This window comes from Prionailurus viverrinus, chromosome E2 (genome assembly GCF_022837055.1).
Source record: "Prionailurus viverrinus isolate Anna chromosome E2, UM_Priviv_1.0, whole genome shotgun sequence".
NCBI lineage: Eukaryota > Metazoa > Chordata > Mammalia > Carnivora > Felidae > Prionailurus > Prionailurus viverrinus.
In genome coordinates, this window is record NC_062575.1 from 1,054,911 (window position 1) to 1,126,561 (window position 71,651).

Below are 71,651 nucleotides of genomic sequence, written 5' to 3' on the forward strand. Positions count from 1 at the left end.
TTCTCTCTCAAAATAAATAAACAAAATAGTGCATTAATTCAGTTTTGGGGGTCAGAAAACTGAACAAGTTTCAGTTGGGTAATTCTCTTCACTGTATCAACAGAAATTATACTTAGAGACATTCAGGTAGTGGGTGGGTTGGTTTAGGGAGCCTGGGATGATTCACCCACGTTCCTGTGCTGCCTTAATAGATGGCTGGAAAGGTGGGCTCAGCAGGAACTTTGAACTAGAGCATTCACATACACATGGTCAAACTTCTTACATGGAAGTCCAGGTGTATCTAGAAGCTCACAGAGAAGCTGCAAACTCTGTGTCTTGTTCTCAGAGATGAAAAAAAAAATGCATCCACCAGTTCTTTCAGTCAAACAAGTCATCCAGTTTTGAGGTAAGTTGAAATAGAGTCACTTTTCAGTGGGAGGAATAGCAAGGAATTTGCTGTCTTCCTTAATATACCATGAACACTTGGGGCACCTGGGTGGTTCAATCGGTTAAGCATCCAACTTTGGCTCAGGTCATGATCTCATGGTTCATGGGTTCGAGCCCTGCATTGGGCTCTATGCTGACAGCCTGGAGCCTGCTTCAGATTCTGTGTCTCTCTCTCTCTCTCTCTCTCTCTCTCTGCCCCTCCCCTGCTCATGCTGGGAGTTCTGTGGCAATGGGGACACTGATGTATTAGCCAAAGCCCTGCAGGTAGGAAAGCCAAAGTAATCCTTCTATGATGCCACACTAAATGATGAAGATTGGAATGTTATGAGAACATCGAGGACAAACGAGGGTTAGTGAAGCTGTTGGGTATTAGGAAAGGGTCCTTAGTGGTAGCCTTGAAGGATAGGTGAGATGCCTCAGTGAAGAATCGAGGGCAGGCATCAGTTTTGTGATACTTGCCTCTTCCTCTAGCAGCCAAGGTCCATTTGAGCAAAGGCTCTGTGTCTGTTCCACCCATGCTGCATCCATAGAGCTTCACACCTGTCATTTGTTCACTAAGTGTTCATGAGAAAAGAAAAGCAGTTAGGAAGATGCACAGAAGTACAAGTGTATAGGATATTCCAGGAAGGCAAGGAGATTAATGAGGCTGAAAGTTTCTGTGCAGGGAGAGGATTAATGAGGGCTGAAGCTACAGACAGAAGCTTAACACAATGCCTTACCATTTACAAAATAATAGAATCACATATTGAAAATACTTTGAATTATAAGATAAGATGTTCATAATACAATATTACATTTAAATGGGACACTATACAATTCCTATGGTTTAAATCAGGAGTAAAACATGTATCCAAATTGGGTAGTATTTTTCACTATGTTGTGTGATTTTTCACAGAAATGTGACCTGCTCTGGCCAGCCTTTCTGACCTCAGATGATGCCAGCTTCATCTTCCCAGTTGCAGAGCCCACAAATCTAGGGACCATCTTTGATTCATTTTATTTTCACTCCCCATATCCATTCCTACTGGATATCCCACTTGCTCTGTCTCAGAATTTGTCAACAATGTGAACACATTCCATTGTTTTCTCTGCAACTAGCCTGGACAGAGCCAGCATCTTTTACCTGGGTTTCCTCATTGGGTGTGTAACTGTTCTTCCTCTTCCTAACTTTATTTTCAGTGTAGTCTCCACCCACCAGTCAACATGAACCTTTCAGTGTACAAAGCAGATAGTGTCTGTGTTTTGGTCAAACCCTGTAATGGCTCCCATTTTATTTAGAGAAAATTCAAAATTCTTACAGAAACCTAGACAGCCTTACAGTTCTTCCATGTTTTTCTCTGACTGCCTCCTTGAACTCTGCCCCACATCTAGTTCCATGTGCACTGGCACTTGGCTTTGCCTGGGACAGGACACTGGTGGCTTCCTGTGTTTAGATAATATATACAACGTATCTGCATAGCTTAGTCGTTCATCTTTTTTCAAATACTGCCTGTAATGATCTTGTCAATGAAGTTCTCCATTACTATCCAGTTTATATTGCATCTTCCTTCGTTCCCTGATCATCCCTCAAACTGTCTTTTTTTTCATGCAAGGAACTGTCATCTTAGATTCAATATTTTGTTATTGTCCATCTTTCTTAACTGTAATGCTGGCTCGATAGAGACAGATTCTTCACAAGTTTTTTTTTTCCTGGTACCTCTTATACATCAAAAAAAATTAATAATAATGACATGTGATGCTTCACCTGTGCCTATTGAAGCAGTGAGTAAAAGTCTATCCACTTTTTCCAGTTCATTTCTGACATTCAGGCAATTTGTTCCTAATCAATTCTTTTCTTCTCCCTTTCAGGCTTCCATGGTGTAAAGTTATAAGAATTGAAAAATAATCACATTTGGAAAGCAAAATGCCTCAGGTTGGCAAGAAACAAAGCCCAGCCTTGTTCTCAGCTTCCCTCTCTCACTTTCTAGACCCCAGTGTCCTTCTCTCACCTGTCCCTTGTACCTGGTCTTTTCCAGGCTTCTGAGATATGTTTTCTCTGGCCTTTCTCTCTCTCTCTCTCTCTGACCATATAATTGGCTAATCATTGCAAATTGCTCCTACTAGCTTTTAGTAATTTTCACATTTCACAGTTGTCTTTCTGAGAAAACTGCCACTACCCAGACAGACACTGTCACTAAGCTTACAAGTGAAATGATAATCACTTGCCAGCAAGAGAGGAGATCATATTGTCCCCAGCCTTTATTGTGGGGATAAGATGCTCCCTTTGCACTTGCGCTCAGACTGTGGTCATGGTAGCTGCTGTCTAAGCAAGAAAAGGTATTTGGTAAGTGGACCTTCTTTCTAGATAGATACTTAGAAAAGTAGAATATTTCTTTAGAAAGCTCATAAGAAATATGGACATATCATCTTTTCTTTTTCCCCTCCCCCCATGGTTGAAACTGAACCAAGAAAAATATATGAAATGGTGATATTTTCTGAGGGTTCCTGAGGCACAGAGCCACCCCAGCCTTCCTAGCTCAAAGTTGCCTGACATCTCTTGTCCATCTTCTTTGTCACAGCCCCATCTGCATTCCTCTCCCTGAGTGAACACGTACACCCTCACAGCCCTCACTCCCCTGCTTACATGGTTGGTATGAGTGTGTTTAGCTCTTGGCTTCTGCTTAGACACCTGGTGTCTGATGGCACCTGCAACATCCTTTTACACATCTGTATATATTGTGCTCTGATTGGCTGTGACAGTATGTCTGTGAAAACTGTCTGTGACCAGTGCGATCCTCCATATCCTTTATTATGGGTTCTGGAGAGCAGGATGCACTTTACTGAACCAGTATTTCATTGCTACAGAAAATTTCTGGGATCAGTGTCAAGAAGGTAGACTATATCTCCCATTTAGTGAAATACAAATCAATCGCTCTCTTTCTCTCTCTCAGAGAGATTGCCAGGTTTAATCAGCAGGATTAATCAGAGATTAAAATGTATTAATGTCTTTTTAAAACAATTTTTAATTTTTTTCTTTTGAGAGAGAGGGAGAGTGAGTGAGGGAGGGGCAGAGAGAGAGGGAGACACAGAATCCGAAGCAGGCTCCAGGCTCTGAGCTGTCAGCACAAAGATGTGGGGCTTGAACCCATGAACTGTAAGACCATGACCTGAGCCACCCAGGCACCATGAAAATGTGTTAATGTCTTAATGCCACTCTGACATTTAAAGATTTAAAAATGCTTTGATAGTCCTCAGACCTCTGCATCTGCACCAGATCCATTGAGATTTCGGAAGTTGTCACCCCACTCAGTCATCAAGTAGTGAAAACTTTACCTGTTCCAAGCCAGAACACCTGTGGAGCGGGTATTTTCCTGTCACTGTGCCAGGAAGTAAATGTGCCCAATTTAATCCCTAACTGTTCCTCCATAGAAAATACTTTGATAAAATAAGGGAGAAAGGTTTTTGCTTTTCCATGAATGACTACCATTCTTGAACGCACCCAGATCCATAGCCACAGCTGGCCCAGGATTCAAATATTTTCTTGTTTGAAAATATTTACCAAAATTTTATTGTTCTCCCTCTTACTCACTTGCATGGTTTCTGAGAAGATGAATGTAATTCTTAATCTGTGTTCCTCCATAGGTAAGGTTTTTTTTTTTCTTTCAGGATTGTTTTCTTATTTATCTTTCAAGTTTCTATAAATTGAAATATACCTACATGTAACTTTTTTTTTACATTTATCTTGCTTAGTGTTCTCTGAGTTTTCTTCTATTCCTCCTGTTCTTCCTCCTCCCCTTTCCAGTGCAGGATATGTGATTGTGTTCCACTTAGTTACCACTTATGTTGTTTATACACACTTATATTTAGTTGATCAAATTATTTAAAATATTGAGGCATCTCATGCAAGGTAGTTATTTGTGATTCCTTTAGATCTTATTTTAAGTTATTTTCTTGAAATATTTATTCTGTATTTAATTCTTTGGTTTTGTACCTTTACACACATTTTATCAAAGCACTTTTTTCCCATCATATTTTCAAATACAATCTATATCTACACAGAACCACCTACAAATTATTCATTTTACCGTAGCACTTGTACATTTTCTAAACTCGTAAATATTCATAATAATTCATTTTTTCCATTTACTAATTACCTATTTATTTAGCAAGTATTCAACTGTATCATCTCCACCAGTTAAAAGGTAAACTTGTGATGCCAAGAAATTCAGTATCATTATACTTTTGCCTTATATTTGCTAGAGATATGGATTTCAGCCTTATCATATTTCTGAAATTTTTTCATATGTTGCTGGTTACTACCGCTCTAATAATAATAAAGGATGCTCTTTAATATGGAAAAAATTAAAATCATACAAGAGGCAATGCTCTATTAATAAACCACTGGTCCACACATTCCTGAGGTCTAGAAGTAGGGGTCAGGAAGTCTCACCCAAAAAATGTACGTATTTGTTTGAGTGCTTTGATTTTTAAAAAGACTTTATTATTTTTTTTTAAGTTTATTTATTTTGAGAGAAAGAGAGAGAGTGCAAGTGGGGGAGGGGGAAAGAGAGAGAGGGTGAGAGAGAGAGAATCCCAAGCAGGCTTCATGCTGCCAGTGCAGAGCCTGCCGTGGGGCTTGAGCTCACGAAACCGTGAGATCATGACCTGAGCCAAAACCAAGAGTCGGGACACTTAACTGTTGGGGCCACCCAGGCGACCCTAAGATTTTATTTTTAAGTCATTTGTACAAAAAACATGGGGCTTGAACTCAGAAGCCCGAGATCAAGAGTAACATGCACCACTGACTGAGCCAAGTGTTTTGGCTTTTAATTGAAATTTTGTTTTCTGATAAAAATCAAGGATGCATTTTTTTTAATTTTTTTTTCAACGTTTTATTTATTTTTGGGACAGAGAGAGACAGAGCATGAATGGGGGAGGGGCAGAGAGAGAGGGAGACACAGAATCGGAAACAGGCTCCAGGCTCTGAGCCATCAACCCAGAGCCTGACGTGGGGCTCGAACTCCCGGACCGCGAGATCATGACCTGGCTGAAGTCGGACACTTAACCGACTGCGCCACCCAGGCGCCCCAAGGATGCATTTTTAAAAACAGGTGATATTTGATGACACCAGAACACAACATCAAAAGAAAGTTAGAACTGGGACGTGGCAACCTATTCCCTTGGGCATCATATTCTCCATTTTCCACTTCTGTCCACATAGCTGGCCTCTTTCCTTTGATGTGACTCTGAACAGTAAAGGCATTAGAGTTTTTAAATGAGACTTCAGAAAAATAATAGAAATAGAGTAAGATAAAGAGACTTCAACATAATACTCTCTGAAAATTGCAGGCCAGTTGATACCAAGTGAAAAAAATTACAGTGCCCAGGAGAAAAAATAAATGTCCCAAATAGAAAACAAATTCTAATATTTGTTATTCAAATAAGAATTTTAAAACATTGATATATGAATTTACAGACATCTACAAAAGATGAGGAGGCAGTATAATAAACCACGTGAATCTATTACACATCTATTCCAGGATCAATCCATGGCTAAACTCATTTCATGTATAATTGCACCCATATTCTCCAGGAACTACTTAAAAGCAAATCCTAGAAGCCATATAATTGCATCTATAAATACATCACTTTGAAAGACAAAGACACTTGGAGTACTTGGCTGGCTCAGTCAGCAGAGCATCTGGCTCTTGATCTTGGGGTCATGACATGAATTCAAGCCCCACATTGGGCATGGAGGCTCCTTATTAAAAAAATTTTTAGGGGCACCTGGGTGGCTCAGTCAGTTAAGTGTCCGACTTCAGCTCAGGTCACGATCTTGCGGTCCATGAGTTCGAGCCCCGTGTCGGGCTCTGGGCTGATGGCTCAGAGCCTGGAGCCTGCTTGCGATTCTGTGTCTCCCTCTCTCTCTGCCCCTCCCTCGTTCATGCTCTGTCTCTCTCTGTCTCAAAAATAAATAAACGTTAAAAAAATTTTTTTTAATTTTTTTTAAAAGACAAAAACCCCTTTCCTCTTATTTACAATATCTTTCCATCCATAAACATATTAATTCTTCAATACCGTGAAGTATCAAATCATTATTCAGAAAGAGGTCGTTTATCATGTGGAATTCACCTTATTCTAAGTTAGCTTCTGATGTGACTCTCTGCCCTGTAATTCCTTTTACAGATAATTATTCTATCTAATTTGACATTCAGTAGACTCCTTCACAGGTGTTCATGTCTACTTCTGTCTACTTTTTGCATAACATGAAAATATTCTATATTTCTGGGGCACCTGGGTGGCTCAGTTGGTTGAGCATCCAACTTTGGCTCAGGTCATGATCTCACAGTTTGTGAGTTCAAGCCCCACATCGGGCTCTCTGCTGTCAGTGCAGAACCGGCTTTGAATCCTGTCTCTCTCTTTCTCTCTCTCTCTCTCTGTCCCTCTCCCTGTTGTGCACATGAATGCGCACACACACTCTCTCAAAAATAAACATTAAAAAAATTCACTAGAAGAAGAAAATATTCTGGGACACCTGGGTGGCTCAATTGGTTAAGTGTCCAACTTCAGCTCAGGTCATGATCTCACAGTTTGTCAGTTCAAGCCCCACGTCGGGCTCTGTGTTGACAGCTCAGAGCCTAGAGTCTGCTTCAGATTCTGTGTCTCCCTCTCTCTCTGCCCCTCCCCTGCTCGTGCCCTGTCTCTCTCTCTCTCTCTCTCTCTCTCTCTCTCTTTCTCTCTCATAAATAAACATTAAAAAAAGGAAGAAAGAAAATATTCTATATTCTTGTCTACTTTTGTGACATTGTTGTTATTTTGTTAGATCGATTGAATAAGAAAAATAAGAGTTTTGGGGCGCCTGGGTGGCTCAGTCAGTTGAGCGACTAACTTCAGCTCAGGTCATGATCTCACGGTCCATGAGTTTGAGTCCTGCGTGGGGCTCTGTGCTCACAGCTCAGAGCCTGGAGCCTGCTTCGGATTCTGTGTCTCCCTCTCTCTGTCCCTCCCCCACTCATGCTCTGTCTCTCTCTGTCTCAGAAATAAATACACATTAAAAAAAAATTTTTTTTAAGAAAATAAGAGTTTTACTTTCACTCATTCCTTTGATGCTCTTCATTTCTTTGTCAGTCTGAGTTTCTGAACTTGCTTTCCTTTTCTTTAAAGAATTATCTTGTGACATTTCTTGGCAGGGTAGGTCTAATAGCAAGAAATTCCCTCAATTTTTGTTTGTCTGAGAAAGTCTTTATTTCTCTTTCACTTTTGAAGGATAATTTCACAGGGTACAAACTTATAGTTTGGTGAGGGTTTTCTCTCAACATTTTCAATGTTTCACTCCTCTCTTGATTACATGGTTTCTGAAGAAAAGTTGTAATTCTTATTTGTTGCTCTGCTATTGGTGAGGTGTTTTTCACTCCAGCATTATTCATGGTTTGTTTTTACTTATCTTTGGTTTTACATAATTTGAAAATTATGTGCCTACTAGTATTTCTTTTATTGTGGGTGGTGGTAGTGGTGGTTTGTTTTGTTTTGTTTTTGTCCTGTTTGGTGTTCTCTGAGCTCCCTGGATTTGTGGTTTGCTGTCTGACATTAATTCGGGGGAAATTCTTAGTCATTATTGTTTCAAAAATTTCTTCTATTCCTCTCTCCCTTGTCCGTCTGGTCTTTCCATTGTGTATATGTTACACTTTTTGTGGCTGCCCCTCAGTCCTTGGATATTCTTTCCCTTTTTTTCAATCGTTGCTCTCCTTGCATTTTAGTTTCTGAAGTTTCTGTTGATATCTTTCTGTAATGTATTTATTTATTTATTTGTTTATTTATTTATTTATTTATATTTGAGAGAGAGCACAAACAGGGGAGGGGGGGAGAGAGGGACAGAGGATCTGAAGCGGGCTCTGCACTGACAGCAGTGAACCTGATGTGGGACTTAAACTCAGGAACCTTGAGATCATGACCTGAGCCAAAGTCAGACCCTCAACCAACTGATCCACCCAGGTGCCCCACTATCAATATATTTTTAAGCCCAAAGAATCTTTCCTCAGCTGTGTCCAGTCTACTAATAAGTCCATCAAAGGCATTCTTCATTTATGTTACAATATTTTTGATCTCCTGCATTTATTTTTGGTTCTTCCCTAGGGCTTCCATCTCTCTGCTTACATTGCTCATGTGTCCTTGCATGCTGTCTACTTTATGCATGAGAGCCTTTAGCATATTAATCATAGTTGCTTTATATTCTGGGTCTGATAATTCCAGCGTCCTTTCTATGTCTGGAGCTGATGCCTGCTCTGTCTCTTCAAATTGTGGGTTTTTTGCCTTTTGTACCTTGTAATTTTTTTCTTGATAGCCAGGCATGATGTATGGGTAAAAGGAACTACTATATTTAGTCCTTTCATTGTGTGGTAGTGAGGTGTGGAGGAGGGGAATTCTAAGATTAGGTCTCAGTGTTCTAGTGAACCTGTGCTTCTGGACTATTTACTTCACAAGTGTTTCTATATTTTTCTCCTCCCTTAGATGGGACGGATGAATGGCTAGAATGGGCTGGAGTTGGGTATTTGCCTTCCCTGGGGTTAGTTAGGCTCTGATAAAACCCAGCAAGTCAGGTTCAGGTTAAGTAGTTTCTCCTGAGTGCAGACCTTGTTGAGAAGAATGAACTGTTCTGGCTTATTTCAGAAGGGTTCTTTTTCCCCTCCTCCTGCAGGAATCTTGAGATTGATGGTTTTTTGTTTGTTGGGTGTTGTTGTTGTTGTTTCAGTATTTACTGTGTGAATCTGGCCAAGTTCCTGGAGATAATTTCACAATTTCATGGGGTCCTGCTGTGACTGGGTCCCCTGGAGTTTTCAGCTCGGAATTGTCCACACTGTGCATCCAGCAATTCATCAATTACGGTGTGGGTTTTTCTACCCAGACACTGGTTCTCGTGGTGGTTTCTGCTCATGAGTGTCTCTGCTGCAGCAAGGGGTGACTTTCTATATTCACCTGTCTGTCTCTCTGATCTAGGGCACCAGTTTACCCTGCGCCCCTCCCCTTATGGATCCAAAAAGAGTTATTAGTTTTTCAGCCTGTTCAGCTTTTCATTTGTGGTGAGGTTGTAGTGGTGACTTCCAATTTCCTTATGAGTTTAACCAGAAACTAGAAGTCATCCATCATGTTCATATTCTCTTGGAATAATGGTGGGGTTTTTTTGTTTTGTTTTTGTTTGTTTGTTTGTTTGTTTTTGAGGAAAGACACTTTCTTGATGTAATGAGAGTAACCAAATTTTCTTTCAGTCTCCATATTCCTCTGATTCAAATTAAATTAAACTGAAACATCTCTTCTGAATGGATGGATTGATTTCTATTAACTTAAACTGGGGTCTTACCTTCCTAACTCAGATTGTTGCTGGGATCCTTGGAAATTCTTCACTTCTTTGTCTTTATAATGTTATGTTGCTCAGTGCACAGGTCTTGAGACCCATAGACTTGATTCTTAACCAACTGGTCTTAGCTAACATCTTGGTTCTTTTCTCTAAAGGGGTCCCTCAGACACTGACAGCTTTTGTATTAAAATCTTTCCTGGATGATGCTGGATGTAAATTGGACTTCTATTTATACAGAGTGGCCAGAGGGGCTTCCCTCAGCACCACCTGCCTCCTCGGTTGTTTCCAGTGCATTAAGCTTTGCCCCAGTTTCTCTGGGTAGATGCATTCAGAATTAGATCCACAATGTGAATTGGCTTCTGCTCTTTCATCTACTGGATTCTGCACCTTTTGTTAAATATGCTGATTATTATGAATGTAACTGGCCCAAAGAATAGCAAAAACATGGGTGTGGAAAACATTTAAAGATACTGTTCTTCCACCCATTCCTGAGAGATTGGTATTCTCTGTAACTGCAGTTGTTCACACCTTCACTGATATTGTGTGTTTCAGCCTCATGATGTGGACTAACTGCTCCATGGTCCTTGTTCTGTTCAGGCACAATCAGAGTCCAACACATTCACAGCAACAGCCTTTCCCCCCAGTCCTTTCCCCGAAACCAGAGCAACATGCACCATCTTGATCCTGGTGAGCATGTTTGTCTCTATCTTCTATTTTATCATTCTGGATAACCCAGACTGTGAACCCAAGCCACTGGCTGAGGAACGCCTCTGCACTAAAGATTGGTGTCTTTAGGCTTCCCAACATTCAGCCCCTTTGTGTTCATTTTCAGTGATATCCGAATCTCAAAGTTTTGCTTTGTTGGCTGGACAAGGAAAACAAATGCTCTAAGGATGGTCTCTGGGCCATAAGTTTCTTCCAGAACATCCCACCATTAATTTGATTACTTTATGCAACATTTGTGGGCTTCTATGCAAAAACTCTGAGATTGTGTTGAATAAAAATTTTGATTTTACATTGTTTAATGGACTTCCAAGAAATGAACATGGTATAAATAATAACTCAAATGTATGGCAATTCCTTAAAAAAAATAGCATTACCTCCTTAAAAATGTAGCATTACCATATTAACAATTCCACTATACCCAAAAGAATTGAAAGCAAGGACTCCAACAGATATTTGTACATCAGTGTTCATAGGAACATTATTCATGATGGTGAAAAGGTGGAAACAACTCAAATGTCCATGGATGGATGATGAATAGATACAATATGGTATATACATACAATATGATATCATTCAGCCTCAAAAATGAATTAGATTCTGAAACATGCTACAACATGGATAAATCTTGAGGTCTTGAAAGTATGCTTAGTGAAATAAACACGACAACAAAAGACAAATACTGAATGATTCCATTTATATGAGGTATTTAGAATAGCCAAACTCAGACAGAAAGGAGTATTCATTACCAGGGGCTGGGGGAAGTAGGGAATGGAGATTTTTGTTTCTTCAGTATGGAGTTTCCATTTGGGATGATGTAACGAACGTGGACAATGTGATGATGTGGACTTAATGCTGCTGGTGGTTTCACAACAATGTGAATGTACTTAATTCGACTGAATTGTACACTTAAAGTGGCTAAGATAGCTAAGGGCACCTGGCTGGCCCCGTCAGTAGAGCATGTGACTCTTGATCTCAGGTTCTTGAGTTTGAGTACCACTTTGGGTGTAGAGATTATTTTAAAAATATAACAGGGTGCCTGGGTGGCTCAGTCCAACTTTGGCTCAGGTCATGATGTCATGGTTTGTGGGTTCGAGCCCTGCCTCAGGCTCTGTGCTGACAGCCTCGAGCCTGGAGCCTTTTTCAGATTCTGTGTCTCCCTCTCTCTCTGCCCCTCCCCCATTTGTGCTCTGTCTCTCAAAAATAAATAAATGTTAAAAAAATTTAATATATAAAATGGTTAAGTGGCACATGGGTGGCTCAGTCAGTTGGGCATCTGAGTCTTGATTTTGGTTCAGGGCATGATCCCAGAGTTGTGGGATTGAGCCCCACGCTCAGCTGGGAGGCTGCTAAGATTCTCTCTCTCTCTCTCTCCCTTGCTCATGCACTCTCCCTCTTTTTCTTAAAAAAAAGTAAAAAAATAAAATGGTTAAGATGGTCAATTTTATGTCTATTTTACTATGATAAAAATGTAAAAATACTCAAAGGTGACTTTCTCAAATGGTAGTATCACTCACTACTGAAATTTGAGGGTTTCATGATAATGCTGTGGATGGAATTTTCAGTGTTTTGGAGTTCTGAGATGGAAACTGTTGGGGAAATATAATTATCAACAAAATCTGCTGCTGACCCAGAAAACTTCTCCACACTAGCAGACAACAGTCTTATTCTTGAACAGGATGTAATGTGCATCAGGGACTACCCACTAAAAAGACAATAAAATCAATAAGAACTCTCTGCCTTTTATAGGTCAAAGAAATACAACCTAAGACATCCATGTTCTTAAACAATAACTAGACGTCAAGTAAGATGACTTCATAGCACCATTTGTTGCACAAAATCCATCTTAAACTCACTTCACAATTAGAATGGCTGTTGGTGTTTGCTGATTGCCTTATCCTAAGGAAAAATAAATTTCTTGTATCTTTATGGCAGGAAGGAATTTTGTAACTTGGACCCTGGCTCCTGCAAAGTTAGGCTCCTATCTTCCCTTGGAATCTAGGAGATGGTATCTTAGTTTTCTCCATATCATTTCAAAGAGATGCCCTTCAGATCTTCAAGAAAAAAAAATCCTGGGTTTTAAAACTGGCATGGGGCTTATCTAACTTTTATAAATATTTACATACATTTCAAAGAGCAAAGGAAGAATTCACAATTATAAGTTTTCTAAAGCAAATACTCTAAGAAAAGTGATGGATAGATGGAGTCTCTTTCTCTTCTTACCTCAGGTTTTTTTTTTTCTTTTTTAGATTTATATTTACCCTTACAAAACTCACTGCTAATCTGAACTTTAAACTAATGACTAAAAGATTTATTTGCATTTTCTAGGCATATAGGGTGAAGGTCCTTTCAAATGGAGAGAAAAGTCATGGGAGTATCCAGATTATGGAGGCTGATAATAAAGACTTCAGAAAAACTGAAGGGAATTTAAGAAGTATGTGAGTGCATATAAGACAAAGCAGAGGAAGTATTGATCATTTCTTCTGTTAGGTCTTGATGGATATGCCAAAGATGAGAATCTTTACAGAGGGGACATGATGGGTCAATAAGCATTTATTCACGTAGGTGAAATGATCATATTTCTTTAAAAATTTAATTAAATAAATTTACTTTATTGACTGTTACATTTAACCACCAATGAACCAGGAAAAATACTAAAGGAATAGTTTGGAATTTTTTATGAAATGAAAACAACTTTTAGAAGTATTTGGTGGTCACTGGCGCATAATGGCAACTTTCAAAGACCTGGATTTTCATTTCCTCATTATCTATATTTCATAACCATTTGTCTTTTATTTATTTTTAAAAATTTAGTATTTATGTATTTATTTACTTTTTTGAGTGTGTGTGTGTGTGTGAGAGAGAGAGAGAGAGAGAGAGAGAGAGAGAGACAAAGCACAAGCAGGGGAGGGGCAGAGAGAGAGGGAGAATCCAAAGCAGGTTCCAGGCTTCAAGATGTCAACACAGAGCCAATTCAGGGATTGAACTCACGGACCAATGAGATCATGACCTGAGCAAAGTCAGATGATTAGCTGACTGAACTACCCAGGCGCCCCCCCTCCCATTTGTCTTTTATGATGACTAACATAAAAATAATTCTTGGTCATTGAAAAATAGTCTTATCTGTGGCTAAATGTAGTTCTGTGATATCTGCTTTAAAAAAATCCATTTGAAAATTGTTTGAATTTTAGTATTTAATTACTGTTTAAGTAAATATGAAGCACATGTTTGCCTAAATAGCCCTTTAATCCAATATATTTAAGTAACATGGGTGTTATAAATGATAAATCATGGTGATTTAAGTTATATTTAGTATTTTTAATAAACTCAATAACAACATAAATTTCCATAGGAAGAGTTGTTTCTTTTCAACATTAGTCTATATTCTAATAGAAAATAAGAAACTGCATGATTTCCTTGAAGCTTTTTTCTTTTGAAGTTTTTACTTTGATGTTTTAATAGTTTTCACAGTCTAAGAGTTTTTAGTAAATGCTCAGTGGCTTACCTAGATGTCATCTGAATGAGATGCAATTATTTTGAAATGTTGAATCTTTCCATTGTTTTCACAAATACTGACTTTGAAATCTGGCCTAATGCAAGACACTCAAATTACATGTTCATGTATTGCATTTTTCAAAAATACATATATTATATGAGGGTTTTTGTGCCTGTGCACCTTGTCTGTTATATTCCAAAACTTGGGGCATCTGGTTGGCTCAGTCAGTAGAACATGCGACTCTTGATCTCATGAGTTCAAGCTCCACGTTGGATATAGAGATTACTTAAATAAATCTTAGGGAAAAAAAGAATCCAAAACTTAACTCCAATTTGTCTCAGTGTAAACAAAGCTCCACTTGAAAAATTGGTTTATGAAACTCTCAGAATCACTTTTCTTTTCTATAAATGTGTTGTAGGTTCTAGTAATGATGGAGTTACATGATCTGAATCATACCCTGCACAGTGGAGAGCAGATTATGTATGAGGTTAAGAGAGGAGGGAGGGAGGCCAGAAGGAGGCTACTGCAATAGTCCTGGTGAGTGTTGGTGAACCAGAGTAGTGGCTGTAGAGGTGGGAGAAGTGGTTGGTTTCTGGGTCCATTTTATGATTTATTGTTTATTTATTTATTTCACACAATTGGAAAGGAAGAAGGAGAGAGAATGGGTCTATTTTTAAAGAAAGGCCAAGTAGACATTTTGATGATGTAGGTGAGGGAGAAAAGGGAAGAGTCAGAAAAGACCTTAGGGTTTTTGGTCCTAGCGGCTGAAACAATGGAAGCTCCATCAACTAGGATGAAGTTGGTGGAATATTAATTTTTATTGGGACTATCAGGGGTTTTGTTTGGCTCTGTTAAGAGTCTATGATATTTCATAGAATGCTAAGTGAGGTCACCAAGTGGGCAGTTGGACACACAGGACTAAAAATATGGGGAGCGGTTCAAGAGGGAGACATCCAAAAGTGGTGAACCTGAGTGGAGCTTTGGGTCACATGTAGGAGGGGGAAATTTATGTTATGGTGGTGATGCTCTTAATAGGTTAGGAAGATGGTACCCAGGATTGGGCACCATGGTTGAGTGTGGAGGGCACAAAGGTGAGGAGAGGATGGTCTGGCAGGTGACCAAGGCTTCCCTGGGATGAGTAGATATGAGATGGATATGAGGACAGAATAGTAATTGAGTCAAGATGACACTGAAGGCAAGGCTCCTGCTTATTCTTACTACTATACCGAATCAGCATAATTTTGTGATGAGCTTTGGTGAGGTCTGGGATTTTTCAGTCTTGCTGGTGTATAAGATCTGGAGCAAAGGTTTTCATCTGTGAGAGATACTATGCCTGTCATGGGGGACCAGTAGTGCTGGGATTTTAATGAAAGTTTTGTAGAGAATGGTGGGTAATGGCTGCTGAGGGGATACCAGTGCAGCACAGAAGTGCAAGAAAGCCATGTGTGTCTCAAACTCACTTGTAGTTCTGGGTGGTTAATATTGAAGAAAGATTCAGAGGCAGGCTGTGAGGCCTTCAAAGCAGCATTTGGGACTTTTCCTGACTGTGGGATCCATCAGAGGTCTGGGGTTGTGCTGGATCATGTTTGAACTGGTCAAGCACTCTTTGGATGCCATGTGCCCGGTACCTGGGTGAGTCCAGGGAGATACCTGTGAAGGGGGGCAGGGAGGTGGTGATGACTATAGTGTCTGGAGATGTGAGAGTATGGTCCACAGAATGATGTGCATATAGGGGGAAGTGTGATCTGATGGCTCCAGGGCCTTGCTATGGGGACTGAAGGTAGAGTTGTGAAGACAGGTTTGGTTGTATCTGGGAGTCATGATCTTGGGGGGCCCAGGGTTATTGCCTGGCAGGAGGGTTTGCACCCTGCAGGCCAGGCTCACTGCTTAGATGGGGTCTATTCCCCCCACCTGCCTGTTGTTAGTGAGGTCTGAACAGTATTAATGTGACCAAGAGGAGAGCATAGTCATCAGTGGGACCAATGACTGGTATCTAATCTGAGATGTGGATCTCTGGAGGAAGATGAGTTTGTATTGTGGGACCTCAGAGAGGCTACTCCTGAGTTCAGCTGTCCCTATAATGACAGGCACTATGACATTTGGGGACATGCTTTTGTATTTGTGGGAGGAGTGGGGGTTCCTGGATGAGTTCCAGAGATTCCTGTACCACAATGTGAATCTGAAGAACTTTGCATTTATATGCTCATATCCTCACTGGGCAAGGCATTCATGCCCTCCCCAGTGCTCTGGTCTAAGCTTTGTATCCTCACTCTCCAACCCTGCTTTCCCCAGATGGTGCTCTGTCCTTCTCACATCAGGACCACGGACACTGTTTCTGTCCCCAGTTCCTGAGCAGGTGCTGTCGTTGATAGGGCTGGACTGTTTGCACTGACCTCTTCCCTCCTCATGCCCCAACATCTGCCTCATAGGGAAAGATTCAGGGTCAGTACTCTCATAGTGAGCCCAAGGATCTCACTTGCTTGCCCTCTCCCTGGCCAGTGACTGTGTTTAGGTCCATGGAACCTCTGTACCTTAGGTTTTACTCCCTTACTTTAACTGACATTTCCTTGTGCAGGCTCATGCCACGAATTCCTTGCATTCTCATGGCCTCTACTTACCTGGACCATGAGCTGTTTTTCAAGCCTCCTGCTCAGTTCTCTTTGTAGTGTGGAGATCTCTTTTGTGGTCTGTTGTGTGCTGAATTGCCCTGGCCCGGTAGTGACCACTCACCTGACAGTTTTTTCCTTCAGTGCTTGTATCCTCCATGTCCCATGTAGTTGCTCAAGTAGGGCTTCAGAAGAGTCCTTTCTGCATCACAGGATGGACATGACCTTAGCCGTGACAGGGTGGGCTCAGGGGGGCCTGCCCCTGGTGGATGGCAGCTGGGGAGTGTGTGATGTCTGGGCTATGTTCAGATCACACCAGCAACCTGTCCTTTCCCACCAGGGTTTTGGTGCCATTGCCAGTGGCCACACCCCATTTCTATCTTTCTGTTGTTGGTACTGTGCTGACTTGTTGAAGTCCAGGGGAAATCTCGAATATCTCTGTATTCCACATCTTACCTATCCCTCTCAACAATCTTTCTTAAGTGCTCTGCCACACTGACCTGCCTATGTTGTACCCCAAGGTGTACAGTATCCTGACATTGGCCTTGAGCTCCCACTCATTTGTTGCAATTGGATTTTCCTGGGCTCTCACATGCCTCTGCATGGCCTTCAATGTCACCAGCAGACAAGTTCCTGCTGAAAGCCTTTGGTGGAAGAAGAAGATCTACATCTGCTTTGCTTCCCTGTGCCACACCCTGTCCAATGTCCTCCTGGTGAAGCCTCTACTATTCTGTGACCTTATGGTTTCAGTAATGCTCAGCAGCCACATCTGCAACCAGAACCCCACTCCCATTTCTCAAAAGCATCCCCTGAATTATTCCTGGTTGCAATTAAATTGAGTAATTCAACTGGATGTGATTCATTGAGTCAGTGTAGACACATTACTCCAAAAATGTCAACACATATTTCACTGTTACTTCTTTGCTTTAAGGTTATTGGTGCAGATCAGAGAACAAAGAGGTACCTTATGAACAGAGTGTTTCTGTAGGAGTAGCACAGATCAGGATTTTCAAGGCAGGTCCCTTCATCCAGAAGATCCACCCCTGTGATATGTGTATCCCTATCTGGAAACACATTTTACAGTTGTCTAAGCACCATGGAAAGCATCATGGACAGAAACTGTTTACAAGAGAACAGCATGTACCAAACAATTTTATTTTAGTGCAAACCCTTAGTGTCACCAGGAGCAGCATTTTGGTGAAAAATTTCAGAAGAAACATGGAAAGCACCTCATATGTGAAGAGATGCAAGTTCCATGTGTTAAGGAAGCCCTTTACCCGTGGGGAGGTTAGGAAGGACTTCCTGGCCACCTTGGACTATTTTTATAAGTAGGGCACTTATACTAGGGAGAGAGCAAACAAAACCATCAAGTGTGGGTTGGTAGAAAAAGTCATTAAAACTGGGAAGAACGCAAGACAGCCTTCAGCTACACCGACACACTTGCTCAGAATCAGGGTGTCTACACTAAAGAAAATCCTTACAGTATAGTGAATATAGGACATCTTCTGGCGATAGCCTCACCTTCAATTATCAATGGAGAGTTCACACTAGAGAAAGACCACAGTTTGGAGGAAATGTGAAATTTCCTTGTTCAGTATAACAAAAATGGATCAAAGCCTCTGTGAGTATCCATCTGTCTGCTTTGAATCTCATACATCTGAACCTCCATAAAGGGAAGATGCCCCATAAATTTCATTTATGTGGGAAGCATACGTGGCTATGTTGCACTTTCTAACCAGCCCAGGGCTCTTTCCAGATTCATGTCACTGCCAGTTTCTGTGGCCAAAGCCACTTCATCTCAACTACCTGGCAGGTTCCCCTCCGGGAAGCTGGCATCTGTTCTGCCATGTATTGGAGAAAAGTAGTAGTAGCCTGAGCCCTTAGAAGGTCCATATCCCCTTCTCTCTGATTAGTTGGCATGGACCTCACCTAGTGTTGTCCCAGAGGAAAGCAAATGAATTCTACTGGCAGCTTGCCAAGAGCTACCTTTTTCAGGTACGTTTGTCTCACGCAATACTTGCAATTAATTTTTCCCACTCCCAAGTCTCCAACTTGGGGACTGCCTATCACATATTGCTTTGGTTTGTACCATAAGAAAGACCTTATTTTTAAAATACTCTCTAAATTTGGGGGTTCTAGCTACTATGCAGTGGTTTATAATAGATTTGGGCTTTGCAAGCATTACAATTTTTGTCGATTCCCGAACTCTGTGTGCCTCTAAGGGAACAGTATGGGAGGAAATGGCACCTCAGTGTTGGGCAAATTTGCATCGCTGCCCATAGCCTCTTGGCAAAGATTTGTTATTCTAATTCATGGCTTGGACACCTGGGTGATTAGTCTCCAGATATCCGCACATGGCCTCCTTAAAGAAGGACCGCCGAACCTCTACCCTTGAACAAGGGCCTTCCATTTCCCAGAGGCCCTCTCAGTAAATCTTGGCCTTTTCTCCTGGAGTCAGGTGGAGAACCCTCTTTCCTAGGCCTTGGGAATCTGTGGGAACTAAATTTCCCAGAACGCCCAGCGTTAAAGACGGCATCGCTGAGCCAACGAAGGCTTAGAAAAGAGGTGTTTCCGTTTGAGCACAAAGGGTTGGGGCGGGGCTTCCTGTGTCCAGTCTGTGGCCATCGTTTTGGCTGTCGGCAGGTGTCTTCGCCTTGTGAGACGTTCCGGAGGGCCGGGCCGCGGCGAGAAAGGAGGCTTTGTCCCGCCGTAAGGAGGCGAGTCTGGGGGCGGGGACCTCGTCGCCAGCGAGACCGGCCTGGAGACTTCTGTGCCCGTGACCGTCGTGTTCACTCAGCTGTCATCACTTCACTCCGCCCACAGTCCGATGGCGGTGGCCGCGCCCAGGGACCCGGCTGAGGTAAACGCGCGGCCCCCGGGCCCCCGCCTCCGCCCCTCCAGGCCAGAGCGCGGGGCACCTGCTCGGGTCTCTGCAGCCCAGGCCCCAGTGTCCGGCCCCGGGGAGGTGCTCGTGGGCGGGGGCCCAGTGTCTGAGCGCTGGCGTGACGGGGTGTGGGAGTGGGCTGCAAGGAAGGGGCCGGCTGGTGCAGGGCTGCAGGGGGACCTGAGGGAGAGGATTCGGGAGTGTGGGGTCCTCCTTCTGCCCTCGGGGAACATAAGTGCCGCGGAGTCACGGGGGGGACTGGCGGGCTGGAGGGTTGTCCTTTCACGTGAGGACTCTAGACGCCAAGGACTCTAGACACTAGACGCCAAGTTTTGGCCAAAGGAGGGACACGATCTCCGTAAGGGGTGGGGGGTGAGGGGTGGTGAAGACCTTGTGGCCCTGGGAGGTTGAGTCTTTGTTCAAGGTCACACCTGGTAAAAGGCAAAACTGAGTACTCAGGCACAAAAAATAGAAGCCAGCCTGAGGTCAGCTGGCTGAGGTCCTAAGTTCATGTCAGGGGTTATATGTGGATGTTCCCTTTAATGGTGACCGTTTTAAGCAGGTGTGGAAGGTTAACCCAGGACTGGGTACCAAGATGTGCAAGTGCCTAGAGGTAAAACTAAAGTCAGGAATGTTCAAAACCACAGGTCTCCGTTTCTTTCAAGTAGGAATAAATAGCAAGTGGATAGGTGTCATGACAAGAGTGACTGCCTGCGCTTCTGGGTGTGTGTTCTAGAAGTAACGAGAGGTTTTGATCACAGGAAGGAGGTGATGTTACCAAGGTCTTAGAAGACTTCATCTGGCTTCAGAGTGGAAAACAGACTATGAGCTTGAGGGAGCAAGAAGGACAATCATTGTGGTGGCTACTGCTATAGTCCAGGTGAGGGGTAATGGACCAGGGTTGTTGCTTAGGAAATGGTTGTATTCTGGCTGTGTGTTAAAAAAATTTTTTTATTAATGTTTTATTTTTGAAAGAGAGAGGCAGAGCACGAGCAGGAGAGGGGCAGAGAGAGAGGGAGACACAGAATCTGAAGCAGGTTCCAGACTCTGAGCTGTCAGCACAGAGCCCGACACAGGGCTTGAATTCATGAACCATGAGATCATGACCTGAGCCAAAGTTGGTCGCTTAACAGACTGAGCCACCCAAGTGCCCTGTGTGTCTTTATTTATTTTTTATTTTGTATTTATTTATTAAAATAAATTTTTTTTGTATTTATTTTTGAGAGACAGAGCCTGGGTGGGGGAGGGGCAGAGAGAGAGAGACACACACAGAATCTGAAGCAGGCTCCAGGCTCTGAACTGTCAGCACAGAGCCTGACATGGGGCTCGAACCCACAAGCCGCGAGATCATGACCTGAGCTGAAGTCGGACACTTAACTGACTGGACCACCCAGGTGCCCCTGTGTGTTTTTAAAAGGGGCAACTAGACTTTCTGATGTGGACAGTGAGAAAATGAAAGAGCTAATCAGTGATGACCTCAAAGATTTTGGTCTTAGCAGCTGTAGGAATGGAAGTTGCATCAATGTGTTACCGAACTCCAGTCCTTGGACCCAGTGAGAGTAGAAATGAACCTGGACCCACGATTTAAAAATACAGACAAAGCTTTATTGGAGCAACAGCTGTAACTGAATGGAAACACAGTCACAACAAAGGTGTTAGACTGGCTCTCCGAAAAATAGGGAATTTTAAAGGACCTAGGGCAGAAAAGGAGTGACGTGTAAGCATGTAGGGGTGGGGAAATACAAGGAATTGGGCACGCAGGCCCAGTTGACAGAACATGCTTCTTCATACATTGGGTGTTTTGTTTGCAGTTAAGCCTCCACCTCTGGGCGTGATTTTCAACATTGTAGTGAGTTAAAGGTAACTCTTGGTCACTCCATGATCCATCTGTGCTGGCATGAGTTAGGGGTTAAGCTCCAACTGGTCTGGGCCGCAAGAGCTCTTCCTCCAGGAAGTCGTGATAGCTTGAGGGGTAGTTTTGGTTTCCATCATGGGATGCTCTGCCTCTTGGGTCTTTGGCCTGAGTTAGGAGATAAGCTGGAAAGAAGAGCCTAAGAAAAATGTGGGACAAAGGTCGGTGGATACAAGCAGGTGAGAAGTAAAGGTCAGGTCTTGGGATCTAGCTGCTGGCACATTCAGATGAGCAAGTTGGTATTCACCGAGGATATCAGGAGCTTAGTTTTGACCATGTGAAGAGTCTGAGGTGTTTCAAAAATCAGTGACTGGAGGCATCAAATGAACAGCTTACAGGTCGGGAAATCTGGGGAGGGATTCAGGTTAGAAACATCCAAAATGTGGAAACTACAGTGGGGACGAAGAGGACTGAGCAGTGGGTCTTATTTAGGCAAACTTGAGGTTGTGGTGGCAAAACTATTTGGGGGCCAGGTGTGGAGGGTGAGGGCCAGGACTGGGTCTCTTGCTTGGATACCTGGGTGATGGTTTCGGGCTGCACAGATGCAGGTAAGTAGACATGAGGTTTGGTGTATCAGACAGACTAGTCTGTAGATGGCCAGAGCTTCCAAGGGAAGAGTGGATTTGCAGTGGATGCAGAGATGAGAGGTAGGGAACAAAAGATGATGCCCAGGCCAGAACTGGTATTTATTAGCCACTTTTTAGACTTAGCAAGATTTTGTGAGGACTTTGGTGGGGCCTGATGTGTTTCATTCAGCCTGGTCAGGGAAAATAGGGTCACCTGTGAGAATCACCAGGCCTGGGGTGGGCAATCAATGGAGTTGGTCTCGAAGGTTAGGGGGACAGAGAAAATTTTTATTTGCTGAGGTGATAGCAAGTGCATCAAGGAAATAGGATGGGCCTATGGATATGTGAGATCTGCCCAGGGTTCTGTGTGTCTAAGTCAGGCAGGGATCAGAGCCACAGGATGATCAGAGCCATAAAATGATTTGGAATAACACTGCTGTTGGGACCCGTATGAGGTTAGTGGTCTTACAGGATCCTGTTTGAATTTGCCACTTGAATTGTGGGTGCTGTGTGCCAAATTGTGGCATAAGGCCTAAACCCTGTATGATACGCTTCCTTGACGTGTGGAGGTACCTAGTGCTCTCAGATGGCCTGAGTGCAAATTCTCCTTCCCACACTGCTTCATGGGATAATATCTCCTAGCCTAACAACCCTTTTCCTAAAGGGAACAGGGCACGGTTCCTGCTCATCTCTTTGTAGCAGGTTTCAGTCCCCTCCCAGCCCACAGACTTATTCACACAAGCCAGTCACAGCCTATGGGATACAGAGGGCTCCCAACCTTTTCATCCTACAAGGATAGCATCTCACAGCCCCTATTTTCTCACTTTTTTCCAGAATGCAGCCCCCATGTGGGCCTTTATGGTGAGTAGTATCCTGTTCTCAGAGGGATGAATTTGTGATAAACTGCTGTCAGTCACATCTGTCCAGTCTTAGGTGTTACGTGTTCAGCCATCACCATAATCTGAGGGTGGGGTGAGGAGGACGCAGTTTAAATATAGGTAACTTCTGGGCAGGTCAGGGACCTGTCTTTGGAGTGGGACAGTGAGGCGGTGGCAGCCGCAGTAATTTGACTGTGGGTTACGGGCACTAAGGGATGTGCAGCCTAAAGAAAGATGTGGATTTGGAGAGGGAACATGTCAGATGATCCCAGGGCCCTGCATTGCTAATTACATGACAATGACCATACCAGGGGAATTGCTTGTCAGGAGGTTGTGGATCCCTGTGTGCCAGGCCCAGAGCTCAGATATATATTTTTCTGCCTGTCTTTTATTGCTGGTGGTTGAACCCAGTGGCCAATGGGACCATGAGGAGACAATAACACCAGTGGTACCAGGGCCTGATTTCTCCTCTAAGTTGGGAAGCTTGGGAGATGGATGGTCATAGGGAGATGTGCGGGGGAAAGGATTGTGGCTTCTGAGAAGTAGAATGTAGTTTTATCTGTCATGCAGGGCAGTGTGACCTTTGAAGATGTAGCTTATAGTTGTCTACACTATAAGCAAGATGAAGCAGACTTACTATCACTGTTACTGAATTTTGAATAAAAATATCCTGGAAGACTAAATGACATGCAATGTGAGCTTACAAATATATAAAGTTGATTAGATAAATAATGAGATGTTCTAGAGGGAACTTAAAGCCTAGAGACTATACTTGGAACATTTGTTTTTCTTGCCCAGCAGGTAAAGCAGGACTGAGACACCCACATGGCACTGTCAGAAAGCATGAAGGGATGAATGTTGGGGAGGCTGAGGAGACCAGTGTAGAGGTGTTCATCAGACTATGTTGTAGGTTCATAATCAGGATTATTCAAAAAGATGAAGCAGAAGAAAGTAAAAGGCGACTGACATATTCATTAGGATGAGACATGGCTCTTGTCTCACTGAGATGAGAATAGAGTTTGGGGCTTTGGTTTCACAGGAAGGTCTGGGGGAAAGGCCGTGGCTGTGAACATGGTGGGCTTGTTGCTTGTACCCGATCAGGACAAGGACATGGAGCCACTTGGTAGATGAGGCCAGAGCACACAATGTCAGTGGATGGCAACATGCATACATGCAGTGAGGTGATATTTCTAGAATATCCAATGAATACTACTATATATATTTTTAGTAGTTTTTATTTATTTTGGGGCCATTTACTTTCATAGCAGTAAAGTTACTTAATGCAGATGCAGGCTGCAGGAGAAGAAACCAGTGACACTTTGGACACATCATTCTAAGCTCCATCCACTGCAAAGTATTATGGCAAAGCTTAAGGTTCTGAAAGCCACTCAGAAAGGAGGCAATGCTGAGAAAAACCTGCCCCTTTGTGAAAATAAAGACAAGGTAATATCCAACATCATTCCAGAAAACATTTCCTTCCAAAAGCTGTCATTGGCTGAGAAATCTCATTAGAGGGAAGCTTTATTGAGTTTAAAGATAAGTTGGTTGAAATTCAAGTCTGTCAATAACACCTTCTGTGCTGTGAGAAAAGTAAAATTATAAAGATAATATAAGGATCCCACATTCAGTATGGTTGAGGCAGATAATATCCAAATTTTAGTAGAAACCATTTTATCAATTTAGAGGACTTGGGCGGTTTGATTTTCCTTGAATCAGAGAAATATGTAAACTTTAAAATAAAATTGGATTGGGGCACCTGGAAGTTGGTGGAGCATGTGACTCTTCATCTCAGGGTTGTGAGTTTGATAAATAAATAAGGCTTATTATCTTTACACTCAGAAGTCATTTTTCACGTAACCGACTTTTCCAACTCAATATAACATAAACATTAACATCAGGTCTTTCACACACACAAATTTAATTTTTGGAGGGTTTTTTAATACTACCAAAGATTGAAACTAATTTGATGTCTATCAATGGAAGATTGAATAAATCATGACGGATACCAAGATGGAGCATTAGCTTTGGAGGAAGTTCTCCCAACTGCTACAGCTCTGGAACATACTGTTAGGTGAAAAAGAAGAGGAAGAAGGTGTCATAATATTTTGTGCAGGAAGCTGTATTTTTCTAAGAATGGAAGGAAAATTTTGTTTGTTTGTTTCTCTTGAGTGTCATTAGGAGCTGATTGGCTCCTAAGTAAGAACTTACTGAATATATTGATACTGACTTGATGAAAATAGAGATAAGGAGATAGTATGTTTTTTGGAATGTCATATAGAGAAAAGTAGCAATGGCAATGGCCCCATATGAATAATTCTACCCAAGTACCAAATCTAATTTTGATCCCACCCATTGATTTTAAGTGACTGTTTAAAGGAACAATGGGGCATCGAAGATTATATTAAAATACATTATGAGTAAGCAGTAAGCCAAATTAATATATGTGAAATTCTATGAGATATATGAACCCTTTCATAAAATGTAATATGTTAAGATAAAAGGGATAGGATATCTGTAGAATATAATAAAATCTAGAGAACATATAAATATGATACAATGGTCAGAAAAATATTTGAGTGCTGATTCCAATAAACAACTCTAAATATTTAATCAACACATCACAATTGAATACTAACTTGGTAATTGATGATTTTAAGCAACTATTATTTAATTTACATATAATAAAAATACTTTATGCTAAATGAAATATTCTTTTATAAAAAACATTCTTTTATAAATATTCACATAAGTGTTTAGAGGCACAATTATATGACTTCTTAAATTATCCTTAACATGAATTGGCTTTGGAGGGAAGTTGGGTGGGTTTATAAGCGAAATGAGTTTGGCAGTGGGTAGGTTCTGTGAAACTGTTATGGGTTCACATGGTTCATTTTATTAACCTTTCTCTTTTGTAGATGTCTGAAAATTTAAAGTTATTGTTAAAATGTCATTATTTCAATAATTAAATACAGATAAAAATATTTTTCCTCTATTTGCTAAAATCATTATTTTCTAGGGCACCATTCATCCTTATATTGCATTATTTAGACTTCAATTTTGAGAGTATTACATTGAAGTCTCTTTCTGTTACTGTTTCTCATCATTTTTCCTAAGCAAGAATCAATAATTTATATGCTTTCTACGTTGGGAGGAGAGGTCAGTGAAAGGAGTAAGGTCAGCCATGTGGGTAGAGCTTGCATACTGGAGAAGAGAAGACCCCACTAAGTTAGCTGTTATTTTGTATTTATGATCAGTTTTTTACTTGTTAAGCAGGTCATCAAATCCAGATTATTATTTTAAAAAGATTTTTTTTAACGTTTTATTTATTTTTGAGACAGAGAGAGACAGAGCATGAACAGGGGAGGGGCAGAGAGAGAGGGAGACACAGAATCGGAAGCAGGCTCCAGGCTCTGAGCCATCAGCCCAGAGCCCAACACGGGGCTCGAACTCCCGGACTGTGAGATCGTGACCTGAGCTGAAGTCGGACGCTTCACCGACTGAGCCACCCAGGCGCCCCAGATTATTATTTTTTAAATTAGACTTTATGATTTTAGGGCAGTTTTAAGTTCACAGCAAAATTAGTGGAAGCTACAGAGGTATCCCGTATATGCCTTCCCCCGCAAAAGCACACACTTCCTGCTATCAACATCCCACGTCAGAGTGATATGTTTGTTCACAATCTATGAATCTGTGCTGACACATCATTTTCACTCAAAGTCCATGGTTAACATTAGGGTTCACACTTAGTGTTGTGCATTCTGTGGATTTTTACTATCTCCATAGTTCGACCTTTTCCAGAATGTCATATACTTGCAATCCTACAGTATGTACCCTTTTCAGATTGGTTTCTTCCACTTAGTAATATGCCTTTTCATGACTTGATAACTTCTTTTTTTAAATAATTTTTTAAAAATATTTATTTTGAGAGAGAGTGCAAGAGAGCACATGTACATGAGCAAGGGGGGGGGGGGCAGAGAGAGATGGAGGGAGAATCCCAAGTAGACTCTGCACTGTCAGCGAAGAGCCCCATGTGGGGCCCAATCTCACGAACCATGAGATCATGACCTGAGCCGAAGTCAAAAATCTGATGTTATCCAACTGAGCCATCCAGGTGCCCCTTGATAACTTCTTTTTAGTGCTGAATAATATCCCATTGTCTGGATAGGACATAATTTATCCATTCACCTATTGAAGGACACCTTGGTTGCTTCCTAGTTTGGACAGTTATGGATAAAACAGCTAAAAATGTCTATCTTCAGGTTTTTATGTGGACATACATTTTCAACTGCTTTGGGTAAATACCAAGGGGCACAATGCCAGATTGTATGATAAGAGTGTGATTAGTTCTGTAAGAAACCACTAAACCATCTTCCAAAGTGGCTGTACCAGTTTGCATCCCTACCAGTAATGAGTGAGAGTTTCTATTGCTCTGTATTCTTGTGAGCATTTGTTGTCATCAGTGTTCTGGATTTTGGCCATTTCTATTAGATATTTAGTTATATCTCATTGCTTTATTTTGCAATTTCTAATAATAAAATGATGTTGAGCATCTTTTCATATGCTCGCTTGCCATCCATCTGTCTTCTTTGGTGAAGTATCTGTTCACGTTTATGTTAAAAAAAAAACAGTTTTATTAGCTACATTAAGTTAACGACACCTAAACCATCCAAATTTGAGATTCTCCCAGAGAATTCAAATTAGGATTCATCACAGCATCACTTACTTCAAATCCATAATAATATTTTACTTGTTTACCTTAATAGTCCATAAGTTATTAAATAACAGTAAATTATTAATTGGAATTAGACTTCAGGGACCATCAGATGTTTGGTAAATTACAGGTTAGTTACTGCGAATATATGCTAACAAATAAGTATTTCTGGAGGGATGCACAACAATTGATGACAGAACTTAACTCTTGCGTTATAGGAGATAGGGCGTCAAGTAGGAGAAAGAGGAAATACTAGGTATTGTATATGTATGCACATAAATCTCAAAATTTTCTAAACAAAAAGGTTGTATACATATTGAAAAAATAGTAAGGAAAACAGTAATAAACTAGAACAAAGTGTGTGTGTGCGCGCACGTGCGTGTGAAATTAATCAATAAATACAAATAATAGAAAATTATAGAGGAATTGTAATAAAGAAAAAGTATGAAATGAATTTAAATAATAATCAGATGTAACATGTAAGTGGGAGTCAGAACCACAAGATTTGGGTACATAAAGAGATCACAAAAGATCTTTGAGTCCTGGACCAGTTGTGGTTACCTGTCTCACTCCTACTAAGAACTATAGTCATTTGTGAAAAAAATCAAGCCTGTGTCCTGTCTTTTATCACATAGTTTCTGTAGAAGGACACTTAGGGACTAAATTGGCACATCTTATTTTCAGGAGAAGTAACAGGAGACTCCCCACCTCACAGCTCTGTGGCTTAAATTCTAGAGGTCAGATCAGACCAAGTTGTCACTGCTCAGAGGATGAGTGGGGCAGCTGCTTTAGAAATCCTTGCAGATCTGGAGCAGGTGCTGATATCCAGGGGCCATATAAGTGCCAGAGAAACACTTGGGCCTTGACACCGTCATACACCTTTGTGATTCCTGGCCTCTGCACTCAGTGATCTTTCACTTGTTCTTTCTCTTATCCAATGAGGTGTTTATTCTGAGTGAGAACACACTTGTGACAGCACTCCGGCTGGTTTTAAAGGTTAACTTGCTTCTAGTTGACACGCTCCTTACTTGCTGACCTGAGGTCCTTGATCTATAACAGCTCATTTATACTCTCTTTGAGATTTGTAGACCACCTGTCTTGAGGTGTGAGGAACTAGAACTTTCCCAGGCCACAGAGGCCAGCAGATCGGTTTGAAGCCACCTCGGCTTTCTGATTAGCCTAGCAATTTTCTTTTCTTTTCTTTTCTCTTTTTTTTTGTAGAAAAACTTTTTTTTTTTTTTAGGTCACAGAAATGTTTTTCCTCACCTCCCTTTTTGCATCTATAGACCTTGCCCTCCTTTGCAGAAAGAACAGAGTCCTCCTGCACAGCACATAACCAGGACCCCGCCACACAACTACCAAGCACCGAGACAACATCTATAACTGGCACCATCAAGTTTGCCCGTGACCAAGAAATGTTGCAGGTCACGGCACTCCCTTTGCTGAGTAGCTGTCCTAAACCCCTTTACCAACCCCTGGGCCAGGTAGAAACCTCAGAGTTGGCGTTTGGACAAGAGTCCTCTTCTCCCCAGGCTGCTGGCCTTGTATATAAAGCTCAAATTCCTTTCCAATTAAAACTGGTCTCTTGAGTAATGATCTTTCAGGCGACTGCCAGCCAAACTTGGGTTCAGTAACACTTTCTTTGTGCTGATCCCAGAAATTTGCTATAGACCTAAAATACAGATGAAATAATGTGCACCCAGCTCCCCAGGACCAGTAATAAAGTACACGGGGTGTGCAGTTTTGTAATTGATCACAGAAAGTTTTCAAAGACTATTCATTCATTGGGCTCTCCAGAGCAACAGAACCGAGAGAGAGAGAGAGAGAGAGAGAGAGAGAGACGTCATATTCGTTTTTTCCTCGGTAATATTGGCTTAATGGAGACATGAGAGAGAAAGGAGAGAGATTTTAAAGGAACTGGTTCACAAAAATGTGGAGGCTGGAAAAGTCTAAGATCTTAGATCTTAGATCTAAACTGGAGATCCAGGGAATAGTGGATGTTCAGTGCTAGTCTGAAGCCAGTCTAGAGACAGAATTTCCTCTGTCTGTGGAATCTCTGACTGTGCCCTTCTCATCTGAAAATATATTGCATATTTTAGCTATTTGTTTTGTTTGAAGTTTATCTTTCCTGATGGTAACATTGGCTTAATAGAGGCAGGTTCTTTGCCAGACATTTTCTTCCTACTTCTCATATACAAAAATAAGGTGTGACACACATTGCTTGCTTAACATGTACCAATTGAAGCAGTGAATAAAAGTATACCTACCTTGTCCCTGTTCATTTTTAAGAATGTGAAATCTTTCCTACTTCTTTATTTTCATCTTCTAGCAGGCTGCAATGATGCACAAATAACAGAAATTTAAAGTAATATATTTTTAGGTGAAACACTTGGGTTGACCAAAAACACATCCCAGTAAACACATCTTCCATCTTAGCTGTCTTCTCTCAATGATTAGACCTTGTCTTGCCTGTCGTTTTTACCTGGTGTTTTCCAGGCATTTTAGATATGTTATAGGCTGGCTGTTTCTCTCAAATAGTTTTTTTAAATTTTTTTAACTTTTTAATTCTTTTAGTTTATTTATTTTTGAGAGACAGAGAGAGACAGAGCATGAGCAGGAGAGAGGCAGAGAGAGAGGGGGAGACACAGAATCTGAAGCAGGCTTCAGGCTCTGAGCTGTCAGCACACAGCCCGACCTCGGGCTCCAACTCATGAGCTGTGAGATCATGACCTGAGCCAAAGTCTGATGCTTAACCGACTGAGCCACCCAGGTGCCCCAAAAAACACTCTTAAAAAGTTGAGTTGTTGTGGGGCGCCTGGGTGGCGCAGTCGGTTAAGCGTCCGACATCAGCCAGGTCACGATCTCGCGGTCCGGGAGTTCGAGCCCCGCGTCAGGCTCTGGGCTGATGGCTCAGAGCCTGGAGCCCGTTTCCGATTCTGTGTCTCCCTCTCTCTCTGCCCCTCCCCCGTTCATGCTCTGTCTCTCTCTGTCCCAAAAATAAATAAACATTGAAAAAAAAAATTAAAAAAAAAAAAGTTGAGTTGTAAAGGGTGTGAGTGAGAAATGGTAGAAGCAGGAAATGTACTGGATGGAAGAGTGAAGTATAATTGTTTTAAGATATCCAACGAAGTTATTTTAAGTTTTTTTTTTAAACTTTTTTTTTAATTTTTTTTAACGTTTATTCATTTTTGAGACAGAGAGAGACAGAGCATGAACGGAGGAGGGTCAGAGAGAGGGAGACACAGAATCCGAAATAGGCTCCAGGCTCCGAGCCATCCGCACAGAGCCCGACGCGGGGCTTGAACTCACGGTCCGCGAGATCATGACCTGAGCCGAAGTCGGCTGCTCAACCGACTGAGCCACCCAGGCGCCCCTATTTTAAGTTTTTATTTAAGTAATCTCTACACCCAACATGGAACTCAAATTCACAACCCAAAGATCAAGAGTTACATGATCTTCTGAGTCAGCCAGGCACCCCCAACATAGTTATTTTAAGAGATTTAAACAACTTGTCTTTGCCAACTCCTTACAGCTTCTCTCTAAAGAGTACCTTCAGACAATGGTGGCTTTGGAAGGAAATATTTTCTAGGTGACGTTGGACATAAACTTGTCCTTTATTTTCACAGAGGGGCAGAAGGATCTGTCTCAGCACTACATTCTCTCAAGTGACTTCTAGGCCAATACACTTTGCCCCAGGATTCTGAGGTGGGTGGAGCTAAGAATGATGTCTCCAAAGTGCCTTGGACTCTGCTCTTTCCTCTAGTGGGCCCTGTAACTCCTGCTAAATTCCTTTCTTGCCATGAATAGACGGGAGCAATAAAAAGGAAAAACAACTCCAGAAAAAAAAATAATTCATGGAAACTGTTATGCAGGCATTCCAGAAAGATATATAGTCCCAGTACATGAATTCATGTTGTTCGTCATTCACATTGTATGTTCTCACTTCATGGTCTACCAAGTGGCTCCAAGGGACTTTGGCGCAGACACAAGTGGAGAATCCAATACAGTCACAGGAACCGCCTTTCCCCTAGACTTTCTCGTAAGCAGCATTCTTATCCTGGTGAGACAAAAGCCATTCTCATCCTGGTGAATACATTTGTCACCTTTTGTTCTCTTTTATCTTTCGGAATATGAACCTACACCATGGTCTGATGAATAGCTCTACACTGATTTCTTCAGGCTCCCTGACATTCATCCCTTTGTACTCGTTGGTAGTGACACCCAGGTCTCTCAGTTATACTTTGCCGGCTCGGCAAGAAAAACATATGTTCCAAGTGTAGTTTCTGGGCTCTAAGTTCTCTCTAGGACATCTCACCATTTCTTTAAATAAACTTTACATGTTTGTAGGCTCAGATTTTATGTCATTTAATCTGAGAAACTTTGACTCAAAGGTGAATAACAAAGATCATAACTCTGTTCTATATTGCTTATATTGTGGAAAACATGAAGGCCACTCATTCAAAAGTAATTTTCTAAAATTGTATGATGTAGTTCACTAGAGGCTCAGGTAATTTTATGATCTAACAGTGGGAATGTTCAGAATATAGGAGTTGAGAGTATAAAACCACTTTTGATTACAAATTTACGCTGACATTTAAAAGATTCTAATTAACAAAGCATAGTGGCAGGGGAGGGGGTGTTTCAATTGGAGAAAAAAAGACCTGGGAATACTCTGAGATGGAAAGGCACATGGAATTCAAAAGACTGAAGGAAGATCAATGGGTGTTTAGTACAATGTATGATGGGGACTGTGGTGAGAAAAGCAGCATAGAAAGTGGGTGAGGCTTTTTCTACGAGGTATCAGAGGACACCTGAACTGTAAGAATGATTAGAACTTTGGGTAAGGGAAATAATGGGTTTGTGAGGGATTAATCAGATGGGATCAATAGTATTGTTAATGATAACATTTTAAGTATCCAAATAAATGTATTAAACTTTACATTTTAGCACCTTTTAATATGTTTTAATTGAAAGGTTTTTGTTTTAAATAGTTCTTATAAGTGCATTTACAGTACTTAGTATGAAGCTTTTGGAAATTGTTTTTATAAAAGTCAATTTTAGTAATTATTGTGAGCCATTGGCACCTGGATTATACTTTCAAAAAGTTGCTCTTTTTCTCTTTATTACATATCGTTAGTAAGCCATTTACCTTTCATTACCACTAAAACGTTTATTAATGTAATATTAATATTTGAAATCCTAAGCCAGAATGTGTATTTGGAGAAAGAGCATTCATAGAGGCAATTAAGGTAAAATGACATCATAAGGATGGGGCACTACTTCATTAGGACTGATTTCTTTATAAGAATAGACACCAGGAGTATGGTCACAGAGAGGAAAAGGCCCTGTGAGGGCACAGCAAGATGGCCATCCACAAGCCAAGGAGAGAGGCCTTAGGAGAAACTTTCATCTTCAACTTCCAGCATCCAGAGCGGTGAGAAAATAAATTTCTGTTCAAGCTGCTTCAGTCCATACTGTTTTGTTATGACAGTCCTAGTAGGCTACCACAATTGTCATTTAATGTGTTCTTCTCACCCAAAAAATAAATAAGCTGGACATCCAAAAAGATACAGTTAGGGGACACAATGGTCACAATTCTAAAAAGGCTACACCTGCCCTGGCTGGCTCAGTCAGTGGAGCATGTGACTCTTGATCTCACGAGGCTGTGGTTCCAGCCCCACCTTGGGTGTACAGATTACTTAAAATTTTTTTTTAAAAAGTAAGGCTACACAATTATAAATTAGCTTTTACAAAATATAGAGGGTTTAGTATAGAGCTTTTACAATTTTACTTCCGCTTCTGTTGATTTTTGCTTCCACTTCTCAAAATCACTTATGATACAGGTAAGGGAGAAGTTTTCTGTGGGAGCCAGAAACAATTCCTCTTTGTCCACCTGTGTCAGGGTGGTGTAATATGCCTTTTCTTGCTTTTCTGTGATGGCCCTGTGTGGAGTCTTTTTTCTTCTTCCTGACAAACACACACATAAAACTGAGTAATGCTTCAGGCCATATACATTTGAGGAACAATACCGTAATGTTTCCAGCTATGTGTGAACTCTTTTATGTTTTAATGATGTATGGAATCAGATGCCATTTTAAAATTTTGTTTGTTTATTGAGATCAAGTGAGCACATGTGAGTGAGCCAGGGAGGGGCAGAGGGAGAGAGAATCTCAAGTAGGCTCCATACATACTGCGGACCCAGGAGTGGGGCTCGATTTCACCACCCTGAGACCATGACCTGAGCTGAAATTAAGAGCGGGCCGCTTAACCCACTGAGCCAGCCAGAAGCTCAGCCGGGCGCTCCTAAAATTAATATTATTTGAGATGCGCCCAAATCCTCTATCCAAATGGCATCTCTGGCACCTGGATGGCTCATTTGGTAGAGCATCCCACTCTCGATCCCAGGGTCGTGAGTTCAAGCCTCACGTTGGGCATGGAGCCCATTTAAAATAATATTTTTATCCTCAGGGAGCAGGCTGAGCTTTATAGAGTCGAAATAATGTCTCTAAGCCACGTTTAACAATGAGCAAAACCCCCTTCTCCCCACTGACTCTGAAGGGTCACTAGCCTTGCCTGCGTGCCGTGTGGCCCACCTACTGGTAGACACTGCGGACCGTGTGCTACTACTACATTTCCCAGAAGATCCTGCGCTGGGCGGCCGCAGTCAGGAGCCAATGAGGGGCCATTTCCGTGCGTGCGCGTCGTCTCGGGGCGGGACTTCCGGGGCCGTCATCCTGGTCCTTTTGGCACATTCTTTCACACAAATTCCGGAGCTCCGGGTTCGGACTGTGGATGACTGACCGAGAAAGGGCGGGCGGAGGCGCCGTACGCGGCGCGCCGACCGGGGTTCACGGCTCGGCGACGCCGCCCGTGCTGCCCCGCGCCGGGGCCGGGACAGGCACCGCCCGCCCGGGTGTCCGCCTCGCCCACAGAGTCCGATGGCGGCGGCCGAGCGCAGGGACCCGGCTGAGGTAAAAGCGCGGCCCCCGGACCCTCCTCTCCCCGCCCCCACCCCCGACCCTCAGGCCCGAGCGCGGGGCGCTTGCTCGCGTCCCTGCGGCCCCGGTCCCGGTGTCCGGGCCCGGGAGGCGCTCGTGGGCGGGGTCCCAGTGTCTGAGCGCCGGCCTGAGGGGGTGCGGGAGCGGGCTGCAGGGGAGGGGTCGGCTGGTGCAGGGCTGCAGGGGGCGTCGAGGGGGAATCGGGGAGATGTGGGGTCCGCCCTCTGCTCTCGGGGAACAGAGGGTGTGCGGCGAGGGCACTGGCGGGCTGGAGGGGTTGCCCCTTCATGTGAGGACTCTAGACGCCAGGGAGAGTTCTGGCCTAGAAGCGGGAGGAGGGTTTGGTCCTAGCAGCTGAAGCTACGGAAGCTCCATCAACTGGGATGGGGACGTTGGCGGTGGGCTCATTTTCACTGTGAATGTCTTAAGTTTTTCGGCCCTGTTAAGAGTGTGAGAAGTTTCAGAGAACTGCGTGAAAGCGTCAAATGGGCCACTGAACACTCAGGTCTGGAATCTGGGAGAGGTCCAGGATGGAGACATCCAAGAGTTCTGGCTATTGTGTGGACCAGGTGGAGCTTTGGGTCACATATAGGAGGGGTGAGATGCAGGTGGTGGTAGCGTGGTGGCAGTGCTGTTGGTGGGCTGGAAAGAAGAGGGTGCCTGCTGAAGGAGAAGTGTGATAGCGGGAACAGTGCGGGAGAGAGGACCATCTGGCAGGTGGCCAAGACTTCCCTGGGAGGAGTGGACAGGAGACGGCTGCGGAGGCAGAACTAGTCGTTGAGTCAGGATGACAGTGAGGCCTGTTTATTCGCTACCGTGCAGATTCACCAGAATTGTGGCGAGATTTTATGGCATCTGCGGTGTTTTAGTCTTACTGGTGGATAAGGTCTGGGGCAAATCTGTTCATTTGTGAGGGTCACTGTGCCTGGCATGGAGACCAGTGGGGTTTTGATGCACTTTTTTTTTTCCTCCGTTTATTTATTTTGGGAGAGAGCACAAGCAGGGCAGGGGCAGAGAGAGAGAATGGCAAGCTGGCTCTGAAATGCCAGCGCAGAGCCCGATATGGGGGTCAATCTCATGACTGTGAGATATGAGCTGAAATCAAGAGTCGGACGCTTAAGAGACTGAGCCACTCAGGTGCCCCTTGATGCACTTCTTTTTTTTTTTTTCAACGTTTATTTATTTTTGGGACAGAGAGAGACAGAGCATGAACGGGGGAGGAGCAGAGAGAGAGGGAGACACAGAACCAAAAACAGGCTCCAGGCTCTGAGCCATCAGCCCAGAGCCCGACGCGGGGCTCGAACTCACGGACCGCGAGATCGTGACCTGAGCTGAAGTCGGACGCTTAACCGACTGCGCCACCCAGGCGCCCCCCTTGATGCACTTCTAATGAAAGTTAAGTGGAGAAAGGAGGGTTGCTGCTGCTATGGGGACAGCAAGGGCAGCACAGAAGTAGAAGAGGGTCATGAGATTCACTTGTGGTTCTGGGTGACTAATACTGAAGCAGAGATCCCAGGCAGAGAGATGGGCAGGCCTTCAAAGCAGCACTTGGGGTTTCTTTGTCATTGGGATCCCATCAAAGGACGGGGGTTATACCAGATCATGTTTGAAACTTTCAAGCACGCTGGATGCGGTGTGCCCAGTACGTGGGTGAGTCCAGGGAGATGCCTGTGGTGCGGGGCAGGGAGATGGTAGAGCTTGGGAGTGCATTTGAGGGATCCATAGATGTGAGAGAGGTCTACTGAATGATGTACATACACATCAAGAGTAAGTATGAGCTGAGAGCCCTCCGGCCCTGGGATTGGGGACCTTGGGGTGAAGCATGAGCCCATGTGGCTGTATCTTGTATGTATGATCTGTGGATGTAGGAGAAATGCTTGGTAAGAGGGATGGGGCCCTGAGGGCCAGTCCCAGAGCTTCCTTGACATCATGTGCACTGCTGCTTGTTGTTGCTGAGAACCGCTGTCAGTGGCACTGGGGCCCGGTACCTCCTCTAGGGTGGGGAGTTCTGGAGGAGGATGGATGTGGAGTAGATGTGTAGGAGGTGGATTGTGGGTTCTCAGAGAAAGAATGTTCATGGTTTCATCTGTCCTGTTCTTTTTTTTTAAATTTTTTTTTCAAAGTTTATTTATTTTTGGGACAGAGAGAGACAGAGCATGAACGGGGGAGGGGCAGAGAGAGAGGGAGACACAGAATGGGAAACAGGCTCCAGGCTCCGAGCCATCAGCCCAGAGCCTGACGCGGGGCTCGAACTCACAGACCGTGAGATCGTGACCTGGCTGAAGTCGGACGCTTAACCGACTGCGCCACCCAGGCGCCCCTCATCTGTCCTGTTCTTGACAGGGTGGTGTGACCTTTGAGGATGTCGCCGTGTACTTCTCCCAGGAGGAGTGGAAGCTCCTTGATGAGGCTCAGAAACGCTTGTACCACGATGTGATGCTGGAGACCTTTGCACTTATATCCTCACTGGGTAAGACCCTCCCCAGTGATGTGGACTAGGTTTTGCGCTTCACCATCCATAACCCTCTTTTCCTTTTTTTTTTTTCCTTTTTTTTTTTTCCTTGTCCCTCTTGCCCCCGGGATCTTCTCTGTCCTTTTCAACATATAGACCATAGGTACAGGTGGCTTTCCCCGTTTCCTGGATAGTTGCTGTCCTAGGTAGGGCTGTGTTTTTGCACTGCCCTCTTCTCTCCCCACAGTCCCAGCACTGTCCCTACTGAACTTTTACAAGAAGGATTTGATTTCAGTAGTTGTGCAGTAAGGCTAATGGATGGCATCTTGTTTGTCCTCTCCCTGGCCAGTTCATCTCTCTAGGTCCATGGCTCTTCTGTGTCCTTGGTTTTGTTTGCTTATTTAATCTGAGATTTCATCGTGCTTGCCTGTGCTGGGAATTGCAGGCATTATCATGACCATTATTTACATGGACCATGGACTGTCTTTCAAAACCATCCGGTTCTATTTATAGTGTTCAGACTTCTTTTTTCTTTTTCTTGTTTGCCAGCTTTATTGAAGTATCATTGACCAATAATTTTGTATATATTTATATTTATAGTATATAGTGTTATGACCTTGATATTCATGTATATTATGAAATGGTTACTACAATTGATTTCATATCATCACTTTACATATTTTTTGTGAGTATAAGAACCCTTAAGATCTATTCTCTTAGCGAATTCAAGTGTACAGCACAGCATTATTAATGATAATCACCGCGGTGCATATTAGATTCACAGAACTTGATCAGTTTGTAACAGACCAGCATCTCCCTGTTTCCCATAGCCTCCAGCCCCTGGCATTCTACTCTTTGTTTCTTTTCTTCCTTCCTTCCTTCCTTCCTTCCTTCCTTCCTTCCTTTTTTTGATCCCACATAGAAGTGATACCATATAGTATTTGTCTTTCTCTGTTTGACTTATTTCACTTCATTATGCTCTCCAAGTTTATTCATGTTGTCATAAATGCATGATTTCCTTTTTTATGGCTGAACAATACTCCATTGTATATATATACACCAGGGTTTATTTATCCATTCATCCATAGATACTTACCTTGTTCTCATACCTTGGCTGTTGTGAACAGTGCTGCAATAAATACAGGAGTACAAATACCTCTTTGAGATACTCAGTTTTTTTAAGGTTTTATTTTTTAAAGTAATCTCTATACCCAAAGTGGGGCTTGAACTCACAACCCTGAGATCCAGAGTCTCATGCTCTTCTAACTGAAACAGGCACTGCTATTTTTTTTGTAATTTTTTTTTAATGTTTTTATTTATTTATTATTATTATTTTTTTAATTTTTTTTTTCAACATTTGTTTATTTTTGGGACAGAGAGAGACAGAGCATGAACGGGGGAGGGGCAGAGAGAGAGGGAGACACAGAATCGGAAACAGGCTCCAGGCTCCGAGCCATCAGCCCAGAGCCTGACGCGGGGCTCGAACTCACGGACCGCAAGATCGTGACCTGGCTGAAGTCGGACGCTTAACCGACTGCGCCACCCAGGCGCCCCTGTTTTTATTTATTTTTGAGAGAGAGTGTGCTAGCAAGGGAGGGGCAAAGAGAGAGAGAGACACAGAATCTGAAGCAGGCTCCAGGCTCTGTGCCTGGATGCAGAGCTTGTACCCATGAACCTTGAGATCATGACCTAGCCAAAGTTGGACACTTAACAGACTGAGCCACCCAGGCGCCCCTGGTGCTGCTATTTTTAATTTTTTTTTTTTTAATTTTTTTTTTCAACGTTTATTTATTTTTGGGACAGAGAGAGACAGAGCATGAACAGGGGAGGGGCAGAGAGAGATGGAGACACAGAATCGGAAACAGGCTCCAGGCTCTGAGCCATCAGCCCAGAGCCCGACGCGGGGCTCGAACTCACGGACCGCGAGATCGTGACCTGGCTGAAGTCGGACGCTTAACCGACTGCGCCACCCAGGCGCCCCACTATTTTTAATTTTTGAAAGCTTTTCCATTCTGTACCGATATGTGTACCAATTTATCTTACCAACTGTGATGATTTCCTTTTTTTCACATTCCTTACCAACACTTATTCTCTCTTGCATTTTGATAAGAGCTATCCTAATAGGTGTGAGGTGATTTTTCATTGTAACTAAGATTTGCATTTTTCTGATGTTAGTGATGTTGAGCACCTTTTCATGTACCTGTGGGCCATTTATATGTCTTTGGATAGATGTTTATTCAGGTCCTTTGCTCCTTTTGGGTTATTTGGGTTTTGTTGTTGACTTTTATGAGTTCTTTATATATTCTGGATATTAATCTCTTGGCAGATATTTTCTCTTATTTCTTAGGTTGTCTTTTCATTTTGTTGATTATTTCCATTGCTATGAAGAAGTTTTTGGTTTGATACAGTTCCACTTATTTATTTTTGCTTTTGTTGCAAAACAAAATGGTGTCCTATCCAAAAAATCATTGGCAACACAAATGTCAAGGAGCTTTTTCTGTATGTTTTCTTCTAAAACTTCTATAATTTTAGGTTTAAGTTTTTTTTTTTTTTTTTTTTTTTAAATTTTTTTTTTTTTTCAACGTTTATTGAACGGGGGAGGGGCAGAGAGAGAGGGAGACACAGAATCAGAAACAGGCCCCAGGCTCTGAGCCATCAGCCCAGAGCCCGACGCGGGGCTCGAACTCCCGGACCGCGAGATCGTGACCTGGCTGAAGTCGGACGCCCAACCGACTGCGCCACCCAGGCGCCCCATTAGGTTTAAGTTTTTTAAAAAATCCAATTCAAATTAATTTTTGTGAGTGGTGTAAAATACAAGTCCAGTGTTTTTGTTGTTGTTGTTGTATTTGGTAGCTTTAGGGTTTATTAAGCTGTGCCTTAGTATAGATAGGCACTGGGGCTTGCCCATGGTGCTCTTAACATGGAAAACCCAGGTGTTCTGCCAATTCTTCTTGAGCACTGACAACAGGAAATTGACAGCTAAGTAGATGTTGTCCACAAGGTCCTCATCTGTCATCTTCACATGGCCAATGGCCACTGCCCAACACAGCATTTTCTTCATCTGGAATTTGATTGTGAATTTCACATAGGCCATGTATTCTCATTATGGGTCAGCAAGGAAGGGAACTTATCAGCCTTATTCAGGCCTGGGCCCAGGATTTGTGTAATCTGCTTGATCAGAGATTCTGAAAGCAAAAAGGCATCATAGTTCTTGGCCAGCTTCTTGACTGATTTTTTTATTCTTGTTGAGTTTCTTCAGTGCCTCAATATCCATGTAGGGAATATCCACAGCCTTGGCCTCATCACAGTGCTGCTGGCACACAAATTACATATGGAGAACTTGGGGTGGGGAGTGGGCAAAAGCCCGTAATGTCCACATTCACCGACAGCTAGTCTGGCTTCTCAAACCAGCTGGCAGGCTTGGCCAAAGTCTCCCCATGCCTCCCATCTTATTTTAAGACCCAAGGTGGAGGTCTTTTTTCTTTTTCCATGTGGATATCCATTTATTGAAGAGACTGTCCTTTCCTCGTTATACATACTTGGTGTCTTTATCAAAGATTAGTTGACCCATGTGTGCAAAGGTTTATCTCTGGGCTCTCTATTCTGTTTCATTGGTCTGTTTTTATGCTAGTACCATACTGTTTTAATTACTATAGCTTTGGAATATTTTGAAATCAAGAAGTGTGATGTCTCCAGCTTTGCTCTTTTTTCTCAAGATTGCTTTGGGTATTTGGAGTTTTCTGTGGTTCCATATGAATTTTACAATTGTTTTTTCTATTTCTGTGAAAAATGTCATTGGATTTTGTTATGGATTGCATTAAATCTGTAGATTGCTTTGGGTAGATTGCTGTGGTAAAATGGACATTTTAACTATTAATTCTTCCAGTCTGAGAACACAGGATGTTTTTCCATTTGTGTCTTCAATTTTTTTCATCAATTTCTTATAATTTTCTTTTTTTTTTTTTTAATTTTTTTTTTTTTCAACATTTATTTATTTTTGGGACAGAGAGAGACACAGCATGAACGGGGGAGGGGCAGAGAGAGAGGGAGACACAGGTACGGAAACAGGCTCCAGGCTCTGAGCCATCAGCCCAGAGCCTGACGCGGGGCTCTAACTCCCCGACCGCGAGATCGTGACCTGGCTGAAGTCGGACGCTTAACCGACTGCGCCACCCAGGCGCCCCTTTTTCTTATAATTTTCAAGATACAGATTTTTCACCTTCTATGTTAAATTTATTTTGAATATTGTTTTCTTTTTGATGCTATTTTAAGTGGGATTGTTTTCTCAGTTTTTTTTCCCCAGGTAGTTTATTATTGGTGTATATAAATACAATTTAGTTTTGTATGTTGATTTTTTTTTTTTTTTTAGTTCTACAACCTTACTGAATTCATTAATTACTTCTAACAGTGTTTTGGTGTATTCTTTGATTTTCTGTATGTTAGGTTGTATCACCTGCAAACAGACCATTTTACTTTCATTCCGATTTGGATGCCTTTTATTTTTTTTTTTTCCTTAATTACTTGGGGCTAGAACTTCTAGTTCTAGGTTGAATAAAAGTGAAGGTGGGGTACCTGGGTGGCTCAGTCAGTTGAATGTCCATCTCTTGATTTCTGCTCAGGTCGTGATCTCATGGTTTGTGGGATTGGGCCTTGCATCAGGCTCTGCACAGACAGTGCAGAGCCTGCTTGGGATTCATTCTCCTTCTCCCTCTGTCCCTCCCTCCCTCCCTCCCTCCCTCCCTCCCTCCATCCCTCCTTCCTCTCCCTCCTCCTCCCCCACTCACACTCTCTCAAAATAAATAAACTTACTACATCTATTGATGTGATTATATGATTTTTACCTTTTAAACTCTTATTCCATTAAGGTGGTGTATTACATTTATTGATATGCACATATTGAACTATCCTTGGATCCCAGGGATAAATCCTGATTGATTGTAGTGTATGATCCTTGTAATGTGCTTTTGGATTTGGATTTGGTTTGCAAGTATTTTTTTTTTCTTTCTTTGAAGAGTTTTGCATTCATGTTCATTGGGGATATTGGCCTGTACTTTTCTTCTCTTGTACTACCTTTGAGGTAATACTGGCCTCATAAAATGATTTTAGAAGTGTTCCTTCAGTTTTTTGGAAGACTTTAAGAAGGATGGCGTTGATTCTTTAAATATGTAGTGGAATTTCCAGTGATTCTGTCCGGTTCTGGGCTTTTCTTTGTTAGGAGATTTTTTTTTTTTAAGTTTATTTATTTATTTTAAGACACACAGAAAGAGAGCATGGGGGGGGGGGGGTGGGCAGAGAAAGGGGGAGGGAGAGAATCCCAAGCAGGCTGTGTGCTGCCAGTGCAGAACCCAGTGTGGGGCTCGAACTCATGAAGTGTGAGATCATGACCTGATCCAGAATCAAGAGTCGGAAGCTTAACTGACTGATCACCCAGGCACCCCTGGGAGATTTTTTTTTTTAATGTTTATTTATTTTTGAGAGAGAGCAAGTGGGAGAGTGGCAGAGAGGGAGACCGAGAATCCCAAACAGGCTCTGTGCTGTCAACACAGAGTCCGATGCAGGGCTTGAGCCCACGAACCGTGAGACCATGACCTGAGCCAAAATTAAGAGTCAGAAGATTAACTGACTGAGCCACCTATGTCCCTTGTTGGAAGATTTTTTATTACTGATTGACTCTCCTTACCAGTTATGAGTCTGTTGAGATTTTCTATTTCTTCAGTACTCAGTATTGTCAGGTTGTATGTTTCTGTGAATTTATCTGTTCTAGGTTAGCCAATTTGTTGTCATGTAATTGTTCATAGTAGTCTCTTTTGTTTGATTATATTCCTGCAGTATCACTTGTGATGTTTCCACTTTCATTTCTGGTTTTGTGTCTTCTCACATTTTTCTTAGTCTAACTAATGGTTTGTCAAATTGTTTATCATCTCAAAAACCCAACTGTTAGTTTCATTGGTCTTTCTATTTTTCTAGTTTCTGTTTCAATTATTTCTACTATAATTTTTATTCCTTCTTATAACTGATTTTCTTACATTCCATAAGTTTTAATGTATTGTGTTTCTATTTTCATTTGTTTGAATATAGTTCTTGATTTCTTCTTTGACCCATTGTTCAGGATAATGTTAAGTTCCACATATTTGTGATATTTTCCAGCTTTCCTTCTATTAATGATTTCTAGTTTCATACCACATAGTTGAAAAAGATCCCTGGTATGTTTTCAGTCTTCTTAAGTGTTAAGAATTTTTTTGTGATCTACATGTGAGAGAGTCCTAGACATGTTCCATGTGTACTTAACAAGAATGTACAGTTGGGGCGCCCGGGTGGCTCAGTCAGTTGAGTGTCCAACTTCGGCTCAGGTCATGATCTCACGGTTCGTGAGTTCAAGCCCCACATCAGGCTCTGTGCTGACAGCTCAGAGCCTGGAGCCTGCTTCTGATTCTGTGTCTCCCTCTCTCTCTGCCCCATCCCCACTCATGCTGTGTCTGTCTCTGTCTTAAAAATAAATAAAAAAAAACATTTAAAATTAAAAAAAAGAATGTACAGTTTATTGCTGCAGTTGGATGGCATCTTCTGTGTATGTCTGTTAGGTCTCTTTGGTATCAAGTGCAGTTCAAATCCAACATTTCCTTACTGATTTTCTGTCTGCATAGTCTGTTGATTGTTGATAATAGGTTATTGAAGTCCCCTACTATTATAGCATTGCTGTCTATTTCTGCCTTCTGATCTGTATTTGCTTAATATATTTAAGTGCTTGGATATTGGGAACCTATATACTTGTAATTAATTATTCTATCCTCTTGATAAATTAACTATTTTATCATTATACCAGACCTTGCTCTTTTTTGGTCTTTATTTGCATATTTGTAATTGGGTTGCCCTCTTCCAATAAAGTCAGTGTGTATTTCACTAGTGTTTCTTTGCGTTCAGGTTGCTGCTGTGGGGCAGAAGATGCGGAGGCACCCCTTGAACAGAGCATTTCTGTAGGTGTGTCACAGGCCAGTGTGCCCAAGGCAGCTCTGTCTTCCCGGAAGACCCATCCCTGTGAGATGTGTGGTCCGGTCTTGAGAGACGTTTTCCACTTGGCTGAGCACCAGGAGAAGCCAAGTAGCCAGAAACTATTCAAGTATGGGGCATGTGTGAAGCAAATCTATTGCAGTGCAAACCTTCAAGAGCATGAGAAGCAGCACATGAGAGAAAAATCCTTCAGAAGCAGGGTGGACAGGGCCTCATTTGCGAAGAGCAGCAATTTCCATGATTCAGAAAAGCCCTTTACCTATAAGGAAGTTGAGAAGGACTTCCTGACCACCTCAGAACATCTCCAACAACAGGCAGCTCATACTGGAGAGAACAGAATCACCAAGTGTGGGATGACTTTTCAAAGCAAAGAAAGTCATTACACCTGGGAAGAATGCGGTAAAGCCTTTGGTCCCAAACACACACTTGTTCCAGACCACGGTATCCACACTGGAAGACAGTGTTTTGTGTGTCCTGAATGTGGGAAAACATTCAGGTACAGATCTTCACTTGCTATTCACCAGAGAATCCACACTGGTGACAAGCTTCATGTGTGTAGTGACTGTGGTAAATCATTTACAGGAAGCTCAACCCTCAGTCAACATCGAAGAATTCATACTGGACCAAGGCAGTACAAGTGCAGCAAATGTGGGAAATCTTTTAGCCAAAAATTTGTCCTCCCTTATCCTCAGAGAAGTCACACTGGAGAAAACTGTTACGTGTGTCGTGGCTGTGCTCAATCTGTTAGTCAGAGCTCCATCATTATTCGACAACGTACAATTCACACTGGAGAAATGAGTTATGAGTGCACTGAATGTGAGAAATCGTTTCGACGAAAATCCGATCTCATTGAACACTGGAGAGTACACACAGGAGAAAGGCCTTATGAATGTAGTGAATGTGGGAAATCTTTTACTTCTAGCTCTGCCCTCCGTTATCATCAGAGAATTCATACTGGAGAAAAACCTTATAAATGTAGTGAATGCGGAAAGTCTTTTACCTCTAGCTCTGGCCTCCGTTACCATCAGAGAATTCACACAGGAGAAAGGCCATATGAGTGTAATGATTGTGGGAAATCTTTTACCCAAATAAATCACCTCATTATACACCGAAGAGTTCACACAGGAGAAAGGCCTTACGAATGCAGTGAATGTGGGAAATCATTTAGCCACAAATCTTACCTCTCTCAACACCAGAGAGTTCACACGGGAGAAAGGCCTTATGAATGTAGTGAATGTGGAAAATCCTTTACCTCTGGCTCTGCCCTCTGTTATCATCAGAGAGTTCACACTGGAGAAAAACCTTATGAGTGTAGTGAATGTGGGAAATCTTTTACCAATGGACCGATACTTATTCGACACCGTAGAGTTCACACGGGAGAAAGGCCTTACGAGTGCAATGAATGTGGGAAATCCTTTACCCAAAGAAATCACCTCAATATACACCAGAGAGTTCACACAGGAGAAAGGCCTTACGAGTGCAAGGAATGTGGAAAATCCTTTACCTCTGGCTCTGCCCTCCGTTATCATCAAAAAGTTCACATTGGAGAAAGGCCTTACGAGTGCAAAGAATGTGAGAAGTCTTTTACCTCTGCCTCTGCTCTCCGTTGTCATCAGAGAGTTCACACAGGAGAAAGGCCTTTTGACTGCAGCGAATGTGGGAAATCTTTTAGGGATAGTTCCCAATTGAATCAACACCAGAGAGTTCACACTGGAGAAAAGCCTTACGAATGTAGTGACTGTGGGAGATCCTTTAGTCAGAACTCATATCTCTCTAAACATCGTAGAGTCCACACTGGAGAAAGGCCTTACGAGTGCAGTGAATGTGGGAAATCTTTTACTTCCGTCTCTGCCCTTGGTTATCATCAGAGAGTTCACACTGGAGAAAGGCCTTATGAGTGTAGTGAATGTGGGAAATCTTTTACCAATAGCTCCATACTGATTCGACATCGCAGGGTTCACACAGGAGAAAGGCCTCATGAGTGCAGTGAATGTGGAAAATCCTTTACCCAAAGAATTCACCTCATTATTCACCGGAGAGTTCACACAGGAGAAAGGCCTTTTGAGTGCAGTGAATGTGGGAAATCTTTTACCTCTCGTTCTACCCTCCATTATCATCAGAGAGTTCACACAGGAGAGAGGCCTTATGACTGCAATGAATGTGGGAAATCTTTTAGCCGAAAATCAAACCTTTCTCAGCACCAGAGGGTTCACACCGGAGAAAGGCCTTAGATGGGTAAGAAGCATACAGTTTCCTTGCTTGGTGTAATGATACCAGAGGCAACTCTTTGTAAGGCACCATTTGCCTGAATTCAATCTACTGCATCTAAATGCCAATAGTAGAGAGGTTTCTCATAAGTTTCAGCTGTGTGGCTGAAGCATGTGTGGCTATGTTGCAGTTTCTAAACTGCTGAGGGCTTTCTCCAGATACATTTCACTGCCAGTCTGTGGCCAAAGCTATTTACTCCTCCCCTGGCAAGTCTCTACATCATGCATCAGTCATCACCCCACTGTGCTCAGGGAAGCTGACCTCTGTTCTCATTGCTGGAGGAAATTAGGAGTAACCTGAGTCTCTGGGGGACCCACATTTCCTTCTTTCTGACTAATTGGCATAGACCTGGCCAATGTTGTCCTAGAGAACATCAAATCAGTTCAGCTGGCAGCTTGCAGAGAAGGATGAGCATTTCCAGGGACATGGTCTCCAGAGACATTTGTGATTAATTTTTCCAGCTTCCAAGCCACTCACTCAAGAACTGCTAGCCCCTGTTGCTTTGGTTTGTGCAGTAACAAAGTCCATGTTTAAGTCCTTTTCAATCTTGTGTGTTTTATCTACCATGTGTGGTGGTTTATAAACATTTTGCGATCTATAAACATGAAGGGGTGAACAGCTTTCATTGGGGAGGGTCTCAAATTTCTGTGCCTCAAGGGGACAATATGGTGGCAGAAATGAGCTTACCAGTTTTTGCCAAATTTGCACTGCCCATGACCTCCTAGGAAAGACTGCATAGAGATCACCCTGAGGAGGGGCAGGTGTGAGAACCTCAGGTGCTTCTGCAAGCAGCCTGATTTTTTTTTTTTCCACAGGGGATAGCACAGGGGATGTCAGCACTGTTGAGGGACACCTCTTTCCCAGGTCCTGCAAAGAGCCATGTGTCCTGATATCCTGTGTTTTGTCATTGATTGTAAGGCCATAAGGTTCAGGGGAGACCAGAACTGCTATAGAAACACTGACTTAACAGGGAGTGGAGGAGACTGCAGCCAACTAGACAGAATGTGCCTCTTCTAAAAGTGTGCCCACATATACTGCAGCAGAGGCTGTGCAGAGCTGGGGTGTGCACAAGTCCATGGACCTCCGGGTGGATGGATCTGGTGTAGCTTACATCGTTGCCAATGGAAATAATTGAAAGGTTTTGTGGATTCCTGCAGCCTCTTAGTGATGTTCATCTCAAGACCACTGCTGCACAGGCAGGAAAACAGATCGAGAAAAGGGGGATCTGTAGTCCGGGGATGCGGCTTTTGTGACCCAGCCAGCAGTCCTCTTGACTCTCATGGAGAGTCCTTCGTTGATCGCTATATTTGCTTTCACAGCAAAACTAGCCTCCGCGGGGTGAGACTGTGTGTTGAATGTAGGGTTGCAAAACCTATTTTCCAAAAAGAGTTGGACAAACAGATTTTTTATCTTGAATTATTTAAGAATGGTTTATTAAGGTATAATTACATGTAATAAACTGTACATATTGGAAATGTAGTCTTTAGTAAGTTTGACATACTTACAAACCTCAGAAAACATCGTGGTCTTATAGTGATCATATCCGGTCATTGTATATTTACCTCATGTCCTTTATCTGCCTTCACAGCACTCCAAGTAACCATTGATTTACTTTCCATTAAAAAAAAAAAAAAAACCTCTATTTTCTATGATTTATATAGTGGGAATCAAAGTATTTTTTTTTTAAGTTTTTAAAATTTTATTTATTTTGAAAGAGAGCAAGGGAGGGAGAGAAACTCACGCAGGCACTGCCCTGGCAGCGCAGAGCATGATGTAGGGCTTGAACTCATGAACCATGAGGTCGTGACCTGAGCCAAAATCAAGTTGTATGCTTAACCAGCTGAGCCACCCAGGTGCCTCCCCCCCCCTTTTTTCCTACTTTTGTGTTGCATAAATAATTGTAGATGCATCAATGATATATAAGTAGGTGATCTTTTTTTTTTTTCCTTTGGCTGAGAAATATTCTTTTGAGTTATACCACTCTTAGTTTACCCATTAATTTGTTTACAGGCATTTGGGTATTTCTAATTTTTGCATATGGAAAATAAAGTTGGTATAAACATTCATGTGTAATTATTTATATGGATATGTGTTTCACTTATTTTTTGTCTGTAACTCAGAGTGGGAAGTCTGAGTCATAGGGTAAATGTTTAACTTAAAGAATTTAGCATATTGTGATGTAAATGGTATACCTTTTTGTACTCTTACCAGCAGTGTATGAGAGTTCCATTTCCTCCACATCCTGTGAATTGTTTGGTTTGGTCATTCTTAATTTTAATCCTTTTTATAAGTTTATAGTGCAGTCTCAGTGTTTTAACTGCATTTTCCTGAGGAGTCATGACGAGCATTTTTTTCTGATGTGTATTTGCTATCTATATTTTTGCTAAACGGTTCATATCTTCTGCCTATTCTATGAACTTTGGTTATTTTCCTTTTACAAAAGGATGTGAAACAACAGATGTATGTTAGAATTTCATTTTGTGACTTTTACTTTGTGAAAGTATATGTTCTCATTGTTTTCAGTTTTTTAATGCTATGCATAATGGACACACATAAACACTTTTAATCTACATTAATATATTCTCCTTCACTTTCTAAAGTCCAGACATTTAATAATACAATAAAGCCTTGCTTTGTAGTGTCCACCCATTTTCCTGGTCTGTCATTATGGAGGTTGGTAGGCTGGAGCAGGACTCTTGGAGCACCAGGTGGACTCAGGATGGAGAAGGTATTTTTTGAGTCCTAAAGCCCAACAGAGAGGATATAAGGCACTGATCAGGATCCCTAAGCCCTGGGTTTGAACCCCAGATCCTCAGGACACATTCCCATCTTCTGTGGGCCTCAGGTTCCTCTTGTGTAAAAGGCGTGTAAGGTGTAGGCTGCTCCTGAGCATTTGGAGGTCATTTGCTGTGCAGTGGCACCTGTGGCCTATCTAGCCCTGAGCAACTCCAACTTCTGCCTGCAGTGGCACCCCTGGGCCAGGCAATGTTTCTCCAGTGCCCCAACAGCCCTCTATCCCTTGGTGTGTTTGAGAAAGAAATGGGGCCTTCCAGTACCTGCTAACCTGCCTGCAGGGGAAGCGGGGCTTCACCTGGGAATCTGGGCAACTTGTTATTGCTCCCGGAGTCTCAGCTCCCTGACTGACAGGGAGGCAGTGATGGTGCTTACCTTGGCCCCTGTGAGAATTACTAAGACTCGCACCCTGAGCATTTATCAGTGTCAGGACTCGCGGGCTTGCATTGTGAGCATCTCTAATTATGGCAACCTGAGGAGGTGAGAATGATTTTTGTATTTCCAGAGAAGTCCAGGGTTGGAAAGATGGAGTTGGTTCCTCAAGGTCATATAACAGACAAGTGTCGGATTTGAGAGACTGGATTCAAACCTGAACAACTAGATCCAGCCCTGAGTGTGTGTAACCCCTGTACCACAGTTCACGAAGCCCTCAGCCCAGGGCAGGTGCATAGCAAGGACCAAGGAGGTGCTGTTGCTGCTGCTGTTCTCCTTGGAATGGTCATGACTGTTTTCCCACTTGTCCTCTGCCCCCACTGTCCTCATGGGGAGGCCATTGTCATCTCCAGTGGCCTTCCCCAGGGAGGGCTTTTCTCTCAGTCACAGTAGCATTATGTACACGACTGCATTAGCCTCCTCCTTGAGCCCAGCACAGAGCTCAAACCTTAAGACACCTTGGTGATTCACGGTTGGGTCTCTCTATCTTTATCAGCAATGGAGTGATAAGCTCTGATCCCACTCACCAACCCGAAGGTCAATATGATGCCTTAGTTTGACTTCCAGGTGTTTATGACCTTCACTCTGGTGGGCTGGGCACAGCCCAGAGAATCTAGTACCTGGAGGTGATGCTGGAGACCTTTGGACTCCTGGTCTTGCTAGGTAAGGGCTCACCTCTCCAAGCATCATCTCTCTCCCTTGCTGCATCTCTGCTTTTCCCATAGGAGGAAACACTGAGCTCTGGAAAGAGCCAGGTCCCAATGCAGCCTCTGTGTCCCTAGCTGTGTGACCTTGACACACACACCTGGCCCAATGAAGGCCTGCCGGCAGCTGCTTCTGAGGGTCCACCATCGGTTATCCTCTTGCTTCTTGGAGCCTGTAACACCGACATGGGACATGGAGAACAAAGTTGTACCAGCAGGCGAACACCAGGCCACTACGGCAGCAGGATGACAGCCAGGGGGTAAAGTTGGAGGTTATAAAATCGACAAATATTGGCCATTGCTTGCCTTAGGGTTTGGGAAATCAGAAGAGCACAAGGGAGACTGCAAGGGGTAGTGGAACAGGGATAGAATCAGGTGGCAGAAGCCCCAGGCCCTCCCTGCCCTGCTGCTTCCTGCTGTGTGATAGCCTCTCATCTGCCCGGTGGAGGTTATAACCTATGCCCTGCCTACCTTACGTGGCCATTATGAGAAAGAGGAGATAATGGCTGCCAAAGTACCAAACCGGTATTAGCTTTCATTTTTGCTACAATTTTTAAGATCTGGTGTCTGACCCAAAGGAGTTCACAAGAAGGGGGGGAAGGGGGGAGGGGAGAGGGGGAATGGCCAAACTGCTTTCCATCTTGGTTACAGGGTTCTACATCTCCACCACTAGTATTACTGAGAATTTGATGGAAAAGGAAAGAAGCCTCAGTTCTCGCTGCCACAGGAAAAAATTACAGGACAGCAAAATGAATGTAAAGGTGAGCAAAGTGTTACTAAAGTACACTCCAAGGGAGACAAAGCTCCCCCTCCCCCCAGGTGGCCTTCGGTTGGGGCTCTCCATCAGGACATCTAAGGTCCGTCCTCCTGTTGCGCATGCCTAGCTTCCTGCCCAACAGTAGCCTATGAATTTCAGTTTCTTTAGATGCTCACCAACCCTTGCTGTAATCGATCTTTTTAGTGTTAGCCATTCTGATATTTGTCTCTTGGATCTCCTTACAAAAATGTGGAGCACGGCACCTGGTAGGCTTCTTTGTCTTTAAGAAGCAACATTTCCTCAACTAGAAACACTTGTCCTATGCCAGAGGATATGGAAGCCATGGACGGGGTCCTGTGGGAAAGAGCTGTGCAGCAGATCTGGGCTGTGGTGGGAGCAGTCCTGTCCACTGGGCCACAAAATTGAGCAGACCACCTGGTAGGAAACATGCAGTGTGGGGTTTGAGTAAGAGTCCAAGCCAGAGAATCACAAGACAGTCCCCCAGGGCTCTGGAGGAAGCCTATGTGTCTGTAGTACAGACTTCTACATCATTTTGACACCATTCCTGTTGAGTCATTGTCTCCAAATAAGAACTGAACAGTGAATAGGGTGTATAAATATCTGTGCATCCAGAACAACCCACTATGAGGAGAGTTCTCTTGGACCAACCAAATTATAAAGTCAAAGGACTCTGGTGTATTTAATTAGAAGGTAGAAATGTGCAGTCAGGATTGAGCCAAATCAGATCTAGAGAACACAACTGGGCTTCATGAGAACCCACCAATGTGGCAATAGCTCACTATAATGGCTGTACTGGGCGTTAAGGGCTTGAGCTTGGGTTCTGCTTGGCTCATTTTGGTTTATGGTTGCAAGTAAAATCAATGGTAGCTGCATCACAGCCATATTCAAGGTGTCCCTGAAAGACAATGAAGAAGCAGCATTTTACCTATGCTTTGGTCTGGCCATCCACTTTGTGTGGAACAATTATTATCCCAAGCCGAAAATATATGTAGATTCCAGGTAGTAGCCAGTGATCTGCCCTGGTGAAGAAGGAAGAGTGAAGAAGATTGGAAACCAGGGGGTCTGTGGTAGAGACATGTAGATGTACTTACGGAAATGTGCACACAGGAGGGAGATTTCTGTCTGGCTTACTAAAATTTACCAACCAATTCAAACAACAGTCACATCAATTGTCTTATACTCCAGGCAAGCTCCTGGTCCTGGGACATTGTACTGGCCATTTCTTCTCCATGGAACATCTTCCCCAAGATTCCAAATCTCTCCTTTCCCTCCTTTAATTGTGTGGTCAAATATCTCCCTATGAGAACAACCCTGACCCCTCTATTTCCTATCGAAATCCTCCTGAATCCACCTCCTTGCCATTACTTGGTAATGCTCTTATTTCATATTTCCACAGCACCTGCCACCTTATAATTTAGTATAATATAGAATAGTCTCTTCACTACTTATTGGTCACTCCCCTCAATAATTTTGAATGCAGGCTACGGTAGGACACATTTCTTTCTTTACTTATGTGTAACATATCTAGACCAGTCTCTGAGCCAGGTAAGATGTTGAGTGAACGTTTTTGAAAACAATGAAACAGCACAAGACTATATAGCTTTCCTTCCACTTTTCCATGTATTTCTATTCTCACTTGATTATTTCCTTCCCTCTAAGTGTAATTTTCCTCAGAGTTCTCAAAGTGAGAAAAAAATAAACAACACGCTTTTTAGAAAGAAGAATTTCCTGGTAGCCAAGTTTCCAGTGTAGCCGTGGGTTCAACTTAATTCTTTTATGCCTTAGAACTCAATGTTCTGTGCTTACTGCCTGAAGGTTCTGCACTGTTGTCCAGTGTCAGTGGTACTGGGGGTATGCGTGGGGGGTGCACACCAAGCAAGTCTCTGACACCATCTGCGTGTCCTACAATTGAAATCGGTTCTGACACTATCTACCCGGAGATAGCAGGGATCCCACAGGTTGAGGGCTCAGTCCTACAAGACTGCTGCCCCTCCCCCACTTCAGATACCAGTCGCAAGCCCACGTTGTCACATGTCCTTCTCACCTACCTGTGTTCTATCTCTCTGTGAGCCCCTTTTGAGGCATTAATGTAATTTTGGATTTCCCTCATTACATAACTCATTTGTTCAATCCTTTGAAAATTACAAAGATGCAGAAGTAGAGGGCTTTACACCAGGTGATACATCTGCATTCACTGTTAAGCCTCAGTTTTGCCAGAGAGGTGAAAAGGTGACTATCACCAGAAAATTATAATGGTTTAGAAGGTTTGCATCAGGAACCAGGGACAGATATATATTATTTCAGATGTGAATGAGAAACGGTAGTATTAGAGGAAGTCATCAAGAAGTCACCATCAGTTGAGTGAAGAGATGGGCCTGGGCAGTCAGAGGCTCCAAACCCCTCCCCTGTCCTGGGAATGTCCACTCTGCTTGCCTTCCCTGCACTAGAAGCTGCCCGAGAACACAGCCTTGCGATACTAAGTGTTGTTGATACCATCCGGATGGTATATGCAGCTGAACCCAGTGAAGGTTTCTATATACATTTTAAGATTTCGGCGGGCAGATGCAGAGATCTGTTTATCTTGCAGTCACCCAAGGTAAGCCTCACACATAAGTTTCCTTGCTTAATTCTGCCACCTAGCAATCTGGAGCAGTCTGCCTCTGTCCTCTGTGTACAAGGGCCAGTTTCAGATGATACCCAGGAAGCTCCCCAAATTATGAACTAACAGGTAGAAACAAGAAATGTACTGGATGGAAGAGTGAAACTATAATTGTTTTAACGTGTACAACATTTAAAGAGATATTTTAAAAAGAGACTCAAAGAGACTGAATAGTACTGATGGGGAGAATATCTGTTAAGAGATATGGTTAAACAACTTGTCTTTGCCAACTCCTTGGGGCTTCTCTCTAAAGAGTTCCTTCAGACAAGGGCAGCGTTGGAAGGAAATATTTTCTAGGTGACATTGGACATAAACTTGTCCTTTATTTTCACAGAGGGGCAGAAGGATCTGTCTCAGCACTACATCCTTTCAAGTGGCTTCCAGGTCAGTAAGCTTTGCCCCAGTGTTCTGAGATGGGTGGAGCTAAGGAATGATGTCTCCAAAGTGCCTTAGATTCTGCTCTTTCCTCTGGTGGGCCCTGTAACTCCTGCTAAATTCCTCTCCTGCTATGAGTAGACTGGACCAAGAAAGAGGAAAAACAACTGCAGAAAAATATTCATAGATACTGTCTTTCAGACATTCCAGAAAGATGGACCATCCCAGTACACACATTCATGTTGTTCTTCGTTAATGTTATGTGTCCTAACCTCATGGTTGGCCATGTGGCTCCATGATCTTTGACCTACACAGGCACAGGAAGCAAGGCCGTTGAATTCACAGCAACAGCCTTTCCCCCAGACCTTCCCACGAGGCTAGAGCCCTCAGCACAATTCTTGTTCTGGTGAATGTTTGTCTCCTTTTACTCCGCCTTCTATTTTATATTTTCACATACCCCTGATTATGGGATTATGAAGCCACACCTCTGATGAATGCCTCTGCATGGGTGTCTTCAGGGTCCCTGACAGTCATCCCTTCAGTCTCTTTGGCAGTGAAACCCAGATCTCTGTTTTGTTTTGCCCACTGGGCAAAACCCCAAATGTTCCAAATGCAGTTTCTGGGCTAGAAGTCCTCTCTAAAACATCCGATCATTTATTTAGTCAACTTTATGTATTTGTAGGCTCTCATTGTATACCATTTAATCTTCCAGGACATTTTGATTCAAATTGAGTAACAATGATAATAACTCTGCTTTGGATTGCTTATAGTGTATGGAAAACAGGAACGGTATTGATAATTATTTTTAAAGGATTTTCTAAAATTGAATACTGTTAATCACTAGAGATATTCAGGAAATTTTATGATAGTATAATATAGGGAATTGTCACCTTAAATAGGGAGGTAAACTGGAACAAGCTTGAATTACCAGAAATTTATTTTATTTAGGAATGACAGAGAAATTGCAATTCAGCACATATAATGTAGAAAGATACAGGCAAGTCCAATGGGGGTTTCAAGCAGGCTGTATTTAGGGCTTGCAGTGCAAAGATAGAAGAGTCAACCCAAGTCCAAGCAGGAAGTTCATTGTCTTGAGGATGGAGATTCTTGGGGGATGTTCATTGGTCAGGTGACAAGTCTTCTGTAAATCAAATGTTTACAGCAAATCAGTCTCTCAGTTCTTTTTTGTTTTTTTAATAATTTTTTGAATGTTTATTTGTTTTTGAGAGAGAGAAAGAGAGAGACAGAGCATGAGCATGAGCATGAGCAGGGGAAGGGCAGAGAGAGGAGATACAGAATCCAAAGCAGGCTCCAGGCTCTGAGCTGTCAGCACGGAGCCTGATGTGGGGCTTGAACTTGCGAACCGTGAGATCATGACCTGAGCCCAAGTCAGATGCTTAACTGACTGAGTTACCCAGGAGCCCCGGGTTTGTTTTTTTTTTTTTTTTTAATATTTTAATGTTTATTTATTTATTTTGAGGGAGAGAGAGAGAGAAAGCACAAGTGGTGTACAGGCAGAGAGAAGGAAACACAGAATCCCAAGCAGGCTCCTCACCATCAGTGCAGAGCCTGATGTGGGGATTGAACTCATGAATCATGAGATCACAACCTGAGATGAGATCAAGTGTCAGATGCTTAACTGACTGCACCCCCCAGGAGCCCCAGTCTCTCAGTTCTTAAGTTCCACTCTTCTGAGACTCTGTGTGTGAGAGTCTCCATTTCATATTTTCTGGTTCCATTTTAAATTGAGATCCTTTCACAGAATGTTCAGGATTTAGGAGTTTAGGGTAGAAAACACTTCTGATTTGAAATTTATGCAGACACCTATATATAGATATTTTTAAATTTACAAAGCATAGTGGGGGCAAATGTTTTAATCAGAGAGAAGGAAAGCCAGTAGTACTCTAAGTTGGAGAGATGCATGTGGAATTTAAAAAACTGAAGAAAGATCATTGCCTCTGTGGAAAAATGTATGATGGAGACAGGGGCGAGAAAAGAAGCCCAGAAAGTAGGTGAAGGGTTTTCATGCCAGGTATCTGAGGACACCGCAAAGACCAAAATGTTCAGAACTTTTCTTAGGCCAGATGATGTGTTTGTGAGGGTTTAATCAGGCTGCATAAGTAATCAGCGTTGCTTATGATACAAAATGATGAAATTAGAAGTGGGGTTCATGAGCAAACAGCTAAGAAAGAATTCTTGAGACATTTTTGGAGAAAAAAGGTGATTTTATTATAGCACGGGGACAGGACCCATGGGCAGAAAGAGCTGCACTGGGGTTGTGAGGAGTGACTGATTATATACTTTTAAGTTTGCAGAGGGAGTGGGGATAGAGAAATTTTGAAGCAAGGCTTTCAGGACCTTGAGGGGCTAGCTGTTAAGGTTACTTTTAGACTTTAATAAAATATAAACATAAAGTCACTAAGGCAGCCATGAGTTCCTCGGGGAAGGTCACACTCTGCATGTTTCAGGTGTCTGTCAGTGGACTGTGAGCTGGAAAGAGACTTAATTTAAGCTACATTTTTCTTGCCTTTGTTTCCATCATCACAAAATACTAAGTTTCAATTGAAAGAAATGTATTTTACTTTATTAAACTCTATGTTTCAGCACTTTGTAATATTTGCTTTATTTTTTTAAGTATTTGAATTTTTTAAAGTTTATTTCTTTGGGGGGGGGGCATAGAGAGAGGGAGACAGAATTCCAAGCAGGCTCCGCACCATCAGGGCAGAGCCTGATGCAGGCTCAAAGTCACGAACCATGAGATCATGATGTGAGCTGAAGTCATACACTTAAGTGACTGAGCCACCTAGGCACCCTGTTTTCTTTAAGTAGTTCTTAGAAATAATGCATTTACAAGGGCACCTGGGTGGTTCAGTCAGCTAAGCATCCAAGTCTTGGTTTCAGCTCAGGTCATGATCTCACAGTTTGTGAGTCTGAACCCCACATTGGGCTCCATGCTGTCCATGTGGAGCCTGCTTGGGATTCTCTCTCTCTCCCTCTCTCTATGCCCCTCCTCCATGTGCACTGTCTCTGTCTCTTTCAAAATAAATATGTAAACTTAAACAAACAAACAAAAAGAAACAATGCATTTACAGTTGATACTGTAAGTAAATACCACTAAATGCACCTTTTGGAAATTACATTTTCATAAAAGTCACTTTTAGAAGTTATTGTGAGCCACTGGCAACTGGAAGATACTTGCAAATAGTTGAATGGTCTTTGTCTATCATCTAACTTTAGTAACTCCTTTGCCTTCTATTACCACTAAAACATTAATAGAATACTTTTCATATGTTGGAGCCCTAACCCCTAAGCAACTACTTTTAAAGAGGTCACTAAGGTTAAATGAAGTCACTAAGGTGGGGTCCTACCCTATTCAAACTGGCTGCATTTTTAAAAATTTTTTTTAACATTTTATTTATTTTTGAGACAGGGAGAGACAGAGCATGAACGGGGGAGGGTCAGAGAGAGAGGGAGACACAGACTGAAACAGGCTCCAGGCTCTGAGCTGTCAGCACAGAGCCTGACGCGGGGCTCGAACTCATGGACCGTGAGATCATGACCTGAGCCGAAGTCGGACGCTTAACCGACTGAGCCACCCAGGCGCCCCCAAACTGGCTGCATTTTAAGAAGAATAGACACCAACACTGCTCGCCAAGAGGAAAAGGCCCATTAGGACACAGCTAGAAGGTAGCCATCCACAAGCCAAGGAGAGAGACTATAGATCACCAAACCTGTTGACCCGACCATCTCGCACTCCCAGCATCTGGAACTGTGAGAAATACATTCTGTTGTTGAAGCCACCCGGTCTGTGGTGTTTTGTTGTGGCCACCCCAGCAGACTAACACAGTTCTCACTTCATATGTTCTCTTTGCCAAAGACATAAATAACGAGGCTCCACACCCAAAAGATGTAGTTGGGGACACACCTGGTATAATTCTAAAAATGCCATAACAATTTAAATTGGCTTCTTAAGTTTTTAATTTTTTTTTTTTTTGAGAGAGAAAGAGAGCAGGGAAGGGGCAGAGGGAAAGAGAGAATCTTCTTCTATTTTTAAAATGTTTATTCATTTTTGCCTCTGTCCTTGGCTCCTTGCATAGGTCGTTCCTTCCTTCCTGCTTTGCCCTTACCATTTGCGGTATGCCTTAGAGCCTCCGACCCTCCTACACCACCTGAGGCTTCAGGAAGCCGCCCCCACAATAGAAGAGGACCAGGAGCTGGAGGGAAAAAATTCCTGGATTGAACCTCAGTGGCTGAAGGTGAGAAGAAGACAGCCCTGGAAATGTGTGACAATTGTGTGACATTTTTGTTGCACAAGGAGGAGGACCATACCCTAAGAAATGCTCTTCGTTACATGATCATGAAGAACCCAGAAGTGGAATTTTGTGGTTACACTACAACCCATCCTTCAGAGAGCAAAATTAATTTATGCATTCAGACTTGAGGTGCTCTTCCAGCTGTTGAGCCGCTTCAGAGAGGCTTGACAGGGCTTGTGAATGTCTGCCAGCATGGGCTGGACAAATTTGAGGCCAGCATAAAGGAATATAAGGATCAACAAGCAAGCAGAAATGAATCCACATTCTAGTCTCTTATGCACTGTTGTTGCTTGAGTTGTTAATGTTAGCCATTCTGACAGGTGGGAGGTGGTATCTCATTGTGGTTTTGATTTGTATTCCCCTGATGATGAGTGATGTTGAGCATTTTTTTTTAATTTTTTTTTCAACGTTTTTATTTATTTTTGGGACAGAGAGAGACAGAGCATGAACGGGGGAGGGGCAGAGAGAGAGGGAGACACAGAATCGGAAACAGGCTCCAAGCCATCATCCCAGAGCCCGACGCGGGATTCGAACTCACAGACCGCGAGATCGTGACCTGGCGGAAGTCGGATGCTTAACCGACTGCGCCATCCAGGCGCCCCGAGCATTTTTTAATGTACCTGTCAGTCACTTGGATGTCTTCTTTGGAGAAGTGTCTATTCATGTCTTTTGCCCATTTCTTCACTGGGTTATTTGTTTTTTGGGTGTTGAGTTTGATAAGTTCTTTATAGATTTTGGATACTAACCCTTTATCTGATATGTCGTTTGCACATATTTTCTTCCATTCTGTTGGTTGCCTTTTAGTTTTGCTGATTGTTTCCTTTGCTGTGCAGAAGCTTTGTATATTGATGAGGTCTCAGTAGTTCATTTTTGCTTTTGTTTTCCTTGCTTCTGGAGACGTGTTGAGTAAAAAGTTGCTGCAGCCAAGGTCAAAGAGGTTTTTGCCTGCTTTCTCCTCAACGATTTTGATGGCTTCCTGTCTTACATTTAGGTTTTTATCCATTTTGAGTTTATCGTTGTATATGGTGTAAGAAAGTGGTCCAGGTTCATTTTTCTGCATGTCACTGTCCAGTTTTCTCAGCACCACTTGCTGAAGAGACTGTCTTTATTCCATCGGATATTCTTTCCTGCTTTTTCAAAGATTAGTTAGCCATACGTTTGTGGGTCCATTTCTGGGTTCTCTATTCTGTTCCATTGATCTGAATGTCTGTTCTTGTGCCAGTACCATACTGTCTTGATTATTACAGCTTTGTAATACATCTTAAAGTCTGGGATTATGATGCCTCCAGCTTTGGTTTTCTTTTTCAAGATTGCTTTGGCTATTCGGGGTCTTTTCTGGTTCCATACCAATTTTAGGATTGCTTGTTATAGCTCTGTGAAGAATGCTGGTATTATTTTGATAGGGATTGCTACCTACCTGTGTTCTTTGAAGAATGTAAATTGCATGAGTATTTGTCTTTCCAGTGTTCTAATGTTTCTTTTTTTTAACCTTTTTTAAAATGTTTATTTTTGAGACAGAGAGAGAACAAGCAACTGGGGGAAGGGCAGAGAGAGAGAGTGGGGGGACAGAAGATCTGAAGCGGGCTCTGCACTAACAGCAGAGAGTCCAAAGTGAGGCTTGAACTTGCAAATGGTGAGATCATGACCTAAGCCAAAATCAAGAGTCTGATGCTTAACCGATTGAGCCACCCATGCATCCCCTAATGTTTCCATTCACATTACAAAAGTGCCTAAGTGCCTGCAACTGAGTATTTGCTCAGGGTACAGCGGTAGAGCTGTGAATAAACAGAACACCTCAGTTTCTTGTCCATTTTTAGTAATCTGGCTACTATAAATGTTCACTTCTTTTCTTCCCTCCAAGGTGGTATTGCTTAATATTTTCAAGAAAAATAGCTCTGCTAAAAATTCTCTAACATCTTTTTTTTTTTTTAATTTTTTTTTTCAACGTTTATTCATTCTTGGGACAGAGAGAGACAGAGCATGAACGGGGGAGGGGCAGAGAGAGAGGGAGACACAGAATCGGAAACAGGCTACAGGCTCTGAGCCATCCCAGAGCCCGACGCGGGGCTCGAACTCACGGACCGCGAGATCGTGACCTGGCTGAAGTCGGACGCTCAACCGACTGCGCCACCCAGGCGCCCCTAAAAATTCTCTAACATCTTAACTTTCTTCAGCATCCCCTGGTATTTTCCCAGAGCTATTTCTAACACTATCTCTAAACTGCAAAAACATTATTACTGGGGCACCTGGCTGGCTCAGTCAGAAGAGCATGTGACTCTTGATCTCAGGGCTGTGAGTTTGAGCCCCAAGTTGTATATGGAGATTACTTAAAAGAGAACCTTAAAAAAAAAAAAAAAAGAACAAAAACATTATTACTAATTTTCTGAATTTGCATTTCCAAACTACTCTTCTGAAATAATCTCAGTTCCCCATGCACAACTGTACCTGCAATCACTGGAATATCATAGTCACTTACCAGTCAGGACATGACATCATGGGGGTCAATTACACCCTTTATCTGGAGGTTCAGATACTCTGCATCAGACTTTCTGCAACTGTTAAAGTTGTAGCCACTGACCCAAACTAAAATAGCACTAAGGTTGGTCTTTGTTTGAGGTAGATGTCACTTTGCAAAATAGAATTGAGTGTATCTTAGAACACTGAGTAAGAATACTAGGTAGTTAAAAATGGGCAGGACACAATCACTGACCCTACAGGCAAGGAACAAATTTTCTGTGGGAACCAGGGCAGAGATCCTGTTTATTCTGGCCTAACATTTCTCTTTATTCCCAGTCACGGCCCTGTGTAGTTTTTTCCCTTGCTCTTAGTCAATCATAATAGAACTCACAAAGTGATGACAAAAGCATCAGCTACATTCATTTGAAGAGGAGTAACATACTGCCTTCAGCTATGCGTGGATTATTTTATGTCTGAATGGTTCTATGGAATGATAGGACCATTTAGATCACTGGATTTGGGAACATCTCATTTCTGGGAAGAGGCTGGCAATCACGGAGTATGAAATTATGCCTGTTCATCGCAGTTCACAAGGAGCAAACTCCTTCTCCCTCTAGGTTTCCAGCATCCCTTGGAGAGCAGCCTGGCCAATGCTCAGATCAGAATGGAGAAAACCCTCGCTGCTGCCTCTAGGGATCCGCCAACTACATTTTCCAGAAGACCGTGCGCGGAATTGAGCCAATGGAAGCGTTTCCGCGGGAATTCATCCCGTAGGGGCGGGACTTCCGGCCTCCTCCTTGTGGCGGCCATTTTGCTGCTCTCGGGCGTGCCGGGGCGGGACCGAAGTGACGGAACTGTCAAGGCTCAGGAGTCGTTGTCCCCACGGCGGAGAGGCGGGTCCGCGGCTCGGCGACGACGCCGCCCGAGTTGTCCCGCGGCGGGGGTCTGCTCCTCTTTCGCCGCTCTGGGCCCCGCTCCGCCCACAGAGTCCGATGGCGGCGGCCGCGCGCAGGGACCCGGCTCAGGTAAACGCGAGGCCCCCGGACCCTCCCCCACCCAGACTCCCGAGGCCCGAGCGCGGGGCACCTGCTCGCGTCCCTGCGGCCCAGGTCCGGTGTCCGGGCCGGGGAGGCGCTCGTTGGGGGGGCCCCGTGTCTGAGCGCCGGCGTGATGGGGTGCGGGAGCGGGCTGCAGGGGGCGCCGAGGGGGAGGATTCGGGGGTGTGGGGTCTGCCCTCAGGGACACGGTGTGCGGCGGGATCACGGGGGGACTGGCGAGCTGGGGTGTGGTACCTCCGTTCTGAGGGCGCTGGAGGGTCGTGAACCGAAGAGGGACACGGTCCGTGTTTGGGTGTGAATAGCTTTCCGAAAGCTTCTCAAGAGAGAGGTGAAAGGGGGTGATGAAGACAAGGAGGCCCCGGGAGTGCCGTTCTTGTCGAAGGTCACAGAGCTGGTAGGAGGACTGAGGCACCGAGGTTGGTCATCCTGAGGTCCCTGGGTTCCAGGGCCGGGCGGGATGCAGGGGAGGCCTGACCTGGTAGAGCCCAGCCCTGGTTGCCTTCACTCAGCCACAAGTTCTGAAGGTTGTGAAAGCTCATATGGCACCTGCGCAAGTCCCTCACTGATCTTGACATCGCCAGTACGGTGTCCAGGATTGTGGTGTCTTGAGCCCCTTGCCTTGCTATTTTTCCAACGGCTGGGTGTGGGGTCCCTGAGGATACCCCAAGCCGAGGCTCCGGAGTGCAGGCCAAGGGTTACATATAAACAGGTGTGAGAAGCTATCCCAGAAATAGATATCAGAGTGTGCAAGTGCTTGGACAGGTACGACCTGCGTCCATTCTCCCTGTTGGGAACAAAGCAGAGGGTCAAGGATCAGGCCTGTAATGTGGCTGTTGAGAATTTGGGCACCTCTTTCGGAGGCAATGAGAGGCTTGGATAAGAGGGGGAGGGGCTGGTCTTACCGAAGTCTTAACGGGCTCTTTCCGGTTGTAGAAAAGATAACAGACCTTGGGGGTAGGGGAGGAGGCAGGGAGCCCGGGAGGAGGCAGCTGCTGCAATCCAAATGAGTGCTGATGAACCAAAGCAATGGCCATAGGGGTAGGTGAAAAGTTGGACTCTTCCTTTTTTAAAAGAAGGGTAAAGTAGATTTTTTGATGTTGTAGGTGAGGGAGAGAAAAAAGTCAGGGATGACCCCAGGGATTTTGGTCCTAGCAGCTGAAGGGATGGAAGTTTCATCACCTGGGGTGGGGAGGTTGACGGTAGGTTAATTTTCTTTGGGACTGCCAGGGTTCGTTTGGTCCTGTTACGAGTCCTGTTAGGAGATATTTCAGGGCACAGCTCGTGGAGACAGCAAGTGAGTAGCTGGATTTGCCAGTCTGGAGATTTGGGGAGGAGGTACAGGATGAAGACATCCAGAAGTGGTGGCTGTTGTGTAGACCAGAGAGGAGCTGTGGACTATGTTTAGGTTGGGGAATGCAGGTCATTGTGACAGTGCCTTAGCTGGCCAAATAGAGGGAGGTGCATGATGAGGAGTGATTTTCTGGCTGTGCACCTGATCAGGGTTGCTGGGCACACAAACACGGGTGAAGCAGAGACGTGATGGTGGGGAACACATGGGAGAGAGGATGATCTGGCAGGTGATGAAGGCTCCTGTGGAGTGGAGGCCATGGAGGCACGGGAGTAATTGAGACAAGAGGACACTGAGGCCAGGCTCCTGCTTACTCACTATTGCAGTTTCACGGGAATTTTGTGGTGAGCTTCGGTGGGGTTTGTGGTGTTCAGTCTTGATGGTGCATAGTTCTGGGGCAGACTTTCAAAAACGGTGGCTATCGGACCAGGATGGAACTGTGGGTCACACTTTAGGAAGTGTGTAATGTAGGTTATAGTGGTAATGCTGTTAGCTGGTCAGAAAGACTAGGGTGCATGCTGAGAGGTGCTTCTCTTGCTTAGCTCCTGGTTGACATCCTAAGTATGAGAAACACAGGCGATAGGGAGAAATGATGGTGTGAATGGTGTGGGAGAGAGGATGATCAGGGAGGCTAAAGCTTCCATGGCACAAGTGGCTACAAGATGGCTTCGGAGGAGTAATTGAGGCAAGATGACACTGAAGGCAGGGCTCCTGCTAATTCACCACTGTATGGATTCACCAGAATTTTGGGGGGGCTTTGATGGGGTCTGGGGTGTTCGGGTCTTGCTGGTGGATAAGATCCGGTAAATGTAGTCCTTTGTGAGAGTCATCATGCCTGGCTGGGGTTTTAAGGAAGGTTGAGTGGAGAGGTGGGGAGTTGTGACCACTGAGACGACAGCAAGTCCAGCACAGAAGTGGAAGTGGGCCATAGCCATCTAAAGCATATGTGCTTCTGGGCGGCTGACACTGAAGCAAAGATCAGAGGCACAGAGGAGGACTTCAAAGCAGAATTCAGGGCTTTCCCAAAGTAGAGTTTGTGGGAGTGCAGCTGTAGGGACTGGAGATGTGAGAGAGGAGAGTCTGCAGAGCAGTGTGCACATCAAGAAGAAGTGTGTGCTCAGGGCCACAGGGCCCTGGTATTGGAGGCTGAAGGGTACAGCATGAGCCCACATTTCAGTGTGTCTTGGGAGTCGCAAAATGGAGGCCGTAGGGAATTGTATGGTTGGGACCCTACAGGCCAGGATGAATTTGGATGACATCTCTGTCTCCCTGCCTGATGTTGCTGAGGGCTGAACTCAGTGAATAAAGAGACCCTGGGGGGGGGGGGGGGGGGGAGGGGCGGTGCTAGTGGCACATAGGCCTGGAATTCTTGGAGTGGGGAGCTCTGGAGGAGGAGGAGTGTGGGGTAGATGTATGGTGAGATGGATTGGGGGATCTCAGAATGTTCATGGTTTCATCTGTCCCCATCGTAACAGGATAGTGTGTCCTTTGAGGATGTTGCTGTGTACTTCTCCTGGGAGGAGTGGAGGCTCCTTGATGAGGCTCAGAGATGCCTGTACCACGCTGTGATGCTGGAGAACTTTGCACTTATATCCTCACTGGGTAAGGCCCTCCCCCTCCCCAGTGGCCTGAACTAGGTCCTGTTCTCCCCCAACCCATCCCTTCTCAGTCTCTCTTACATGTGGACCATGGGCACTGTGGGTTCTCAGCTTTCTGGGTAGTTGCCATGTCGATAGGGCTGGTTTGTTTGCACTGCCGTCTTCTCCCCGTCCCTGCAGCCTCAGTACCTGCTATACTAAAACCCTCATAGGGAAGGATTCAAAGTTAGTCGATTTTTAGTGACCATAATGGATTCCACCATGCTTGCTCTCTTCGTTTGGGTCAGTGAGTACAGATCCATGTCACTTCTGTATCCCAGGGGTTTTGTTTGTTTAAAGTTAGCTCTACAGCCTTGGGTCTTGAACTTAGAATTCTGAGATCAAGAATTGCATGCTCTACTAAGTGAGCCAGCCAGGCTCCCCTGTTTCCCAGGTTTTGATCCCTTCTTTTAGCTGACATGTCTTCCTCTCCTTGTGCTGGGTTTGCAGACATTGTCAGACTACTTAGCTGAATCACAGGCTACTTTTCAACAGACTCCTGCAAGGTTTGTACTTTAGGTGTATTTTCTTTTTCCCTCCGGCCTTCTGGAGATACAAAATTATATATATTCAAGTGTACACTGTAGTGATTTGATATATGTATACACTGTGATATAATTTCCACAATTGAAGTTAATTAAATATCCATTCTTATAAAATTATTACATTATTTTTCTGTATGAATGCCTAAGATCTACTTTTAGTACTTTCAGTAAATTTCAAGTATACAGCATCATTATTAACTGCAGTCACCATGCTGTATGTTACATTTTCAGAACTTTTCATCTTATTACTGAACGTTTGTACCATTTGACCAACATCTCCCCATTTCCTCCACACCCCGGCTTCTGGCATTCTATAGGCATACCTTGGAGGTATTGCTGGTTTGGCTCCAGACCACTGCAGTGTAGAAACATCACAATAAAGCAAGTCAGATGAATTTTTTGTTTTCTTGGTGCACGTAAGTTATGTTTGCATTATTGTAGTCTATTAAGTCTGTCATAGCATGGTGTCTCAAAAACAATGTAGCTGATTTAAAAATAGTTCGCTGCTGTCATCTGAAATTGCAGCCAGTCATGTTTTTGTTGGTGAAGGGTCTTGTCTTGATGTTCATGGCTGCTGACTGCCCAGGTGGTTTGTAAGGTGAGTGGCTGTGGCAGTTTCGTAAAATAAGACAACAACAAAGCTTGCTGCATTGGTTCACTCTTCTGTTCATGAGTGATTTCTCTATAGCTTGTGATACTGTTTAATAGCATTTTACCCACAGTGGAACTTCTTTCAGAACTGGAGTCAGTCCTCTCAAACCCTTTTGCTGCTTTATCAGCTAAGTGTATGTAATATTCTAAATTCCTTGTTGTCATTTCCACAGTCTTAACATCTTCACCAGGAGTAGATTTCATCTCTTTGATTTTTTTTTTAATTTTTAATGTTTATTTATCCTTGAGAGACAGAGAGACAGAGCATGAACAGGAGAGGGGCAGAGAGAGAGAGGGAGACACAGAATCGGAAGCAAGCTTCAGGCTCTGAGCTGTCAGCACAGAGCATGACATGGGGCTCAAACCCACGAACCGTGAGATCATGACCTGAGCTGTCGTCAGATGCTAAACCGACTGAGCCACCCAGGTGCCCCTGTTTGAATTTATTTTATTTTATTTTGAGAGAGAATGAATGCATGTGTGGGCGAAGGCAGAGAGAGAGAGAGAGAGAGAGGGAGAGAAAGAATCCCAGGTAGGCTCTGCTCTATCAGTGCAGAGCCCATGAACTGTGAGATCATGACCTGAGCTGAAATCAAGAGTCGGATGCTCACCTGAGCCACCCAGGTGGCCATGTTTTGAATTTTTAAAAATTTTAATTCCAGGATAGTTAAATACAATGTTTTTATATTTTCTAAATTTTGTATTCCATCTCAGTAAACTACTTTCTTTGTTCATCCATATAAAGCAACTCCTCATCCATTCCATTCAAGTTTTATCATGAGCTTGTAGCAATTCATTCATATCTTCTAGCCCCACCTCCAGTTCTGTTGTCATTCCCACCACATCTGCAGTTACTTTCTCTAAGGAAGTCTTGAACCCTTCAAAGTCATGGTGAATCCTTTCCAGAAGGTTTCTATTTACTTTGCCCAGATCCATCAGAAAAATCACTGTGGGAGCTCTGTCTGGTTTTACAGGATGGTATTTCTTAAAAATAATGCTTGGATATCAAAATTATTCCTTGATCCATAGGCTACAGAATGGATGTTGTGTTAGCAGGCATGAGATATTAGCTCATTGTACATCTCCATCAGAGCTCACGGGTGCTTTGTCACTAAGCAGTGATATTTTAAAAGAAAGCACTACGTCTCAACAGTGGGCTTAAAATATTCAGTAAGCCATATTATAAGCAGATGTGCTGTCATCCAGACTTTGCTGTTCTATTTATAGCACGGGCAGAGTAGAATTCCTAAGGGCTTTTCAGAATGATACGTGAGCCTTGGCCCTAACAAGCTTGACTTTTCCAGATATGAAAGTGCTAGATGGCAATCTTGCAGTCGAAGGCTGCTCGGTCTGCATTTGGAAAATCCGTGGTTCAGTGTCACCACCTTCACGAACCATCTCCGATCTCCGCTAGGGCTACCAGAGCACTTGCTGCAGCTTCTGCGTCAGCACCTGCTGCCCCACCTGGTCCTTTGCTGTTAGGAGACGGCTTCTTTCCTTCAGTGTCACGAGCCAACCTCTGCTAACTTCAAACTTGTGTTCAGCAGCTTCCTCACCTCCCCTGGCCTTCATAGAAGGGAGACAGTTAGGGCCTTGCTCTGGATTAGGCTTTGGCTTAAGGGAATGTTGTGACTGCTTTGAGCTTCTGTCCAGAGCACTAAAACTTTCTCTGTATCCGTAGTAAGGCTGTCCTGTGTTCTTATCATTTGTGTGTTCGCTGGAGTAACACTTTTTTTTAAAAATAATTTATCCTAATTAAAAATATAATGTTTATTTATTTTTGAGACAGAGAGAGACAGAGCATGAACGGGGGAGGGTCAGAGAGAGAGGGAGACAGAGAATCTGAAACAGGCTCCAGGCTCTGAGCTGTCAGCACAGAGCCCAACGCTGGGCTTGAACTTACAGACCGTGAGATCATGACCTGAGCCGAAGTTGGACGCTTAACCAACTGAGCCACCCAGGCGCCCTATCCTAATTAAAAAAAAATATATATATATATTTATTTATTTTTGAGAGAGAGAGAGAGATAATGTGAGTGGGGGAGGGGCAGAGAGAGAGGGAGACACAGACTCTGAAGGAGGCTTCAGGCTCTGAGCTGTCAGCATAGAGCTGGATGCGGGGCTCGAGCTCACGAATCTCGAGATCGTGACCTGAACCGAAGTAGGATGCTTAACCGACTGAGCCACCCGGGTACCCCTGGAGTAGCACTTTTATAAATGCTTGTTTATTTTATTTTGAGAGAGAGAGAGAGAGCAAGCATGTGGAGGAGAGGCAGAGAGAGAAGGAGAGAGAATCTCAAGCAGGTTCTGCACTGTCAGCACAGAGCCCGACTCGGGGCTCGATCTTATGAACCATGAGATCATGACCTGAGCGAAAATCAAGAGTAAGATGCTTAACCATGAGCCACCCAGGGACCCCTGCATGTTTTGTTTTGTTTTGTTTTGTTTTGTTTTGTTTAATTCCAGTACCATAATATTTTGATTACTATTGTTTTCTGGTATAGTTTGAAATTACAAATGTGATTCCTCTAACTTTGATCTTTGTGATCAAGATTTCTCTGACTATTTGACGTCATTTGTGGTTCGAATTTTAGGATTCTGGTTCTGTTTCTGGTAAAAAATCCCACTGGAATTTTGGTAGAGTGTAGTGAATTTTAGGTTGCTTTATGTAGTAGAAATATTTTAATAGTGATTCTTTCAGTCCACAAACATGGGATATCTTTCCATTTATTTGTGCCTTCAATTTCCCTCATTAATGTCTTACAGTTTTCATTGTACATATCTTTCATCTGCTTGGCTAAATGTATTCCTAAGTATTTTATTTCTTAAATGCTATTGTAAATGGAATTTATTTCTTAATTTCTTTCGAGATATTTCATTGTTAGTAATGGGCATATCTGATTTTTGTATGTAGATTTCTTATCCTGTAAATTTACTGAGTTTATTTATTCATTTTGACAGTTTTTTGGTGGACTTTTTGTGGTTTGCTTTATACAAGATCTATGTCATCTACAAACAGTTTTACTTCTTTTCTGATTTGGATGCCTTTCTTTTTCATCTCTGATTGTTCCAGGTAGGACTTCCAGTACAATTTTGAATAGCAGTTATGAGAGTGGACATCCTTGTCTCATTCCTGATCATAGAGTAAAAGTTTTTACCTTTTCACTGTAGAATGTGCTTTTAGCTGTGGGCTTATATGTGGCCTTTGTGTATTGTGGTGTATGTCTTCTTTACCTAATTTTGGGGAGTTTTATCATAAAAGGATTCTGAATTTTGTGAAATGCTTTTTTTTTTTTTTTTAATATTTGTTCATGTGATCATATGAGTTTTGGCCTGTGATAAATATCACTTGGTCACAGTTTGTGATTCTTTTCATATACTGTTGAATTTGGTTTGCTAGGATTTTGTTGAGCTTTTTTACAACTATGTTCATTAGAGATGTTGGCCTGTAATTTTGTTTTCTTGTAAGGTGGTTTGGTGTCCTAATTCTAGTCTTCTAAAATGAATTTGAAAATGATCCCTTCCTCTTCAAATTTTTGGAAGAACTTGAGACTTTAATCCTTCACTCAGGTACCACCTCACGCCAGTCAGAGTGGCTACAATGAACAAATCAGGAGACTAGATGGTGACGAGGATGTGGAGAAACAGGAACCCTCTTGCACTGTTGGTGGGAATGCAGACTGGTACAGCCACTCTGGAAAACAGTGTGGAGGTTCCTCAAAAAATTAAAAATAGATCTACCCAATGACCTAGCAATAGCACTGCTAGGAATTTACCCAAGGGATACAGGAGTGCTGATGCATAGGGGCACTTGTACCCCAATGTTTATAGCAGCACTTTCAACAATAGCCAAATTATGGAAAAAGCCTAAATGTCCATCAACTGATGAATGGATAAAGAAATTGTGGTCTATATACACAATGGAACTACGTGGCAATGAGAAAGAATGAAATATGGCCTTTTGTAGCAACGTGAATGGAACTGGAGAGTGTTATGCTAAGTGAAATAATTCATACAGAGAAAGACAGATGCCTATGTTTTCACTCTTATGTGGATCCTGAGAAACTTAACAGAAGACCATGTGGGAGGGGAAGGAAAAAAAAAAAAACGTTAGAGAGGGAGGGAGCCAAAACATAAGAGACTCTTAAAAACTGAGAACTAACTGAGGGTTGATGGGGGGTGGGAGGGTGGGTGATGGGTATTGAGGAGGGCACCTGTTGGGATGAGCACTGGGGGTTGTATGAAAACCAATTTGACAATAAATTTCATATTAAAAAAAAAAGATGTTGATAGAAATCTTGTGGTCATGACCTTTTCTTTGTTGGGAGATATTTGATTTCTGAATCAATTTCCTTGTCATTTGGATTTTATGTCTTACAATTCAGTGTTGGTAGGTTGTATGTTTGTAGGACTTTATTCTATGTTATCTAATATGTTGGTGTATATAGTTCATAGTAGTGTTTTATGATCCTTTGTGTTTCTGTGCTCTCGCTTGCAATTTCTCCTCTTATATTTCTGCATTAATTTATTTGAGTCTTGCCTTTGTTCTAAGTCTAGCTAAAGGTTTTTCAAGTTTCTGCTCAGAAAACCAGCTCTGAGTATTGTTTATCTTTTTCTTTTTCTTTTTTTTTTTTTTTAATTTTTTTTTCAACGTTTTTTTTTTTATTTTTGGGACAGAGAGAGACAGAGCATGAACGGGGGAGGGGCAGAGAGAGAGGGAGACACAGAATCGGAAACAGGCTCCAGGCTCTGAGCCATCAGCCCAGAGCCTGACACGGGGCTCGAACTCACGGACCGCGAGATCGTGACCTGGCTGAAGTCGGACGCTTAACCGACTGCGCCACCCAGGCGCCCCTATCTTTTTATTTTTCTAGTTTCTATTTTATTTTTGGTCTGATCTTTGTGTTTTCCTTTGTTTCTCTAACTTTGGTCTTAGTTTGTTATTTTTCTAGTTTCTTAAGGTGTAAAGTTAGGTTGTTTCTTGGAGATCTTTTCTTTTCTTTTTTTAAGAGCCGGCATTTATTGCTCTAAACTTTTTTCTTAGAACTGACTTTTCACATTCTATATAGATATTTTTATGTATGTATGTATGTATGTATGTATTAATGTTTGTTTATTTTTAAGAGAGAGAGTGTGAGTGGGGCAGTGGCAGAGGGGGACAGAGCACCTGAAGCAGGCTCTGTGCTGACACCAGAGAGCCCAATGTGGGGCTTGAACTCACAAACTGCGAGATCATGACCTGAGCGGAAGGAAGACACTTCAACTGAGCCACCCAGGTGCCTTCCATATAGATACTTTTAAATGTTTATTTTTATCTTAGCGTGAGCGGGGGGAGGGGCAGAGACAGAGGGGGACAGACGTTCAGAAGCAGGCTCTGTGCTAACAGCATCAGACTCAATGCGGAGTTTGAACTCATGAACTGTGAGATCGTGACCTGTACCAAAGTCGGACACTCAACTGACTGAGCCACCCGGACACCCCTCACATTCCATAGATTTTGTTTCCACTTTTGTTTTTCTTAAGATACTTTTTTATTTTGCTTTTGATTTATCCTTTGGCCAACTGATTGGATAGGCATCTGTTGTTTAATGTCCACATATTTGAATTGTTAAGTTTCCTCATGTTACTGATTTCTAGTTTCAT

General features: G+C 43.0%; 2 protein-coding genes and 3 pseudogenes across 2 annotated transcripts in view; 4 read left to right on the forward strand and 1 right to left on the reverse strand.

Moving 5' to 3' along the window:
* Window positions 1-9,719: 9,719 nt before the first annotated feature.
* On the forward strand, window positions 9,720-10,668 carry LOC125153161 (vomeronasal type-1 receptor 1-like; annotated as a pseudogene).
* Window positions 10,669-34,277: 23,609 nt separating this feature from the next.
* On the forward strand, window positions 34,278-48,904 carry LOC125152392 (zinc finger protein 256-like). The gene is made up of 3 exons (XM_047834206.1): window positions 34,278-34,504; window positions 36,875-37,001; window positions 43,905-48,904. The coding sequence occupies exons 1-3, from the start codon at window positions 34,472-34,474 to the stop codon at window positions 46,220-46,222; spliced, it is 2,478 nt and encodes an 825-aa protein (XP_047690162.1). The 5' UTR covers window positions 34,278-34,471; the 3' UTR covers window positions 46,223-48,904.
* LOC125152725 (60S ribosomal protein L10a-like) lies at window positions 39,772-41,451 on the reverse strand (annotated as a pseudogene).
* Window positions 48,905-51,278: 2,374 nt separating the features above from the next.
* On the forward strand, window positions 51,279-58,582 carry LOC125153164 (DNA-directed RNA polymerases I and III subunit RPAC2-like; annotated as a pseudogene).
* A 2,999-nt stretch (window positions 58,583-61,581) lies between these two features.
* Window positions 61,582-71,651, forward strand: part of LOC125152388 (zinc finger protein 418-like) — a 19,781-nt gene continuing 9,711 nt past the window's right edge. The window contains exons 1-2 of the mRNA XM_047834198.1: window positions 61,582-61,795; window positions 64,652-64,778. Of these exons, the coding sequence (XP_047690154.1) occupies window positions 61,763-61,795; window positions 64,652-64,778 (160 nt within the window). The 5' untranslated portion in view covers window positions 61,582-61,762. The remainder of the gene's footprint in view (window positions 61,796-64,651; window positions 64,779-71,651) is intronic.

What these genes read in the sequence shown, in the direction of transcription:
- LOC125152392 (XM_047834206.1), top strand. Translation starts at nt 34,472, where the DNA reads ATGGCGGCGGCCGAGCGCAGGGACCCGGCTGAG. An exon ending in AGCGCAGGGACCCGGCTGAG is followed by an intron (nt 34,505 to 36,874) that starts GTAAAAGCGCGG and finishes TGTTCTTGACAG; the next exon opens with GGTGGTGTGACCTTTGAGGA. An exon ending in TGCACTTATATCCTCACTGG is followed by an intron (nt 37,002 to 43,904) that starts GTAAGACCCTCC and finishes CTTTGCGTTCAG; the next exon opens with GTTGCTGCTGTGGGGCAGAA.